Here is a 72,089-nt window from a genome sequence, read left to right as displayed (position 1 = left end):
CAGCACTTTGCAAGAAGGAGCTCCATCTTTCTTTCTTACATGGCCTGACAGCTTTTCAGAATAGATTTATACAGGGACAGATCAGAATATCTGTCATAGCAAACCACCATGATCAAGAGAAATGAGGCACTGTGAGCCTCCGAGCTGGGACCTCACACTTCCTAGGGCAGAGGAGATCTTGTTTCAGGAGAGTGCACAACCACGGGTGTTGCTCAGCACCCCAGAGTGGAGGGTCCCTGGGCTACATCAGTAGGAGGCATGTACTCTGGGATTTATCTGGCTGTGTACAGATATGTAGAGCTTGCAGGTCTGCATCCCTGCAGGCTGGAGAGCCTCCCTTTATGATCAAGGCAGAGAAACTATCACTTCTAGGGCCCAATTCATCTCTTTCTAAGAAGGCTGATGTCTAAAACAAGTCAGATGAATTGTGCTGTGGAATTGCATATTTCTCTTTCCCAGCTATAAGGGGAGTCTAGGCAGCTAGCTTGGTTGAAGACAGTTGTGCCAGAGCTGCTGAAAGTCAGAAGAGATGAATCCCAGCCTTAGTGTGCAGGTGGGCCATCCCATAGCATCTGCCCTCAGCCTCGCAAGCGCGTTGCTGGCTCCATACCCACAGCGTCCCTCAGCTAAGGCATGTGGGGCAGCGGTGCCCCAGGAGCAGCAGAGCACGCAACTTATGGGAAGCAAGTGGCAGAAAGGTCTGCAAGGGGTTGGGATACAGCCATGTTATGAATAGTTTTAAACATGCTCAGAGCAACAAAATTTAGAATTTTTCCCTGATAGGTTTAAAGGAAAAAGTCAGGGAACATATCACCATTAGCATTAGGCAGCAAGTCTGCTTGGCTTGCCCCCTGAGCCACTCTGCTGTGACAAAGCCATGGGAGCATTTTACAAGGACAAAGGTTGCTGGCTGGTGAACAGCAGCGTATTAACATGGAAATGACAGCAATTCATGTCAGAGCACAGTGCCCATGCAAATCTTTCTTAGGCTATTAGCAGTATGTGGAACACATCCTCAGATGTGGGACACTTCTTTGCAGGCACCGGGTGACTGGTTTGCAGCCTCATAGTGCTGTCTCACTGGAACATACGTAGTATGGCAAATAACTGGGGAAAAAAAGAGGGGAAAAAAAACCAGATTGCAATTCAGACCCCTGCTTTCTCAGTGAAGCTCCTCTGGACCCCAGCTGCGGTGTAAATTGAGATTCCGCATGAATGCTGTTGCCTGCTTTCACTGCTCGTTGGGTGCAATTTACTTGTCTTAACCGATTTACACTATGTGCTCAGGTTTGGAGCATAAATATACAAGCTCAAATTACTATGCGAGCATCTTTCTTCTGTCTCCCATCTCTCACACTGGCTCAGATTCATCAGAGGAAGTGATTTTAATTTCAGTGATCTTCCTTTTCTCACCCAAAGCCCCAGTGATTTCTGCACTGAGGTCTCCTAACCACATCAGTAGGGTTTTCCATTGGATTTCATTTTATCCTCTGATTTGAAAGGTTTAAGCGTGAATTAAGTGATACCTAGGCTTTGAGAACAGCCCCCCTTCCTAGGGGTGAATTTCAGCCTAAATGAAAAGTGCGTGCATTACGAATGCACTCCCCAAGCATGAATAAATGTTCTCAGGGAGCTCCTTAACAACATACAATCTTCCAAGCAACAGGTTGCTTTACTAGGATTAACAACCTGGAGGAGAAGGATTAATATAATTGCTACTCCTAACCAGAGCTGCAGAAAATAATCACAATGAAGTTAAATAAAACCTTTGAAACCTGTCAGGGTTTTGTTTTTTTTTTTTTCTTTTTAAAATTTATTTATTTATTTGTGCAAATCTTGCAGGAAGTGCCTTGATGTCAAACAGGATGTGCAAGCATTCACCTTCTCCTCCTTATTTTTCAGAAAGGTTTTTAAGCTCAAGTCAAAACACAGGGTATTTTTAGAAAGCAACATCCTAACTGACCTTCCCCCAGCTCTGTTTCACATTTCATTCCATAAGAATAAAAGAAGAGCTTTGTGATATAAAAGGCAAAGTCCACCTAGCCCAGTATCATATGTTCAATAGTGGCCAAAAATTGCCACTAAGAAAAACTACATAAACAGGGTAAGTAAGTGGCAGTATTTCTCTCCTGCTCTTTCTCAGCTTCCAGTGATGAGCAGCTCAGGGATTCCCTGAGCCAGCAATGTTATCTTTGGGTTTAATGCCCTTGATGGATTTTTTTCTTCCATGAAGTATCTAACAGCTTCACAAAATGCATAGTTAAGCTGTAGAACTCTGTTTTTTGTGAATGACGGAAGTTTACATGGGTTCAAAAAGTAAAGTGTGAAACCACGTTACATTTCCACCTTCTGGATGTGCTATCAAACAAACACACCTTGACAAGGAAATCTCTTCTCGGGAGACATCAAGACTTTGATATGCTCGGGTTTGTTGTTTTGTTTTGTTTTTTTAAGCCATTTCTGGAATAAACATGTTCCACAGCATATCTTGCAAGAAAAGTGTTTTCCCGCAATCAGCAGCCCTACTGAAAATGGCTTGCACCACTCCTCCAACTCCTCCGCGAGAGGGCTGTTGTCAGGGCTGGTACCTGATTAGAGACAGATCAGATGTACTACAAGGTATTTGTTCTGCTGCCCAGAAATGGAACATCAGGAGCCGCTGGACTGTGACCGGCTGAATAATTTTCAACAAATACATGGAAATAAACATAATCATCTTTATCACATTAATCACAGTCTCACAGGAAACCTTCACCTGGATTTCAATGAATTCAGAGCCAGTTTGTTCATTATCCCTGATTCCCTGGTGGCCCTGGGCAGCCAGAGCAGAATTCACCCTTGTGTAAGAGCCAGTGCAAAGCCAAAGCATCACCTGAATGCCATTTGCACGGATCTGCAGTCTGCATTTGTCCTCTGCAAGGTGATGTGGTGGTGAGGTCTTGTAGGATCTGAGAAGCCAGACACCACTAAGGCCAAGCAGCAGAGCCCCAAATCTGTGTTTCCTAAGCCTTTTCCACCCTACAGGTATTTTTCTTCCCTGTCAGGCTGTCAAGATGCTGTGCATGTTACATAGGCACTAAGGAATAACCCCTTCACTTATGTAGGAGGTTTTCAACTCCCACCAAACCTTCCCACTCCAGGAAACTTGTTTTAACACCTGCTTTTGCCAGTACAGAAACAGCAGTGGAAAGTCAAGCCTGCTGGCTTCAAGAGGAACAGTGAGCCCCCACTTATGCAGCAAGCACCATGGGCTCTTTAAAGCCTTCCCAGTGCCAGGTTTAGTCTCTCTCTCTCTCTTTCCTTGCTCACTTTTGTGCATGTTTTCCAAAGTCTGAACTTCTAGTCTGAATTGCTTTTGATGCTGAACCTGTTACAAGTCTCTCCAGGTCAGATCCCCGTCCGTCTCCATTGCTGTTGTTTTGAGCTTGTGCTGCTGACAGTGAGCACTGTCCCTCTGCAGCAAATGCACTGGCAATCCTTCCCTTCCAGCCCCGCCACATATTTCAGATAACTTCAGATCCACATAAACAGACCTTCTGTACAAGTAGCTGAAACCTTTTCAGCCTTGGCTTTGCTGAGAAAAGACAGAGAGATGCTGCCCTCAGGCAGAGTGAAAAGGGCCCAACTAACGCTGTGATGACAGCACAGTAAAATTCCCTGGGCCCTAAATATTTTATCATCATAAAATAAACATAGATCTTCTCATCATGAAATATACATTAAAAAATGTTTAAACATGTTAATTATTAAGCCAATATTGATTCATATTGGATGAAGCATTAACGGGTGGAGTTTGGAGGAGGAAAACTGGCAAATGTATTTAATGTCGAAAGAGCGCTTGCCACATATCAATATTCATCAGGTCTAACCACTAATAATCATAAAAGTGACAGGCCAGATTTATGGCTCCTGTGCATGAAGACAAGTCTGTGCAAAGGGACAAAGTAAAATATTAAGATGGGAGGCACAAAAATTCAATTTTTTTTCCCCAGCTCATCATTGTGATTTTATGGATAAACTGGGGATTTATGTATGAGAGTCTGAGCAAACAGTGGGAAGACTCTTGTGAGTTTATTTCAGAGCAGGTTATCAGAAGGATGTAATCAACTGCTCGTGACCATGACTGGGGTAAGGCTGTCTTCTGATACGGGTGCCATCACAGTGCACAAGGAGTTAACTGTTGCTCATGTGCCCTCTCTTTGGATATTTATTCAAAGAATCTTAGATGGATTTTCTGAAAGTGGGAGAGTGGGAAATGCATCATGTGCCACCTTTAGCATTTGCAGGGTTGAAGGTGAAGCTTGAGTTGGGGAGTTTTATGGTGCAAGCCAGTTATTTTGATTTTGGGTTGTAAATATTCTCCCCAGAGGAGAATACCTTGCTCACTGAGTCTGCAGGAACTCTTTTGCAGCATTTTTTCCACTGGAAGCTCTAGCTGTGATAATACCTTAGGATCACAAGCACACATAGAAAAGGAAGGTATTGGGGACAGAAATTTCCATTAATATGGGAAGCCTGCTGAAGGTCCTTAATTTGGTTTAGTTTTAAATGCAAAAGGTCCATCCAAACTACTCAAGGAGAAGGAATACTGATGTGAATACAGTCTGTCTCAGGACATTCCTGGCACTGTTGTCTGGATCTGGTTTTCATGTCCCTCCCCACCTAGACTTTTTTCCCGTTGATTTACCTCAAAGTGAACAGGTATACCAAGACCTGGCTCCTCAATCTGCAATATTGTGAGACTATGTGAATTTAACAGTATTTTTGCAAATGCTAGAGTCTGAAAGAACTGTAGAATTGCAGAGAGTTCATTGTATTTAAAACATTTTCTTGAAAAGTGTCTCCTTTTTTGGTCTTTAAACAAAAAGCACAATGAGGTTCAGTGACTGTGTTCAAGGACTCCAGTTTAAATTTGTTCAGTCTACAAATCAAAAAAGAAATTTGTTTTCTTAACAGCCACCTCTGCAAACGCGGTATTGTACCAGAGAGTTAACAGGTGCTCTCTGTCTTGCATGCCAAATTAATTTAATACTTTTTATTGCTGTGTTGCTTTGCAGGACTAATACAAGTCAGAAGCAGCAAACAGAAACCTTTTCTTCTGAGGTAGTGGTGGGGGTCATATGACTACTGATGGACAGAGTCATGCATAAGAAAGTTAAATAAATCATTCTCCTTGCTGCAGCTTGGTATCAATGTCAGGACTGGCACCTGACTGAGCCGCTAGCTTAATTTACTGCAGATATATAAGTGTGTAAGCTGTGCAAGGGTGGTGAAAAAAAGAGCTGATGAACAGGGCATGGCCACTCAATTGACCAACTACAGGCCTGGAAACAGGGATCTTTTAGGTCTTTTAGGTCCCATTCTTTACCCACCAGCCCTTATTGACTTCAGAATAGAATTGGAATTCCTTTTTTCTCACTACAGAATATATGCCAGTATAACAGCAAATGTCAACCTTTTTCTTTGGGACAACACATTCAAAGGCCAAAACCTTTAACATCTGGCAGCTGTAGTATTCTGTTGAACAACAGCTTTATTGTCAATGTTTATCCACTGGAGAAATGCTCCTGAGCCTATGCATAGAGGTGATACACTAAATTGTCCATTTAATTTCCACTTACTGTGAGATTCGGCATACATTAAATAATATTTGATCATTAAAAGCATGTTTATGGACTCTAATATTGCTATCAGTGATATGTGACTAATACATAATAAAGTGCATTTTGTCATGATCGGTTGCTTTCAGAGTAATTTGTCATTGACAATTGTTAATCTGGGGGTTCTCTTCCCCTCTCTCCTAATGTAGCTCCAAAAGATGTGTCTGGAGGGAGTCCTGCTATGGTTGTGTCCTTGTATAATGTCCTTGCATAAAACAAGGAGTGGAGTGATCCACTCACGGAGAGATCCACAGTACGGGATGCTCTATGGCACTGGGAATAAGGCAGATTTCTAGTGTGACGACCATTCGTGTCTCTAGCATCCAGCTGGAAAACATGACATACCTCAATCAAAGCAGGGCCAAAATTAACCTTTAAAAGGTGCACTATGGGCCTTATTTCCTAACAAAATCATGCTCTGTGTTTGGATGTGTAAACATATGAGAATACCTTTATCTATCTACTCCACTACACAGTCCTGTCCAATAACTTTTGAACTAACTGAACAGCTTTAATCAAATGTGATATAGAGATTAACAGCCTCAAAAATGTTAAGTTCTCACAAGTTTCAGGAAAAAGCTGATTCTGTTGGAGTTCCTAATTAACTGCACACCCAGGAATTCAACCACAGGATACATATTCATGGAAAACAAGCTTCATTTCCACTGATCACAGAAGTAGCTGGCATCTTGATGGGATGTTCTCCCACTGGAAAACATCAATTTGTCAAAACCAAAATGTGCTACAGGAACAAACACTGATTTCAGTAAAATTTCAATTGAAGACAGCTGTTTAGTCTGTGGTAACAGAAGATTTTGATTTTTTCAATCTTAAAGAACTGTCCTTCCCCTAAATGTGTGTTATCCTTCTCATAGAGAGAAAAAAAAAAAAAAAAAAAAAAAGGTGTGTATTGGGGCTGCGGGGGCTGGAACTGTTGGAGATTTGTAAAAAAAATATTTTCATCAGAGTTTTCCCATCATAGGTCATGGGAAAATGATGTTGACTTTTTAGTATACCCTAGGAAAAAAGGTTAAAAAGCTGGAATGTGCACTGAAACAGAAATTCCAAGTTTTGACCAGAGTGTTAAAAATTCCTTCAGAGTGAAAGGACCAGCATGTCAGTAGCTATATCCAGAGAAACTTCCTGTCAAAAAAGCTCTCCCATACCCAACTATACTATCCAGAGCAACGAGCAACTAAGTCTTCATCAATTATTTACCCGTTGTACCCACATGATACCACCAGTAATGCTCATCTAACAGAAGCAGTCAGAACATTTGGCATTCAGGCAAAAAGCAGAGCCAGGTACTACGCCTCTCCTTGCCTTTGTCTTTGGCTACCTAATGCTCACATCCCACTGCCAAGCTGTTAGTCTCTTGGGAACCAACAGAAGCAATGTCCCTCTAGCTGATGGCTGGTGGCAAGGGAATGCAGACCTCTCTTGCTTCACAGTGGTCTTTCTCAAATCCTTCCTATATGTCATTGCAATTACTTCAGCATTTCCTCTCCCTTAAATCAGGACCTTCTCTCATTCAAGAAAACCAAACTAGCTGTCTCTGTGACCTGCACATCAGAAAAGACTCACCCAGCACTGCTCTGGGTACATGGAAAATGTTCAGAGAGGGGGTTCAATACCAAGAAAGCCCAAGCCATCCACATTGGTCTATTGTTTAGGCAATCTGCAGTGAAACAGGTCCATGGTGTATAAAGAATCAAGAGCCAGGTTTGTTCAGAATGGGGCTATCCAGAGGATTGGGATCCCTATGCCTCAGCTTCCTCTGGCTGTCCAGTTTGGTGGTGATAACTCCTTTTGTGTGGTCTCCCTGTTGAGATTGTGCTTTTTAGGTATAGACTGTGTCAGATCCTGGGTAGCAGTTAGTCTACTGACAGCTTGATCTCAGCTAGAATCACTAGATATTGCAAAAATAAACCCTAACAGGCACCATTCAGCATGGCGTGCTTATTCGTGAGCTGGGATATAATGACATGGGACACACTTTGCAAATGCATCTGTCTTCTGGGCCTAACAGCAGCCACATTGTATGGGGTGCAATTAGGAGGTCACAGAAATGCTGTCACTGATGGGTTTCTGGCTGCCTTTGGAAAATGTTCTCAACACATAGCTAATAAGTAGGTTTCTTTGATACCACTTTGATAGTTAGGGACAGCAGGAGGAAAACAAGCGGAAGACCCAGCTCAGTGCTATTATTCCTTTTAACTTTGCTTAGCAAATGATTCTGAAGTGCTCAACACAATAACTCCCCCTTTTAAGCATAGGTTTTCCACTCCTTTTCCTTTGCTAGGGTCTAATTTTAAGGGAGCACTTTGGGATTTTAATAACAGAATTATACACTTTGCCCACAGGTCTTTAATCTCTCGATGTTTATCCCATCAGTTGCGTCTCTGGTGAGCCTTTATCCTAGGATGTTTGTCTATTAAATTAACAGTATTTCAGAAGAAGAGAAGCCATTTGCAAGCAGTAAATCACAAGGCAGTAGCATTCACTTAGCTCTCTCGCTGTTACATCACTCAGTATATTATACACTGTTCTATATACTCAGTATATCACTGAGTTCTTCATCTTCCCTGCCACCCCCACCCTCCGCCTCCATGCTGTCTGCAAAATGCACAAACCTTTCAGAGGCAGGCGAATCACAAGAGAAAGAGACAGATGAGATTCACGCAAGCAGAGAACTGGGAAGGTTTTGAGTGTTTGGATGGCACTGCTGGATTTTGGCTGGGTTGCCTATAGAGAAGAGGATAGAGCAGAGCTCTACACATCTGAGTATTTCCAAGTGTGCCAAAAGCAGTGACAAACAATGGCCAGCAAAACTTCAGTGTCAGAGTGAACGCAGCAAGCATGGTGCCTCCCACCTACTGTTGAAGTGAAACCATCCTGGGATGGAGGCAGCCCACGCTGAACAATGTATGGCAAAGTAGCATGGTGCTGCAGGATCAGAAAGCGATACATATGTTGTATGGTGAAGGAAGAGAATTAGGTGGAAGGGGACCAAGGAAATGGAAATAATAATCCTGTTTATGCACAAAATGCAAATGAATGTGTGCTTCTTGAATGGCTTCTGATGTTTTAATTCTTGATCTTAATTGAAGGGGTCCTTCCTTAAGAAAGCAGCCTGCAGCGGGTGTTTGGAAATATTTTCAGAGCTAAATGCACTGCAACAGAATCACCAGCACTGAGAAATGTTCATTTTTGTTCCTTGGATTCTGCCCATCCAGCAAATGGAGTGGGTTCAGTTTCATTTAAACATTGAGAACTGCCAGGTCCCTAGCAGAAAGCAAGCATGGTGCATCTGCAAGCAGATGGGAAACATCTCCATGTAAGCATTTATGAGATGCCTAACATAGTTTTCCTCTCTCAAAAAGGAGCAAACAGATGAAAATCTAAATGTTAAGGGCAGTGTGAACCAATAATTTTGGGAAAAAAATCAGAACAGGTTGTACAAAGCAATCTGTTGGAATGACTTCTATTTTATTTCCCTGTTGACTTCTTGCTTCTTACTCTCCTTGCTATCACCTTTAACAAAACATCTATGCAGAAATCCCATTTTCTAAATCAAAACTCTCTTTGAACCAAAGCAGTTTAGAAACAGCAAATTCTGGTCACAGACTCCACAACCTAACACTCTGGAAATTTTTTGTTCCTGCCCTCTATGAATTATCATCTAAAAAAAAAAAAATTCTTAGTTCCTCTACTGGAGTATGCCTTGTTCTCTGCATCCAGCTGCCACACCTTGAATACTCTCTGGATTTCACAGATTTTAAAGCCCAAAGGCCTCATCAAGGGACTTGGTCCATCTCCTGCCCCGGACAGGCCATTTGGGTTCCTCAAGTTATCTACATGTTAAGCAAGGTGACTGAGGTCATGCTAATCTCTTTCAGCTCTCTGAAGACTGGACTGTTGCACACTACATGCAATGGATAACAGAGACTGCGATGATGCCCTAGCTGAAGTTGAACACAGGTTATGAGAAGTAGTAAGAGTAGACAGATCCTTTATCCTGGCTGGGGAAGGAATAAGAAATGCAGAGCATATTTACATTTTTGCTCCAATCTGGAGCAAAACTGATACCATGGAGCATCGCTCAGAGCTGCTTCAGGTGAGGGATCCCCAGCTTCAGGCTCCTTCTCTGGGGTCTGGAGATTCAGCCTTGTTCTCTGTGCCCAAGGTCTATTCCCTAAACACCCACTTTTAAAATTGGCCTCTGTCACTCGGTTTGTTTGTTTATCTGTCTCCTTCTCTCCTGCTTTTTGAAATTTCTCTTTGGATCTCATAAATCTTCCTTATGGAAATATTTTTGCATTTGGTATATTTCCAAGAAATGTTTAGACTTCGATAAAGCAGCTTTTTTTCCCGTGGGGAGAAGTTTGTCATAATTTTTCTGAATGGCGTTCCTCCATGAATCTTGGCAGCTTCGGAGTCCCCTCCAGTAGGATATAATTGGAAGTAGCTGCTCTGTCTGATAGTCTGGCTTTCAGAGAGTGGCCTCCAGTTTAGTAGCTGCAAATAACTGTGGGCAATTTTGCCTACGCTTAATTGCAACAAGGTTGTTTCTTCCAATTTTTAAGTCAAGTCTTTCATTTTCAGGCAGAAGCAGAGCTGAATGCTCATGTGTTCTCCACTAAAAACCCTTTATAACAAGTGTTAAGGCAATATTCTCTGCCACTGCTAACAATTTTTTGATCACAGACTGGAGATCCAGATGATGCTGGGATCATCAGGTGATATGATCAGCAGAAGAAAGACTATCTCTTGGTTAGGCTGACTGATAAAGCTCTGGCTCTGCCAAAGAGCAAATGGATAACTCATTTCTCATTCACTCTTTCTCTTGATAAATTTAGCAGTCTTTCAAGCTGGGTTAATTTTAGTATTAGAAAATGTAAGATTGCAAAGGAACACAGCCAGCATTTTGAGTCAATTCCACTTGTCCAAGGGAGTATCAACCCTGCTGGTGCTGCACCTAAAGGGTGTTCTCCAGTCTCCTTCAAACTTTCCAGTCATCATGATTTCTCCATCTTCCTGGGCTATTTTTTCCCACCTCTTCACTCTCAATAGTGTCAGAAAGCTAATCTAAATATCCTTTATATTGTAAGACCATCTTTGAGCCACTCCAAAATTAAATTGCCTCATGTTTAGAAGAGCACAGATGAACCTCAGATACTAGATATTATGGCAGTACCAGCTGTCAGCCTATAGAAACCTTTGCAGCAATAGGAATAGCCTCAGTGCTATTCCGAAAGTCTTAGAAAAAGATTTTCCCAGGAAACTGAGCTAGTGCTTTTCCATGCTCTACCATCTGCACTTGCTGGAGACCGGCTTGGTTACTGGCATCCCGCGAATACATCAATAGGAGACGAAACCATTAAGAAACCAGCAGAGATCACTTTAAAATGCAAACAAAGCAGAATAGTGAGACACTTCAGGCCACATCCTGAACTGCTGTAAATCAGTGAAACTCATGTATTTCAAGCAAACTATGCCAATTTGCTCCAGCTGAGGATTCGGTTCTTCATCATTAACTCCTCCAGCATTACACAGCCAGGTTTCGGAGGCTTTGAATGACTTCCTGCTTTGAGTTTACAGCTGTTCCAGCAAGGCCCTTGCTTTATCCCATTAATTTATCATTAGCCTGTGTAAACAAAAAGAACAAAACAATAATGGCTGGGAAAAAAGAAACCCAAACATATGCACTCACTTTTCCTCCACTTCAGACAGACTTTGGGTAAGAAGCATTGCTAAAGTGGAGACCTATTGGGACATGTTTCTGAGTTAGGATAAAGATGCTGGTTGAGATCTAAACCTTGAAGAATCTTGGCTCAGATTAATGAAAAAAAATAAAATAAGTCTCTAACTCTTACCCAAGAGTCTTCTTTTTCATTAAAAGAATATTTCACTCTTCATTTCAATGTTTTCCAATCATTCTGATTCCTCCTGGAATCAGATGCAGATGTCCTGAAATACGAGCAAGGAAGCTAATTCTGACAGTATTTTTGAAGCATAAGCAAAGAGAAAATGACAAAAATATCAGGAAGAAAACCTGCTCTCCTGATATTGCCCATCCATTTTGGTGGATTAGTAGGGGCTAGACAGTTTGAAAAAGCTTCAGGTACATACACAGGAAGGGCTGAGTCCTCACCTGACCACAACCTTTGTGCCAGTTTGATCCCAGCTTGCAAACATCACCTTGTAGTTGAGCCTGAACCGCATAGTGCCTTCATAGTTGGGGGTATCCATACATCCGAAGATAACATCCACATGGACAAACTATTGTGAAAGTTTGGAAGAGAAGATGTGTTATTCCATTTTTTCAAAAAAAAAATAAAAGAAGGATAGTTCTTCCCTTCCCCACAAAATAACCTGCCTAAACCTGGTCTAATTAATAGTTCAGTTGTTTCCAGCTTCAGTCACCTAATATATCTCTGGTTTTTGCCCTTCAGACTGATTTGCCACAGTAGGGAGGTGGATGAAGAGTCACAGAGATGGCTGGATGGTTGGCAGGGTTTTCAAAAGTACATACACAAGTTAGATCAACAAGAAAATAAATGGGCCCGACATTTTGCATTTACATACACACTCTTGTGAATCCCTATAGGCATTATTTCTTTTACCATGTGAAGTTTTTTGTAAAGCTTACTTGGCCATGATCAGGGTCACACAGGGAGCATAGAGCAGTTAAGAGTTAAACCCCAAGATACTAAAATCAGAAAAAAATATATCCCAAAATGTTTTTTTACTGATCTTGTTCCTGGTAACAGCACAGATAAAAGCCAAGGTTTTCACTGGGTGGAAGCCAACCAGGATCAATCTTTCAGCTAGCAGTAGCAGACTCAGAAATCTCCCCCCAAAAGATAATGAAAAAGGCAGCTTCCCTGTCTTTTTGGAAGGAATATCTTATGCTCTTCCACAACCTCAGCTGGTGGCATATGATCCCTGCACAGGAGTTAATTCTGCCATTTCTGATACTTGTCCTGTTGTCTCCGATACATAGCTTATCAGACCAATAAAAACCCACTCTTTTTTAGTCCTATGGGCAGGATGGGGCAGCTTTATACATCTCTTTCCATAGAGATCTTTGGAATATATTTGCGTAGACTTTTGAGGTGCAGGCAGATGACTGTACATTTATATATTCTCATGCATGCAAATGTGCATATACATTGTTGCAGGTCTATGTACACGTTTCTTTGCAGAGGTGTGTTTTCCCAAGTACAGTGTCAGGGAATCTGTCCTGTCACACTGCTCCTTGACAGATGCTGTGTGCTGCTGCAGCCTTATCGCGCTGACAGAGGCACTGCAACATGAAGACAGCAGCAGTCCTGGCTGTGGTGCTCACGAGAACAAAGAGAGCAGCTGGACAGGGTTTACAACATCAGTAAATGAAATAAACTGGCTCTTCTTCAGTCTGCTTCTTCTCAGGGGTTCCAGTTACAGAATGAGAGTAGAGACCTGGCAACTGCTCCCACAACAGGAAAAAAAGAAAGGGAATGAAGAAACTTGATGAGATTAAAATCTCCCCCAAGGCCATCATAAATTGCTCTGCTGATTTGATGGAGCGGGTAGACCATGTTTTAGTTTGTCAAGACTGGTGCTGAGTGGGGTGTTTGGATCATAAAATGACAGAACACTTAGTGTCATCAAGATGGGACCTCTTTCACTCCAGAGCTACCACTCATGGTGCCCATGAGTGACTTTGAAATAATTTAGGATAAGGTTTCTATTTTACTTTTGATCTTTTAAAAGCCAGTTTGACATTTTAACTCATACCTAGGTTTTATTGCTCATGTGTAGGGTTGAACACTTCATCTTTCAACATGGACCTGAAGAAAATCCTCAGTTACCCACCAGTGTCTGTCTTTCCTTTGGAAAATTCAGGGCCAGAAAGCAGCACTGCTGCTTAAGTCCCGTGTGGTTTCTGCTTCATGCTATTATTGCATGGGATTAACATAATGATGAACAATGTCTTCCAGTTTTGAGTTTTGCAGTGATCCTACATTAAAGATACAGGAGATGATAGAGAGAACTTGGTATCTGAGACAAGAAATAAGACCAAAACTCAGGATGTTCTTGATGGAGAAATACCCCAAATCTGAGCTGAATTTTCACCAATGTATCCAGATCAGGAAAAAGTTACCCTGGAAATCTTACTATATCAGGACAGGCTTCCTTTATGGGTTTTCCATATTTCTATCTGTCAAATAGATTTAAAACATGACATCAGACAGCCTCATCTCATAATATTCTGCTGCTTCTTTCTTTGAGTGATGAAAGAATGAAAGAAGTTAGGAACAAGCATGAAACTGTAAATCAAAAATTACTACTAGTAGTAATAATATTCCTGTTAATTATTGTAATATAACTCCATTTAGGAACCCTGCCAGGGACTTTGTTTTAGGTCCTGCTCAAGGTGAGGAAGCAGGTGGCAAAATCATTTTCCATCTCAAAAAATTTCCCCATTCCCTGTTTGTAGCACACATCAACCTGGCCCTTTGATCTGGTACATGATACTCTGCTTCCCTGGAGAATTTGGGGCCAGATGCTCTAACACAAAGTAGCTCCATTAAATCTCTATTGCCTTCCACAGGGTATCACAAATTTAAATTGGCTGAAGACTTTGCTCTTGAGAGCCGTTGGAGTGAACTACAGAAAAGGTACGAGTTTTATCAGTTTTTGCAACAAAATGCCAAAACAGGAGTGGAAATAGCAACGGGCTTTCCCCAGGAATGGAGACAGACCTTTAGACAGCAGAGAAAAGAAATAGCTCAAGTGTAAAAGCTGACAAAAGTTTGAACACTTGCAGGGGGGAAATATCAACAGGTTAATTATAATGTCCGCTCTTGTCCAGAAGCGTGTTTTAAGCTGAAAGCAGAGGCGCAAGTCTTTTTACCTTGTACTTGACAATGCTGAACTCAGTATCATCAGCATTACTGGACTCCCCAGGAGATGGAGCCACAGGGAGACAGAGACTCCAAGGGAGAAAGGACAGAGTGATTTTCCCTCCCAAGGTGTGAGGAACACACTTCACAATGTCTACCATCTCCATAACCACCAGAAGAGACAGTGGCACTGGCAGCTGTGACTCACTGTTGAGCATCCCAAGGGAGGGACATGGTTTCTCAGACCACTTGAAGGTTTCCTTAGCATGATCTCTTTATCATCTCCTCTCCAGCTGTATTCTCTCTCTCCTGCTTTGTTCATTACTTCTTCAATCCTGAGGTCTCTAGCTAGGATTTGTAAAGGTGCATTTGACTTGGTCTGCCTGTAGCCTTTTCTACAGGTTGTTCACACCTGGAGCGTATTTGTGTATGGGGAGGGAGGTTGTGCAGTCATGCATGCAACAGTCTTTCTGTGCATCCGTAGCAGTACATCCATGAAGGACAGAGGAGTGCTGCATGTGTTTCTGTGCATAGTCACATGTCAGTATTCCCAGTTTTATACATGCAATTAGGTAGCTTATATCCATGGGTTTGTGCAGCTCACTTAAATCTGTATATCACAAATACGTTTACCTTGTTTCTGTGTTCATGGAGATACATCTTCTCTTACATTTGCATTAACATGTATGAGCTTTGCCTTAAAAGCCAGTCTACTCAGAAGAATATATGTTAACCTTGCTGGCTGAACAGTCAGCACAGCATGTATTTGGTCACATATACATAATTTCATGCAGCCTGTGTTTGATTGCTTACATATACATATTGTCACTGCATGAACTTTACTGCATTGCCTAGGACGCTCATGTTTAAACCCATCTGTATGGATTACATCTGTGCATTTAGCAGTTTTCCAAGTGCAGACAGCACTGAAATGGCTTAGGGCCAGATCTTCAGTGTTCCTCCACCAATTTAAGCACAACTTTATAGATATTCTTCAAGCGAGCATGTAGCTCAATCCTTTCCCTGCAGAGCTCAAGTTTTGCCACTGTATTTTTGTCCACTAAGGGGACATCTGCCAACAATGGGGCTTGGGGCTGTGCCTGTGCAAGTGTGCTGATAATGGCAAGGGATGGGGAGTGTGGATATGGTCACTTGGGCAATGCCTGTTGCCCCCTTCAGCTGCCATCAGCACTGTGGCAGAGGCATCCTGATGGGCAGTGGAATGCTCCAGCAGCCTTCCCACTGGGTCCAGCTTGGTCCCGGCATGGAGAGCGAGCGTACAAAGCCATCGCATATGCACTGCTGTACGCTCGCCCCGTGTGCGTGTGAAAGCACTTCCCTCTAGTGGGCAAAGGCTCTGCAGAGCCTGGGATTTTCTTGCAGCTGCAGAATATTTTCTTTAGCTCAAGCAGCAAAGTCTTGTGTTTTTAGCGCTGAAGGTCACAGGTTAGATCCCAGCTGAAGACATCAGAGCCTTCGTGGTATATGTCCGAGGGTTGACTCAGTTTCATCAGCATGAAGGCATGTGTGAGTCTTTGACATATACACTCAGCTGTGCCTCTGCATGTAATCCTGAGGTGCCACATCAGAGTTTTCGCTGGGGACGGCCTCAGGTGAGATGTGCCTCTCCATTGCTAACTGCTGGGCTGACAGCCTCCATGCGCCACTTGCTGCTGGAGCCTTTACAAAGCCGAAATCTCATTTCCTCAAATCAGCCTGAGAAGTGAATTCTCGAAACAACATTTTAATGGAGAATTCCAGGATATTTTTGATCTAGAAAGATCAAAACAAGCTTATTGAAAAATTCCATTTCATAATGTCAAAATGTTTCATTTTGAGAATGTCAAAACACTGCAATCTAAATGTTTAATCAAGTGCCATGTATGTGCAGAATATTGCTATTATTTCCATTCATTCAATTTTAGTTTTTTTTCTAATATTTTCCTTAAACCAAAGCAAAATCAAATAAGAGGGCAAAAATGTCAAATCAAAAGATTTTCTTTTGATTGCTAATTGTTTCAGCATTTTTCTACTGTAAGTGGCTCCATGCTTGAAAATATTTTCAAACACTTTTAATGAAACTGTCCTTTCAAAAGAAAATTTTAAACCATGATACTCTCAATACAATTCTCTTCTGTTCTTCTCAGCTGGTTCTATGGGTTGCACCTTTTTATCTGTGTTGAATTAAAATCTCATGTTTCCTGGCTCACAAATTACTGGGCTTGATAGGCCATCATGTTTGGAAGATTTAATCAGAAGGCTAAGAGTCCTCCTTCACCCAGTGCCTCTGCCGTTTCAGATGGAGGGAGGTGGGAGTAATGAATGCTGATTGAACCTCAGCTGGGAATGAGTCAAGAAAAAAAAAAAGAAAGCCCCATCACTCTTCTGTGATTCAATTACCTCCGAGAACTTTTATTCTCTTGGGGATTTATTCATACGTTCATGATGAATTCAATTTGTGAGGGAATGTAAGGGACAGCGACGGTACCCGCACAATGCTGCTGTGACGTGAGGACACGATAGTGGAAAGGAGCCAGGCAGCCAGAGGGAGCGGGCGGAAGTCCTTCTTGCCAAGGTGACGTGATGCTCTGAGGCAGAGGGAAGGGACTGAGGAGGCTCCATGGAGCCTGGACATGAGGAGGAAGAAAGCGGTGGCAAGCAGAGAGGTGTCAGGGATGCAGGAGACAGAGGCAACCAGCCAGAGAAGCAGCGGGAAGGAGAGGAGGCCAGGGAATGTAACTGCAAGGGATGCTGCCATTTTCAGATGCTTATTTTAATCTCCAGAATGCAAAGCCTCATCAAAATATCGTCAGGTTTGTGTCAAATTTTATTACAAATCAAAACATAATGCTGGCCTGGAGAAGAAGAGGTGAGCAGACAGACAGGTTCTAATATCTTAATTTAACAAACAAGACAGAGTTTTGTTTTTCAAAAAAAAATCTGTATTTTCAGGAAACCTGAGTGATGGATGTGAGGTTCTTCCCCTGCTCTTCATTCAAATTTAAACAGAGAGCAAACTGGTTGAAAAAAAAAATCTGATTTTTTTCCCCCTGAAAGATTCTTCTTTCTGCTAAATAAAATTTTGTTGGATTTCTAAAGCATTTTTATTTGTGTTAACAATTAATTCTTTAACATCATAAATTTAAACTGCCAACCCTCTTTAATTATAGCAAAAAATTTCCTCTTTTACTAGATCAGTTGCAGAAGGGCTTCTCATCACAACCACTGTCCAAACACAGTCACTGGGAAATCCTCCATCATCCTTGGTCAGAACAGGAAGATCTAATTCCCTGAAATTTTAACATTTGTTTTTGTTATACATCAAAATGCAAATGCAAAATTATCCCCAGATCAAAAATGTCAAAATATTATTGGAAAGCATCATGATGCTTGATTTTTATGAACATCTTCAACTCCAACAACGTCAAGACATTATAATGAAAAGTTAACATAGCACAAAACATCACATAGTATTTGTTCATTGTTTCAATATAAGCCATGTGTTTAAAGAGTATGACTTCAACAATATCATCAAAATGAACATTTTTACTGCCGCCAAAAAAAAAAGTCCCACTTCAACAAAATGAAAAGCGAAACTATGTGTTTATGTTTTCTTCTGCTGAAAATATAATGGAAATTGAAGTATTACTGAGACACACTTTTGTTTCAATAGAATTTTATTTTTGTTTCAATAGAACAATGAAAAAAAACCCTTTTTTTAATTATAGACCAAACCTATTCTCCTAAACCTCAAATAATCTTGCTGGAGATTGCACAGGGGAGAGGGAAGGTGGGGTGGGGGGAATGAAGCAGCAGACAGCATGATCCAGCAGAGACAGAGTTTGAACTTTGTGCTTGGCTTATTATTTCCTGGCAACTTGCAGGACTCCAATAGATGTTCAAAGACAGAAATGATGATATGTTGTCTAACCAGTTTTGCAGATCCTGCTGTTATGAGTAGTGGGACTCCAAAGGGGTTCACAAATGGGATGGGGAGGCCTCTGTTTTACTCTCTGTCTCCACTGAGCGCTCATCCCAGCAGCTGGAGATGGACCATCCCTCGCCTGCCTCACTGTCTGTTCTTGTTATTCCCTAACTTGTTGAATTCAATCAAAGCAAAGACTGACTCACAAAGATGGACAATAAAATATTTATAGGTTCCTTCCCTGGGAAATAGGTTGGCCCAGGGAAGAGAGACCAAGGTGAGTAAACCAGAGAGCGAGAAATGCGAGGACCACAATAAGGCGCGTTCAATTTACGCAGGAAAAATGTAACATAACAAACTTGACCTTAAAATGACTCCTTTAAAAACATGACATTTAGGCAGTAAGGCTTTCAGGATAGGAACAGGAGCATGGTATTAAGTTGAAGGAACATCATTTAAAGGAACAGAGGTCTTGTCCTCTCAGGGTGGCAAAGAAAGATCTCAAGATACTGGTGGTGGATTGGGACAGCTCAGGTTTGCAAAGTCCATCTAGTTTTAAACTTGACATAGTGCCAAACTGCATGAAAATTACATGTGTTTGAAAATTCTCCGCAGAGTAGAAGCATTAAAAAAAAACAAAGAAAAAACCCCACCCAAGTAAATAACATATCTGAAGTTGGATGGACATCTTATTTCCATAAAATATTTTGTTTCTATTCTTCAATCAGAAAAACTGTGCACTAATAATGCAATTCAAATTGGATAAAAATGTGATACAGTGAAAATGCTGAAAAAGCTAGTTTGACATCATTGTTTAGTTTTCCCCAATTTTCCCATACGAGGTTCTCTCTCCAAAACAACATTTTAGCAAAGCAACATGACTTCACAAAAGGTTTCAGCTTAATCCAAGGTCCAGCAAAGCCTGGGTCCTTTGCATTTGTTCTAGTCAGCCCTGCTCGGCATTAGTGAGGTAGCTTCTGGCCAAGGGATGTATGTCTACCATGGTTAAATTTATGGGGAGAGACACCTTCCTGACTCCTTTCAAGTGAGGAAAAATTGTAGCTGTCTCCTTCATGTGGTATTCAGGAGAGCATCGCAAGGGACCCACTAGCATCAGGCTTAGACCTTCAGAGGCCGTTTGGGAGAAGTGCATAGTGGGGAAGTGCATTTCCATTACCCGTGATTCGAATTACCAGCTCAAGACCAAAACAGAAGAGGTGCAGATGGCAGGTGGAGGCTGTATGAGATGACAAAAGAACCAGCATGAAAGGTGAGAAGAGAATCCTGAAGAGTGAAAGGGGAAAGAAAAAAAGTGATCAAGATTTGAAAGGCAGATTGAAATTAGTGTGAAAAGGAGAAAAAACACGAGCCTGCCCTGGCTGGCTCATGGATGCTGCAGATGCCAGGGGACTGGTCCTGAGGCTCTTAGAGTCCAGCCCGGCATGCCTAGCTGGTGCCAGCTCAGTTGCACACTTCTTGCACCCCTGTCTCTGAAAAGGTAAATGCTGCCCCCCATTAAACTTGCAAGTGCAGACAAGGAGTTTGATATCAGGAAGATCTTTGCAAATTTTTTTTCTTTCAAATGGGGGAAACATCTTTAAAAGGCAAAACTTTATTTTATTACTACTCTTACTGTTATTATTTTTTTTGTTTTGATTTGGTTGTTTTCCCAAGGTTTTTTATTAGTATTGTTATTATGCGCAAACAGAACTGCCACGGGAGAATCTGAGCAATTCTCTCAGAACTGCAGATGAAAGTAATGGGCTTCTTAAAGACTTTATTTACATTATCGAACACAGGGAGAACAGAGAGAGCAAGACAGACATGTTCACATATTAAAAGGGCAGCTTGCCTGTCCCTTCAATATTAGCCAGTGGACTGTCAGATCACCTATGGCTTAGTCTGTCTCAGGTGTCTTCCCCTGGTAGCTTTAGGGATGGAGCACAGGTCAGTCCCACCCGGGTCCCCACGGTAGAAAACAGCTCTTCATCTCTTGTGCCTGGGTAGATCTTGTCGCTGAAAATTTTTAGGCCTGAATTTCAACGTGTCAGCAGCTTTCCTGGAGATCAGGAGGGGCAGAGAGGCTGAACATCACTCACTTCCTTTTTTCTCCATCTTTCCAGCTCTTCCTCCATCCTTTCCCAGCTCTGCAACAGGGAGCTGAAATTTTAAATTCTAAAAATGTTGTGGAATTTTCAATCTTAGAATGATTGTCAAAAAAATTGCTTTTTTATATCTCCCAGGACTCTTGCAGCCCCCACAAACATAGAAAAAATCATAAACTTGTCACCAGAACTTTTCTGAGTGTGATTTATCATAATCTGAAATTATGGCATTTTAATTTCATTTTAAGTGGTTTTAGCTAGCTCTGTGAGCTCTATTTTGAATACCTGTGTCGTGCCTGAAACAGGAGATTTAAAAGCACTTCAGGAAAGTTAATGAATTGCGCTTGCTGAGAACTAAGTCAGGAAGCAAAGTGTTATAATTTATATTCTTCAGATAAGGAAACCAAGACCTGGTTTGGTTAAAATTCTTCTTCAAAGCTACACTTTGAAATTGTAGCAGAAGAAGGAATAGAGCTAGATGTTCTGTTCATGGTCAATTTTTTTCTTGCTTATCCAGATTCAAAAGTGCTACTGGAAGATATTGTATGTTGTAACATTGTCTGCCCTTAAATTCTGCTGGATTATCCTCTAGCTTTTCCCTTGCCATAAACTGCTCTTCCTGCAGATACTACCAGGAACACAACAGTCATAGCCATCACAGGATATAAAAAAAAAAAAATCAAAAGACTGCTCTTCTCTGATACGCACTGAAATTCTCAGATGATGTCCTGGCTTTTTAGGACATGGCTCACCGCCCTGAAAATTCACAGACTGGCTGAAGATTTTAAGAAGAGCCGATGTCCAGTGGAGAGCCACCCACCGACTCCTGCCTTATGCTGCAGCGAAAGCCAAACTTGGCTTCCTCCCACACTGCTGTTGTTGCCGGCACTGGGGATGGGGGTGGCCAGATGGCTCGTCTCTGCCAGGGACCCTGCAGTGGCAACGCCGGTGCAGCGCTTGGCTCATTGCTGGCAGATGGACACGAAAGCTGGAAATACAATTAAAGTGGAAAGAGGGTGAATAGTTGGGTTGACACAGCAGGCTTGATGCATCCCATGGGTAAATCAGCTCAGTTAGAGGTTGATCTCTATGCCCATTATATATTAATATGTATTTTATATTCAGGATATATTTGCTGAATTTTGGTAGCACTGAAACACTACAAGCAGTTGTATGGCCTGAACTCCTGATACGGTAAAAAAAAAACAACAAGAAAACAATAAACCATGTTTCCTGTGTTCATGATTTCGTCTAAGAGCAGTGCTCAGCAGACATCAAGAAACTCATTTTATTTCATAGAAATGTACCTGTCTTTCCTACCATAGAGAAGTTCTTCCCTTTTGTGTTTATTTTCAGATGTTTTTAATAACACTTTTTGGTTGAAAAATAGCACACTGTCAAAAATGAAAATATTTTCAGTAAAGAGACAGTTTTCATGACTTTTTTACATGAAGCAAAAACATTATTCCTTTTAAGATTGCCAAAATTTCCATTTTCTCACTTTGAAACAAAACCTTCCAGATTTCCCCTTTAAAATTACTTGTCTGTTACAAACTGAAGTAGTTTTTTAGAAAATGCCCAAATCAAAGCATGATATTTCAAAATTATTTAAATTATATTTTCCAGAGCTCAGTTTTCTGAACATATTCATGATTCTGGCTTCTCATTGTGACTGAGGATGAGACAGGGTAAAGTAAAAAAAAAGGTTTGCAAGACAAGGAAACCATTTTCTCCCTATTCCACTACGATGTTTTACTTTCTATAATACTAAGTGACTGATTAATCCTTCACATACAGGACAGGAACAGCCTCCTTGGGCTCTCAGGCTTTGAAAGTCAAATCTGATATTTTTTGAGGTTGGGATGTGCAGCTATAATTGCAGACAGCCGGGCTGTTGCTACCACCCGCTCCCATACGAAAACAGTAATAGGAACCAGCACTTGCTGTAATTGTGTTCCTTCAGTTAATTCTGTCCCATTAAGCTTAAAAAGCAAATCTTGGCTCTTCCCTTGGTGGCAGTGCTTAAGGATGCTGAAAGCTACATCCAAGGAGAGGAGCGTGCACTCTGGACATAGGTCCCTCTGAATGAAAATGTCAAGGTTTTCCTGCCTGCCAGGGCCCAACCCCACCAACCCATGACTGCTTTTTTTTCCAGCAAAGATCTTCCTTCATTAACACTTGCCCTCACTGTAGTTCTTTTGCACTTTCAGCTTCTTCCTCAGCTGCTGGATATTTAACCCTTATCTGCTGGAGGATATTGCCTTTTCAGCAAGAACAAGTTATTGCAATCGAAACATAGGGATTTGTTAAAGTGCAGAGATAACCCTGTAATTCATCCTTTGTAATTTCCCTAAACTGGACAGTGGACCAATATCTGTGTGCTGCCTGCTCAACCCTTTCAAATGAACAGGCCATTTATTCCCCAAGTTTAACAGAAAACAATTCACGGAGCCTGCAGCCTGCTACGCAGCTGAAATGTTCCAGGCAGAGAATGTGTTAGTCACATCTATGGCTGAGTTAATTTACAATTTAAGATCCTGGGAAGGACAGACATTGAGCAGAGCTGTACCCTGTCAATCAGTCTCACAGAGCGAGCTCCGTCATAAGAGTGCCCTCAAGAGATGTTTTAAGTGCTTTCAATACCAATAGGCCATGTTCACCTCTCACTTAGGGCGACCACTCCATTGGCATCAAAGGAATTGCTCTTGATTTACACCCCTGTAAGTAAAATCAAGCTCTTCAAGCACACCACCATGTCCTGATAAAAGTACTGCAAACCTCCTAATGAGAGCTTTCCTCTGACCAGTGCTCCAGCAAGACCAAGCCCCCTCTCTCCTCAGTCCTGCTCAGTAAATCCTGGAGAGGTAATACCCAATATTTCCCCACCAGTACAAGCAAGGCCTGGCAATTTCCTCGCTAGGCTTGGCACAAGCTGTGATAGTACTCTGAAAAAAAGTGTACAATTATTTATACACGAACCCATTCTATTCTAGCAGAAGTGGCTGCAATTTTCTTCCATGGCATAGGGCTGTCTGGGGCAGGGGATAAATGCTCTGCTTCTAAAATGCACACATCCATCTGAGTTCATGCACAGGACTCATGTGGCAGAGCCAGGATTTGGATGCAGGTCCTATGACCCTGGTCTAGCAAATCATGCTGCCTCCACATCTGCTGGGAACTGTCAGATATTCTGCAGACTCTTGCTCCTCTTCTGACTTGCTCTAAACCCAGGGAGAAAGCAAAGATTTCTAAAGATTTGCAAAAGCCCTTTCCCTGCTCCCACCTCCGCCTCCAGCCCCACCAGAGAAAGAAGCACTCAGAGGCAGGAGCCACAGCCTCACACTCTGAGATTGTTAATGAACACGTTTTCTGTAGATAATTATAGGGACTGGCATATTGAAAGCACTTAAAACATCTCATTCTTTTAATTCATTAATTATATTGCAATTACGCAATTCTCAGGCACTCGCTGGCAATTTGGAAATCAGCCATTCTTGGGAGATATAGCTGGGTTGGGAACTGGTGAAAGGGGAGAGGAGAAATGCAAGGGAAGGGGTGATGGGAAAAGTCAGGGGCTCTGGCAAGGCTAAAGGAGTTTGCACAACAGGTAACTGGAAAGCAATCCAGCTAAAAGCCCATTCCTGTGAGTTCCAGTGATTTCTGGTAGCCTTGCACCTATGTGCTGCTGCTGCTAATAATAATATTGTTATTCTAGACATGCTGCTGAAGATATCTTTTTAGGATGGATTTATTTCCCCTTCTTACACCAAAGTCCCAGCTCTACACACCTGAGGAGCTTTTTCTGATACTAGTCAATAACGTTATTGACTTGGCCTTACAGGATACTCTATGGACTGGATGCCCTGGCACTTATAGGGATCTTGAAAGGTTATTGCAAAAAGTCGATGTAGACAGTCTCCTTAAGATTCCCCTTCTATTTAAAGTTCTTTGCTCCCCCTACTCGAAGGATGCAATACAGGAAAAGGATGTTCCAGAGAAGTCCTGATGTTTCCCAGCTGACTGACCACTTTATGGAGGCTAATAGTCATTAGCAGGTCCTCCCAAAACTAGGAACGGGCAAGCAAAATGTTTAGAATCGTCTTTTATGCCACCACACAGACTCTCAGCGTAGCTTACATCCTCAAAGCACTAAGCAAATATTAATAAGCTAAGGAGAGCAAACCATTCCCTGCCTCTTCAAAGAAGCAAGGTCCCACTGTGAAGCTCACCTCGGATGCAGGTCTGCAAATGCAGCCTCATCATGCCTGCATTACAAGCAAACCTCCTCTGTTGCATGGATGGGCTTCACTGTGCACATCACAGCTGGAAGCCCCAAGATGTGTCCGAGCTCTGGATCAGGATAAAACGTGGCTCTGAACCCCATGATTTTCATTAATACTCTGCAGCAGGTGCTTAGTGTGGGCAGGCCAGAAGCCAGGAGAGCAGGGAGCATCAATAAGCACCCCTGCCTCAACTGCACAGACACAACCTGGAAGTCCCTGGTGCCAAAACCCAGGGGTGATCTCAAGTGTTCATCCCACCAGGAATAAGGGCCAAAACATCCCCCTTAAGAGGACAAGCAAGACCTACATACAGCTTAAATGAGTGGAATTAGCAGGAGGGGCATTCGCCTGTGTGGCTTGGTCCCAGAGGATTTTGGTCAGACTTGCTAGTTCATATGGTAAAGATATAAAAAGGCCCTTTTGTCTGCTGGCATTTCAGGGAAGGCAGCAGTAGGCAGAAGGCTGCCTGGGATGTAAATGCTCTGTACTGCGGCAGTGCATGGGCAGAGCAGGGAAATGCTGCAGGCAGGAGGGGCACTGGTGGCCAGTCCCTGAATATACTGGGAATTTGCATTCCCCATAATTCTTATTTGTTTCATGTGATTTTCAGAGAAAGGGAAAAATGCACAGTGGAGTCGAGAGAGCCTATTTGGCAAGGGCTGATCATGTCTCTCTCTCTTTCTCTCCTGCTCTCTCGGGATGTTCGGCCTCTGTCTGAATTGGCTAATTTTGTATTCACCAACCACTCTGTTGGCTGTAGGGAAAGAAAAAAAGATGGGAAGAAGAAAAAAAAAAAAGAAAACCCTGATAGGAAAACCTGAATGCAGCAAGCAAAGAAGGGGGGAGAAAAAGCTCTGCTTCTATATCATCTTCAAGAGGAGAAAAACAAAACCAGGAGATGCTGGGGTTTACCAGCAATGAGGACTTGGATCTGCTGTGATTCAAAGACAATATTTTTCCCCTGCACATCTCAACCTGACCATGCCCAAGTGTGAAATAGAAAGGTGCAGATATAGGTGTGACGTGTGTCATACATGTTTAAGCAAGATGGCTTCTGCATTTGAAGCCAGATGAGAATAATCTTAAGGATAGAAATATATATGTGTATATTTCTCAGGAAATGTAGCATTAGGACTCCTGTTAATTGCTATTTTGGTCTCATTAGAGAAAGAAACATTCACTAAGCATATTCACACTGCAAATGGGATTCATAACAATTTGTTTGAGTCTGAAACCACTTGTACCTCCTCCTGGAGCAGAGCCCATGCCTATATTTAAACTAAAAGGCTGGGGGGAGCTGACATTGAGGCTGGTGCTGTATTGGTGTGTTTATTTATAGGCAGCTGTGTGCAGTTTGCGTGCAAAAGGAACCTCAGCGCAGCAGGGGAAGTGCAAAGTGTTTGTGGGTGGCTGCATGCCGGTGTTTCGCTGTGGGTTTGCCACACGGGTGTGCCTGGGTCCATGGGTGTGTGCAGGCTCAATTTCTACTTGCCTGTGAAGCTGTAGCTGTGAGGGGTGGGCATGTATTTCTGGGGAGTGTGTGTGTGTGCATGGGCTGGCAGATCTATAGCCAAGCATGTGCATTTTTTGCATGTGATAGAGGAAGGCACAAGCCAGACACAGGAACACACTTGCAGAAGCCTGCTGGGATCTGCTTTGCTGTTGCCATCACTGCCTGCGTTGCGTGCAGCCAGCCACACAGTTTGACAAGGGAAATGCCGACACCTGCTCGCTGCAATGCCACATCTGTCTGGACACTGAGCAGGAACAGTGACACAGCACCCTGGGGTGGGGAAAGCTGCCTCGGGGAGAAAGAGCCAGCTCCAAGGCTCTGCCTTCAGGTCTCGAAGCTGCCCAAGAGCAGCAAAATACCTGCGATGATAGCAAAATATCTGCCCTGCAAAGCATTGCTACTCTACGTGAGTTGTACTTGCCCCTTGCAGCCTGCTTGCCTAATTCCTGGCCAAGTCAGACTGCAGTTCTCTAAGGGACAGCCTATTTTGCTGTTTTATTTCTTTCTTCTTCTTTTTTTTTAATTTAATTTTCTTTCTTTCAAAGTCATGCCTGGGAGTCAGGAGGGGGAGCCTGTAGGACACCAGGGCAGGCACAAGGCTAAAGCACTGCGGTGGCTTCATAAGCCACTTCATTGAAAACACAGAAAGCTCAAAGGCTGCTCTTCTGCTATTGTACTCTGATCACTCTTACAGAGGGATATTTTCCCTCCAGCCCTTCCGGGGATGGGTGATCTCCGGTGGGGAACTTAGATGAAGGCGTCAAAACAAGAAAGCTGCTAGAGGATGTGGCAAGGAAAAGCAGTGGCATCAATCTGATAAAGTGCATCTGAACCCACATATGACCCGGGGTGACTTTCCAATGATTGCGACTCGTAACATCCGTTACAAAGGATTGCCACAGCTGAGCTGAGAAAGAGCATAAACTGAGATGGATTTGATCATATCAAACTGCTGGTCTCATATAATACACTGTTCTTCCTAAGCTGAGGGTGACACATAAAAACTGGCCACAGTAGGAGGAGCAGGGACTCCAAAATAATTGCGGTGGTGAAACACACTGCTGCTGGAAGGGTCCATACAGTGGCCTGAGTGTGGGAGCCAGTCAGCTGATTGCCATCTGAAGGTCTTTAAAACACAAGATGGGTTTTCAGCTAAAGAGATTGGCTCTGTTTTTCAGAGAGTGTTTTGTTCACTTAATGTTTTTAATTATTTCTTTTCCTCAGGCAACTAGAAAGCCTGAGGATCAACAAGTCTCTGTTCTCAGCAGTGCTCAGGCAAGCACTGGGAGAGTTTCCATTTGTCTTTTTCTTTTTTTTTTTTCTGGAGTCTCTGAACAGATGTATCTCTTTCAAATTTGGTTAGGTTTTTCTGAAAAAAAATGTTGCTTTTTTTCTTTTTTCCCTGTGGAAAGCACTGAAGATTATTTTTCAGTGTTGTTGAAATATTTCAGAAGAGAGAAAGAAAGAGAGAAAAGGAGGGTGGGGAAAAGCCACAATGTTTTCTTACTATGTCAGTTAGTTAAAATCTAAACTGAAATCTGTCCTAAGCAGAGTCTGGAGACTACTAAATCTATGGCTACGTCTGCCTTAATCAACCCTTCACTGTAGGCAAGATATAACCAGTGTTATAAAGGAAGAGGCAGAAATGTTCGAAAAACTGAAATTTTAAAGAGATTTGCATTAAAAATTCAAATTTGAATTAATAAGTCCACTCACATAAAAGACACGAGAATTTTGCCTCCTCTTTACCTACAGCTCTGCTATTGCTGGAATAGATTTTATTCTAGCACTTCTCAGCCAGGGCATGGGAGCTGTTCCCCAAGGTGGGACATATGACAACATCTATACCAGCAGAGGAGGTTAATTCAGCAGCAAGGAAGGACTGTGTGCAGTCCCCGATGGGCTTATGGTGGAGAGGACAGCTGGTGCCCTGAGCAAGGCTCTCTGTCCTGGTATCATCTGCTGAGTAAGACGTATGTAAACGGAGGGTAAAAACCCTAGTGGATTCAAGGAGAAAGACCATGCAGCAAGGCTGAGCACAGAGATTCATAGTGATTTATCCTTCTAGAGCAATTTTCAGGGAGCCCAGATTCAGTTCATTAAATCCACCCTCTGCGCACACACACACACACATGCGCGCACACACACACACACACGGTAATGCAAGCCCCAGGCACGCAGGCTTGCTGGCAAGCGCTGAGCTGAAAGCATGGTGTCTGTCTTGTGCTTGAGAGCATTTCTTTCCTTCTGGTTCTGCCTCCCATTGCCTCCCACCACCTCCCTAGCCAGGGAGAGCTCTTGAGGGATCACTGCCTGTATCTAGGGATGCAGAAACTGCAGGAAACTCTTCAACAGCCAGCACCTCTGATGTTGGCTGCCATGGCTCTGCCACAGGGCGTGGGTGATTAACTTTTAAGTAACTTATATTTGGCCAAACCGTGAAGCATTTAGAGAGGCCTTATTTGTGCTGGAATAAGCTGGAGAATTACTATGGAAGGAATTCAGTATCAACCTGAACAATGCAATGCTTCTGTATAATTTCTACCAGAAAGCCATTTTGCTTCCAGAAAGTTTTGACCAAGTGTGCTCTGTTGACCCCGACTGGACTCCAGGTGTCCAGCAAACCGCTCTATCACTCCCCGCCTCCTCATCAGGACAGGGGAGAGAAACTAGAACCCAATACACCGAGTCACACTCTGTCCTGGACATATCTACCTTATGATAACAGGGCTCAAAATGGTGAAAACGGAAGAGCGCACAGTAACTCCACCTGTAAATGTGCATTTAAGTCTGTTAAGCTATTTCAAAGAGCCTAGTCTCACAGATTGGTAACTCAGTTTCCCCATAAAGAACTATGACGGGAGAAAAAAGCTTTCAAACATAGACAGCCCTGGGGTGAAGAATAAATACATGTCATAGAGACATGGCCTGGCACATGAATGATTGTTATCATTGCAGATACACAGATATGCCATCGCTTGAAACTGTTTTTTTGACATGCAACTAGCCTGTGGAAATCTGCTGCACTCACTAAAAGAAGGCAACACTTCCAAAGGGGTAATTCAACACCTCTAGAGTTATAATTGTTTCCAAATGCAACATCTTTATCCTATAACACAAATAAACACTTGCTGGTAATGGTGTGCTTTGTTAATTACAATGATTCTTAAAATCTGCCCTAAATATGCATTATATTACAGCGACAATATTATAAATGAGCATCGAGTGACATTCATATCACCTATTAATAGCTGGAGGGTTTTGGCAGGTGGGATTCTGGGATTTATGCAAATGAGGAATGTGTTCTATTATAATTTCAGTGGATCTCCTCTGTAAACTTCTGCTGTGCTGAATTAATGTCTACAGTGCATTTCCTTTTTTTTTTTTTTAAAAAAAAAGAGGAAGCCACTTACATATATTATGGGGGGATAATGAATTATTATTATTCAAAATGTAGGTTTGTTGCACTCATTTGCATATAATGTTTAATTTTTACAGAATATTTCATTCTAATGCATGCAAAAATGATCAAAAAACTCTCCAAATATGCTAATGTAAGTTCTATTGCAACTACATTGCAGCCTTTATTTCTGGGACTTTATTATAAAACATTAAAAAAAGAAAGCTCAACATTAGGATAATCTTTTAAAAATATGGCAATTGTTCTGATTTAAGTGCTGGGTGAAACTTCCCACACATCTCCAATTACTGAAAAGCCTTGGACAAAAATACCTTTGTTCGGGTGTGATAGAAATCCCGATGAAATCAAGAAAAAGGCATCCAGGGATGTAATTGGCTTTTTTTTTTTGTAAAAAAAATTTGCAGTGGGAAGTGTGTTGAGAGCCACCGATAAGCATCTCAACTGGGTTCTCCTGGAGGTGTGGGAGCGCTCTGGGAAAGCCCTGGTCCTGACTGGCCATGAGGGCCACGCGCCACGGACCAGCCTGGCCTCTGTTAGGATGAGTGTTTTCATATCCGTGTCAAAGGAATTTCATCATATACCTCAAGACAATTAGGATACACTTATTAGCTAAAGAGGCTTTTATATATCCTAGCCTCATCATCAGAAAATCCTCAGGGTTCCCTGCTAGTCATCCCTTAACATTTTCTGATAATAGAGCTACATTAGCCGATGCCATAAGGTCCCCTACCACTATTGCTACATCTGCACTGCGAAGGGCAAATACTATTAAATGAAACCAGCCTTTAGGACAAGGGGTGGAATAGCCCTTACCTGCACCGCTCGGGGCTGTATGCAGATGGTGCAGCACTTGGCGTAGGTCTCCTCCAGGCTCTGTTGGGTGCCCTTGTCACTCTGCAATTCAAAGGCCAGAGCAATGAGTTCAGGATTACCACCGTGCATCATTCATGGTCCATTTTTCCTACTCTCATTTCTTATACCAAGTCTTTCTTTTAAATCTTCCTATCAATTATAATGATTGCAATTAAATACCCTATTCTGGATTTACACACAGACACATACACACATTCATCTAAGGAAAACCAAAACAATCTCTGTCAGTCCATAAGTAAATATCTTCTCCATTTTTTTTTCCATAGAGTTCACTGATGGGTCTGTGTTTTGAGAGCCTATCTTTAGACATCTGCTGCTGAAAACCTTCTTTCTATGTATATAATTAAAGACATTATTTTACAGCATTCACATTTTTACAATCTAGCATCATTTATGTACATAAAAGCTTTGGTACTTCCATCTCTCCCTTATTGCATTACACTTGTTTAAGTTCAGTAGTTCTTATTCTGGGAATAATACTGGCAGCCATTCTGCAGCCACAATTATTAAGCTAGGGCCTATAAAAGGAGATGAGTTTTGGATTGCACCTATAAATGATGATATGTGGGTTTCTAATGCTTTTCAGTGACTAGAAGTCCTACATTAGAGGAACACCACAGAAAACAACCTGCACCCATGCTCTGGGTTGATAGCAAAGGTCAGAAAAGCTTTCTTCTGGGCACACTTGTAACAGAGAAATGGGAGACAACAACCTCCATGTGAAAACAGTCCTATCTGTTCCAGGCATTAGAGGAGGACTAGGGAACAATACACAGCAAATTAAATATGCTGAGGAGGTCTAACCAGGGAACAATACTCATGTTAGACTTGTAAACAAGAGTGTGGGAGAAGGAATACAGACTGCCACGCATGACAATGTCTGAGAGTAGAGTGATCACAAATGTTAAACAAACAACGCATTATAATGATATTTGTTTGAGTTCACAGTATGGATTCTATTCATGTCACAGCTGTCATGAACTTATATCTTTATTTGTTTGGAAAGGGTATATGGCTAAAGCATGCTAAATATACCTGGGAGTGGCAAAATACATAGGAAAGATTTAAAAGGGTTATGTTTTTTTTTTTTTCTGATAAAGGGAATGTTTTCAGTATTTAGCTGAGCAGAATATTTTATTATAGATATTTTTTTCTATAGTTGAGCATGTAAACCAAAAGGTTTATGTTGAAAGACACTAAAAAGGAAAAAAAAAGAGCTGAAAATTCACCGATTTCCGACTTTCTTCCTAAGAGAGACTTTCTCCTCCAGACCCCTGAGCCCAGCCCTTGTCAGCCTAGCGCTGGTCACTGTCATCTTAGAGCACTCACCTCACAGCCCTTCGCTTCCCGGGGGGAGTGGAACACCTGGAGAGGAGCGGTGCTCACCACGTGCAGGATTCCTCCACCCCAGCGCTATTCCCTTAATCAATCATTAGTGAAGTGGTAGCTCGAGACTGGGTTTCTCCCCAGCTGAGGCAGAGTGGGCTGGGGACAGCTGAGCACAGCTAGATGGCTGAGGCCTGCCCCTGTCCTTTGTTTTGAGAGCATCAGCACTCTCAAGTGCTTTGAACAGATAATCCTGTTTGCTTTAACCTTGCTGTAAGCACTCCATAGCTGCCTTGTTTTTTCTCCATGCTGACAGCTTCTGGCCTGATACGCCAGGCCTGTTATTATATCCCTGAACGCTCTGTTTGGGGGCAAACACGCATGGAAATAGAGGAAGAATTGGGGGTGCCTTGCTGACAGGTCGGGGGGGATGACTACCAGCCTTGCTGCACCAGAGATCATCAATGCTAAAGTGATTAATTTATCTTCTCCATTACCCTAAATTAGCTAAACAAATCCCTCGCTAGGGCTGTCATACTGATGTTCAGCATGCAAATTGTTTCTAATGAGTGGGGCACCGCGGCTGGTGGTGAGCTCGTAAATCGATCGGTTCTGACACTTGGTTCTTGCACCCAGCAGACAGAGTGAGACAGGAGGCAGCAGGGCAGGAGGCAAATGCCCCTCTACAGCCCAGAATGAGCTCTGTTCAAAACACTTCCACGTGCAAAGGAGAGAAAATATCTCATGGCCAGTGAGATGTAGAAAGTTTTATGGAGAGAAGGATGGGGGGTTGTTTTTTTCCAAATGGAGATGACTCAGCTGTGCTTTGCTAGCTAAACCCAAAGCACAGTGCCCTCAGTTTCATTTGATTTCACCTCCCCGAGCGCAAAATCCTAGCAACAAAATCTATCCAACCTTCTCCAGAAGATTCAGTGAAAGGGGTTTTTCAGTAAATACAAATGGCATTTTCAGCTGAACGTATTTCTGTGTTTTCTACAGAAAAGAGCAATTTCTATATTAATTGTTAGATTGTTCAAACCAAAAGCTTTTCATCTAAAAAGTGAAAACATCTTGGTGTTCACTTTTTTTTTTTAAACAAAATATTATTACCTCCCATTGGAAAACAAACAAATAAAACCTTTGCCCCCAACCAGGTCTATTCCTCCACTGACTTCTTGAAGGAGTCACTTCTTTGACCTGCAGACCACTGAGCAACCCTGGAGGGATCTCAGCAACTTCTCTGTCTTCCTTGTTTTTTTCTCCCCTCAGTGGACTCACATACATATTCTTAGTATAACTTCAACCTCCGGCAGGATTCAAGCATGTCGTTCAGGTCAAACATGTGATAAGCTTCTTGTTTCATAAGTAATGATTTCAGGACATGCTTTTCTTACCTCATACTGAGATCACTGGGTGGGGTTGAGCAGAAAATTTTCAAAGGATGCAGATAAGCACTATGTGGGAATTTCAGATGCCCAAGAGCATCTGCTTGTGAAGCACCCTAGGCACACTGCCTGTTTAAGCACCTTTGAAAGTCTTAGTGGGTGTCCATTGGCATTTTTTGGCACTTAGTGCCTTTGAGTATCTACCCTGAGTGTATTAAAATGCCCTATTGGGTTAACGATGATTCTTGAAGTCATATTATTTCTTTTCTTGAGTATCCAGGCAGCAACAGAGAATTTATGAAAATGTTTGCAAATTTTTAATGTTTCACTCACTTCAGCATGAAGATTCATACCAGGAAGTATGTTATTCATTATTCATTAATCTTTTCCCTTTTACCCCCCCGCCTTTCCTGTTCAGAAGCATCATGTGTTGCACTTGACCAACCATAATGAATAATGAATTACTAGCAAACAGTCTAAAGCAAACAGTAAAAGCCGATAGGTTGAAAAATTATTTGTCCAACCTATTTGGTGAATACTTACAAATAATAAACCCATTTGTATAAATCAGGATCAGTTCATGACAAGTTTGCTAACTGGACTAAGGCTGTGGTTCAACAGAGCATTAAGCACATGATGGCGTCAACAGGATTTTCATTTGTGCATATAATTAACTGGTTAAAATGTTAAGTAACTTGTTGATTCAGAGCCTGGTGTCTTAATGAAATTGCTTACAACAAACAGTCCCATACTTCTTAATGAGCCCAATCCCCAATGCTTAATCTTTGGAAGAACAGTAAGAGAAAAAAAAAACAACACAGAAAAAAACCCATAACATTTCTATATTTGTTTTTCATATAACTCAAAGGCTTGCCCACTCTGGTGTGGCACTCAGACTCTCTGTGTTGACAACTGGGGCAGCTTAGATCATGTTTCCTACCCAGCATATTTGTGATGCTGGTTGAAACTCATGAAAAGTCCCTTTGGACTGGTAAAACACAGATCTGAGCTTGTTTAGCCCTGGGGCGCTGAAGCCAGGTTCCTGGTAACAGTAATTCCTGGTTCTTCAGTTGCACAGGCAGCCTGTCCTGGAAAAAGAGACTGGAAGGCTCTGTTATGAGAAGTCAACGCACGAATCCATCAGCCCTGGGGGAGTTTGATGGTTCAGGAGGAATGCTCTGGGTGCTTTGTCCAGCATATCCACTTTAGTATTTGATCTGAGGCCCCCAGAGTTTTCTGGCCCTTGAGAATGTGTTTAAGCCCACAGAGTAGCCAGAGCCTTGTAAGGAACTTCCATTTTACAGTATTACCTAAAAGAGGTTTTTTGTTGTTTCGAAATTGTCAATGTGGTTTTTAAATATAAGAAAGAAAGGAAGACAATAAGCCTTGCTTTGGTTAAGATACTTCAAACAGGCAGGTGCTGGGTTTTTAAAGTAATCTTTCCCAAATAATTGCTTTTTTAAAAGGTTGAATATTAACTTTTTTTTTTTTTTAAGAGAGAAGCTATGACCAGCATTATTTATTAAAATGTACCTGTTCCTATGTGATTCTGTTGCCATGAGTACCGGTGTTATATTTATTAATCAATCTGTCAGAAATGGTTATGTCAGCAAAGACAATGCAGATTCCTCTGGACGATACCCATCTTCTATAGTTTTGAACTTCACTATTCAAATTTTAGAAGAAATAACCAGCCTTCTGGAGCAAATATCATAATCATTAGCTATTAATTTGTTAGAAGAACTCCATGGAAAGAGCTAACTGACTTTTGTGGATTTCGGTGGACACATATATAAAATTGCATGAAATTCCTGTTGTAACTCCAGATATTCTTTTGCACCCAGGGAACCCAAACAGCTTTCCCTGACAACAGTTCAGAAGTAAAATCATATTTTATTAAATTTTTTCTTCAATAAGAAATTTCCATTACAAAAGCATTATTATAAAGCCTCTGGGAATATATATATATATTTGCCCACACACACATACATACATGTGTGCCGAAGTTTTTCTTCTGAGTACCTGAAGGCCTTTCAGCAAACTGGCAAGAACAGTGAAGTATGGACAAAACAAGAGAGTCCATTGGGACCAGCCTGAGATCTGTTCCTGAGCCAGGATCAGCCACTGTAGCTCAGGGAGGAATCCAAAGAGGAATTCATGTCCTTGTGAAGCTGTGATTAAATATTCAGCATCACCAATGGGAAAACCAAAACAAAAGAGCAAAGCTTCATTTCTTTTCTGATTCTGTTCAAATACAGAAGTCTTTGGTAGCAAGCTAGAATTCCTTATGGATTCTTTGGAAATGGAGTATGTTCTTCTTACATGAGATGCAGGAAGGAGAAGGATTATGTCCATTATAAAATAATGGCTTCACATTTGATAACGGCCCAGCAGGTTCCAGAGGATCCCACAAAAGCTGGAGGGGCCTTTTACGTTCCATCTGTCACAGATGAGGAGTCACATTTCCCAGGGGGAGGCCATGTTTATCTAGGAGATGTGACTCTGGAAACCAACAGATGGCAGTCGTAGAGCTTCTCTGCCAAGGCAGCATTGCAAATGCCATCACCTCTGCCAGCTGGTAGCCAGGCGTTAGAGGCAGATGTAACCAATTAGCAGAGATACCCACTCCTCAGCCACTGGCTGGATTTGCAATGCATGAGATCAATGCATGACAATGAAGGAAGACTTATCCAAAGTCCTTCACGGGCCACCGGCAATACTTTTACAGAGGGAACCACAACCTGCTTGAAGAGGCCAGTGCAGCTGGACCAAACCTGCTTTTCATTCAAAACAGGCATTTGTTTAATCCCAGTCTTTACATTTAAACATGCTTAAACTAAAGTTTTTGTGCAAGGTGAAATTTCTGGTCAGAAACAGATGCTGATTGCCAGAAATTGTTAAGCTATAGACGTAGGAGATGCAGTTTCAAATCCATGCTCCAAGTCAGGACTTCAATTTGGGGGTTCATCCCAATGGTCTCAACAGTCCGTTGACTATGAATGGCTATTTCTATAGAATGTTAGTCCTATCACCAGAGAGAAATTGGTCTACAGTGGCAACACAACAAAAATGTCCACAGCTTTCAAGGGCATATCCCAGTATCAGCACTGGAATCGCTTTCGACACTTAGGTTCCTTCAGAGATCTCTTTCTATGGCAACAACACAGAACAGAAGTTCCTAAAATTAACTTATGAAAGTCTTTCTTGGCAGTGGCTCTGAGGCAGAGCCTTTGGAAAGCCATGGACGTGAACTTGCCAACTGAGCAAATCCTTAAGCAGCCATGATTTCTTAGCACTTCTGACATTTGGGCAGATAGAGGTGAGGTGACACCAATTGCTGGACTATCATGGAAAAGAAAGAGCAGGTCATCATGCCACACAGTGTGACACGGAGAATTGTAGCTGTGAACTGCAAGCTCTCGGGGGCAAGAGAAGCCCTTACTATCTTTGTGCATCATGAAGCACAAAATGGAACCTGCTCTCAGTTGGGTCCTTTAGCTGCCACAGTAAAATAATGACATTCAGAAAGGGAGCTCAGTGCAGAACTGAGCTCAGTTTCTGTCAGCTGCACTGATGGGAAAAAAGCACCTGAAAACCCTGCCGGAGTTGAGGACTTGGCCATGCCTTTTAGCAGGTGTTACCACTTGAAGTGGTAACGACATGGTGCCCACGGTGGGGGGAACTTGCTATGGTGGTCACTTCACTGAACTCTAAAGCACTAAGCTGAAGGAATGCTCACATGAGAAAATGCATATACATACCATTTCTCAGCATATTGCTGTCCAAGCTGAAAAGAAACCAGAGCCCAAAAGAGGTTTATAATGGCAAATAATCATGGGAAAATTCCTTGCAGTAACTGCAGTAACTTCTTTTACATTCCCAAAATTTAGTGACAAACAAAGCATTAATAGAGTCAAGAAGGGTCTGACAAATTCAAACCACCTGGTTTAAGAGGCCTTGCTGATGATGAGCAGCTGGCACTAGTTGGGGTAATAACTGAGAGGAGAGCAGGACTGGGTCACTGTATGATGGACTCTGTTGAGGCAGCACAGGTAGGGCTTTGTCTCCGGGTGTTTATCGGACTGTGGATCAGTAGTATCTGAAGAGGGCAATTACCTAAAGAAAGAGAAAGGGTTTCTAAGTATTTGCTAGTCATTGAGCTGGAGATCTTCAGGAAGGATTAGAAAAGATGAGGGATTATCCAGGTAAGTAACTGAACTTGTTGAAAGGCTGTGGTTTTGGGGTGTAAAATAGCTCTCTGACTTGTTTAGGAGTGAAAGTGGTTCCCTCTTTGGGGTATATTGCCCATGAATCAGGAAGTTTTTGTTCTGTCAGTGTGTGTACACCACCTGGCACAGTGGGCTCTGTGCTGTGTTTGAGAGGGTTAGAATAATGAAAATTTATTTTCCGTTATGTTCTATTTTAGAATTTTTTTAAACAGATACAAAAAAATCAATTAAATTCAATGTAAGTGGAAGAGATCTATATCTGACCTCTCTCTACTACAATGTAGAACTGGTTAATCCATTGGAGTAAAAAGAAATAACCTTGTGAAGTAATGGGCTCAGAATATGACCTGATGTTTGTGTGCTGGGGGTTGGGATTGTTCTGGATTGACATCAATGTACTAAAGAAAACAGTGCCAATTAAGTACTCTGAATCAATTTACATGCCCATGGTGTTACCTTTAACATATGCTTTCAGCAGTACCCTTGAGATGACTGTTTTCTTTTGTGATGGACAACTTCCAAGCATATTTATTTAGATATGATAATCTTGAATATCACAAGGAGGTAGAGTTGTTGTATGCTCTAGTAGAAGCTTTCTAGCCAACAAGTTTATTTTTTTTCTCTTCCTCTCCCTCTTTCTTACTTCCTTCCAGTGATAATAAATGCAATTCCTTATATGGCCATTACAACATAAGTTTAAGCCATAAGCCATTCAATGTGATAACAATGTGACTTTACTGAAAAACGGGACCTGAGAATTTCCCAACAACCTGTCTGGATTTAGATTAGAGCACATCGCCATTGGTGACATAATATTCCAGCTGCACTAAATCATTTCAGCAGGAATGCAGCCTGCTAGATACCTACAGAGATTTTCATCATTTTGTTCTTGTATGGCAATGTACCACTGGTGATATAAGATTCAGCTTTAAGGCAGACCTGGAGTTAACCAGGCTGCTGTAGTAGGAGCTACACAAGTGCTTTATATTGTTCTTTTGCTGTCCTTTCTGCATGTGCCTAACATGAGCCCCTTGCTCCTCTATAGGAGGGAAAGTTGCAAATATGTGGACATCAAGCAAGTAGAGTGTGAAAGGGAGTTTGAGATGTAGCATGGGAGGAAAAGGAAAATCAAAGACTGGATGAACTCACTCCCAGACGATGTTGAAGGGTCGTCATCTCTATCCCATTTCTGTGCTAAGGATTCACTGGGTGTCAGAGCTGGCATGGGTGAATTACCATGGACCTGTATTGAGGAAGAGAAATTGGGAGGGCATAACCTCAGCACATCCACATGTGTGCTCTTATAGGAAAAGCTTGTGTGCTTGTTGGGAAGAGTGTGGAAGAAAGATGTCCAAGGTGAGGTGCAAAGCTGTGAGGCTCCTTCTTACTATCCCTATTCCAGGCCCCTCAGGAGAGTCATTACCTCCAATTTAGTTTCCTGAATGTCAGCAGAAAGGCTGTAATCATTTGTTTGGCAGAGGCAGGACAGGCCAGGACGTCAGTGGGACCTGTCAGGGTGTCACTTCATCTCTCACACACTTTGTTAAGGCTGACAGCATCTTTCCATTACTATTGCAGGGCCAATTATCCCTGCATTGCAGGAACATGCCCCAGTTGGTACCCCCCACTTCCTCACCTACTTGCCCTTCCACTATGGATCATTAAAATTATTTTGCGCACACACACACATGCAGCTGCTTGGCTTAGTGGATTAAGCCAGTCCCAGCTCTGGGTTCCTCAAACCTGTCACCATGGGCAGGAGTCCTGTAGAGTGTCAGGGAAAGCTGTATGTTTTTATATTTTAGAAATTATGAGATGTTAAAGGTTTGTGTTTCCCCCTGGGTTTAATTACACTGAATGCATTTAAACTCCTCTAATAGGTAGTAAATCTCTGAAAATCTGCAGAACAGAAGAGGGTTCATCACCTTCATGCAAGCTAGGGGGAATGTAGCTCTTCATCCCAGAGGGATTTCTCCAGTGTATAGAGAGGGCGTTTCTACCAGCCTTTGGGTCTTGGTGGTCTTCATTCTACATCAGGATGCTGGAAGAGGTTTGAAGTTCCCTGTCACGGACCATACACTCCTTTGCCTCTTTGGCTACTTGCATCCAGGGGCTGGACAGTCTGCTCCCACCCCTGAGGTATTCAGGCAGCCAGAGTTCTCCTGTTTATGGCCATACCACAATCCCCTACTTTGGGCAGTGGGATCTGGGGTCTGTCACCCACCTACACTTTATATCTGCTAGTCAGCCCAAGGGATGAGCTGTGCTCCCATGCCCAGTGTTGCTTTTCTACCTCCATGCCTCATTTCTACTATACGGAGTACACGTAGCTGATGTCACCCTGCTGTGTGTTGAGATTACTATTCAGGACAAACCTTTCTCCACTTATTTGTAAACTCCCTGGCCTCTGGGAATCTTAGCCAGACTATCTTCTCCTTCACCCTATCCAACCATACCATCTTTCTCTCTGTTTTTTCCCCTCTTTCATTTTTTTTCCTTGCCACTTTTGTAAAACAACTTAAATGTCATCTTTCTGCAATTACCCACAGAAAAGAGAAATGAATAGGAACATTCCCACAGGGGTCCCTGTCTTAAATGAGGCTTTTGTTGTTATAAATTGTTACTCAAAGCAGTACAAGCCTTTGGAATCACTCACATGTTCCTGGTAACTTGATGCATGGGGCTTTGAATTCAGAGAGCTTGTTTGGAGTCTGCCAGCTTTTCTGGAGGTATGAAATCTGAACGCATAATTCACAGCAACAGCAGCAACCCCTTTTGCTTAATGCTGGCTGCCACCTCGCCAGGCACAGGTGACTGAGTTGTGGCCACCACAGCCTCCTTGTCCCTGCATGCCTGCTGGCCAGTGGTGCCTTCCTTGAATCTGCCTCGAGTGACCAAATCGGGGAGAAAACATTGTAGCATGGCTTGAAAATTTTCTTTACTGCCTTTGAATCCTAACCACCCTGGTTTAGGACAGATGTTCCCCACCCCAAAAGGTACCATATTGCCTAGTGATTAAAGCAAAAGGACTTGGCTTGAGGAAGGTCCAGGTGTCCCTCTGCTGTTCTGTTGATGATTTAAACCTCCTTTGGGTGAAGGGCTGCACCACCACCCCTCCCCACACCTCAGGTTCCCCATCAGAAGTGTGAGGGAGTGGACAGTCTTCCCAATGCATGGGGGGAGGTATTGGGAGATTTAACATGAAATTATTTAAATCCCCCTCTTCTGTTGGCGAAACTCCATAGTGAGCTGCAATCCTTCCTTGCAGCACCTGGACAGAAAGTGTCATGGGAGGGCTAAACTCTGTGATTGTATGGCTAAGAAAGAGAGCTGCTTAGTTTATTTTTTTTCCCCCTTCCTGCAAGATTTAGGGGTGGAAGGGTAAACACTGAGCTTCAAGAAGGGTTATGGAGAGAAATCTCAACTGCTGCACAAAGCTGAGCTGTTGCATTCCTGCATGAGCTCTCCCATGCATTGCTCTGGCCCTGAGGATGGTCAGTCCAGAAAGTGGAGACCCACAGACCACGTAAGCCCACAGCAGGGACCAGAGGGTCCCCTGGGAATGTGGGTAGCAATCTTTGCCTACTGCTGCCAGGTCTTTTTTTTTTTTTTTTTTTTTTCCCTACTCCTGAGGAAGGAACAAAATGGAGCATGGGTGCAAAGCACTGATATTGCCGGAGCCGCAACACCAAGTTAAGCTGCCAGCCTGAATTAAACTGTATAATGAGGGTGTCAGTCATGTTTGTAAAGCTTAGGGAGGTGAGAGAGAAGGGAAACAGCCTGGCTCTGTCATGCCACATGTACGGGCACACACCCATTTCTCCTTCCTCTCCTTGTGCCTCTCCCCACTGCAGAAAGAAAGAAACAAAGCCTACTGCATCTTCCCAAACAGATCACAAAATAAGCATCCTTTGAAAAGGGGCTAAAAAAAGATATTAAACTTTAAATACCATTTCTTTCCATGCTGCTAAGCAGCTTATTTATCACAGCATGAGCCCACCTTAAGAGCTGTGACGACAGAAAGCTCCACTGGTAATTACTGCAGGGAGCCAGCAGGCATGAATGAGTCACCACAATGCCAGTGTGCAGCAGACAAGGTAAGGGGAGACAGACAGACAGGGAACAAGGGCCAGCCAAGCATGGTGCCTTGAAACCCTCTGGGAAGATATGCTGGTACATCTTCTTTGTCCGTTGCCAGGAACCAGCTCACCAAACAGACTGATGCTGCTGGAGCTTTCTCAAAGGAGCATCCTCAGATATTGGTCAGCTCTGTGGGTAAGTGGTCCTGACTTGCCAGAGGAAAATGAAACCTTCTTGTGGAAAAGGTCCTCAGCTGTCTTGATCTGTGCATGCATCCAAGCTGTGCCCTTCAGAAATGGTGCTGAGCAAAGATACCCTTGGTTTGTTGCTGGCTGTCCTCCCTGCTAGCAGACATGCTGGCTTCATCAGCAAGATCTGTCCTCCCAGTCCTGCGCATTGTGGGGAATGGAGCCACTTCAGTAAAATGAGTGACATCGGAGTGAATCTAAGGCGACAAGCCGGGTCTGCTGGGAAGGGAAAGCAGCTCAGTACCAAGAAACCTTTGCAACTCCTGCCCAGACATTAGAATATGTCCCCTCCTCCTGTGAAGTGCTGGAGCTGACAGCAGGGTCAGCCCATGCCTTGCAGCAGAAATAGTAGCTCTGGAAAGAAGGGAGATCATCTTCCCTTGCATCCTGGGAGATGACAGTAGGTGCCATCCTTCCATCATCCTCCCCCTAGGGAACTGATGGCGGACGTCATCCCCCTTTTTTTCTATAATTGGATGCTGTTCCCAGAGCAACTTCCAAGGTCTTTTTAGGAGGACTTTACCATTGAAAAAAAGCAATTAAAACATTATCAGATTTTGGTGATGTATGCTGCACAAACGTGCACAGTGCTAAAATTTCCTGGGCCAAACTGCTGATCTAAATAGCCAAGACATATTGCAGAGGGGAGAAGAGACATAGGATGCAGAACTGAGTTGCCCACATTTACCTCCTAGTTTGGTGGTGGAGGTGGGAGCAGGAATCAGATCTCCTGTTTCCTGTCCACCAGGTTTCCTGGATCCAGGCACAACGTGTTCCTCCAGATGGTAATTAAATGGGACACAGGCCCTGAGAAGTGTCTGATTTAGCTTTGCACCTGGTGGGCTTAGTCACCAGCATACACTCTTCTCCATAAGAACAGTGCCTGTTACCTGTGCTCTGACACATCAAATGTGGTCTTAAAATACCACTAGGTTTCTGACTGAGCTCCTCTGGGATTTCTCCAGATCTCTTTCTCCTGACAATTGCATTTAAATGATTGGGTTCTCTGATGGCTGAAAACTCTGTGATCTTTCATCCTTCCTCACAAGGGAGCTCTGGGTTCCTGTCCTCCCCACCAGTCCAGATCCATGTTATACTCTTCTGCAAGTCTTAGCATTGTCTTTCTGCTGTGACTACTCCCAGGAGCAGGTCTTTAGGCTGTAAAGACACAGAGGTAGTCTTTGGCAGCCAACCCAGAAGCAGCAGATGGAAGTGTGAAGTGCAGGAGGAAAGCTACGAATGGTCCAATATGAAAAACCTGACAAGTTCTGGGCTTGCACATCATGATCTCTTTCAAGCTGTGAGATAGCATCAACTTCTGAAAAGGGCTGTTTTAGGCAATGTCTCATGGTGTTTGCCCCTCTTCACACACTGGCCTTCACCTGCATGTGGAGATTACAGTTCACAAAACAGCAGCTTCATCAGTGCTCATGTCCTTCCCCCCAGTGATGACTTAACACACAGCATCATACAGAGCATCATCCTGAGCAGCAGGGAGAGTCACAGTGTTTGTCTGTGTGCATCTTTTCCCTGTAATGATCCAAAGTAGTTTTCTAGTGCATAAAAAGGTCTGAGGCCCACAGGTTTCTACCTGTCCTTTTGCAGAGATGTGACCTTCAGGACATTCAGACAAGTGCAGAGCCATGTGGCTGCTCAGCTGGACTTGTTAATGGCCGTCCCGCTTCCAACAGAGAGGCCTGAGGGGAAGATGGCTTTGACTCCAGAAGGGAAATGGCTATTTCCATGGACGATTATCAAGATGGTGGCTCTGTGCCATCCCTTCAACCTGGGGTCCTGACTGGAAACTTCCAGCAGCCCCAGCAGGAAGAACTTGGGTCTGGCAGTGCCAGTAATGAGGTCCAGCTGGCTCCTTGGCCAGCAGCTCTCTGATGCTATGACAATAACACTGTCAAGAGCTGGTCGAGGCTGGATGAGCGAGGAGGATAAGAGGTGGGGAGGCATGAGCACGGCACCCACCAACCTCAGAGATGCTCTGTCACTGCAGTGAGATGTCCTTGTGGCACAGGGATGCAAGAAAACTGCACCCAGAAGGCCTGGGGAGTGAATGCACGTTCCCTTATGGCCTTCAGAGCTCTCCAGAGTTTTGGAGATGATCTCTGTGATCACAGTTTAGTCCTTTTGCAGTTTGGCCTCTACAGAAGCTACCAAGTCCTGATCCTGAGGGGCATCCCCCTAATTTCTGCTGTATTTCAGATCACGTGGGAATGTCTCATATTGTCCATCTCCCTTCCCCACTACTAGGTGTGATGGGCCAGAGTAGGATAGTGAGACAGTCCCATGTTCTGTACATTACAGATTTTCTTGCTAACCAGCACATCTAGGTAGCCAAGCATAGGTATAGAACAGAGGAATATTTATATTTCAGAGGGAAAAGACACCTACGGAGCTTGTATGGGCAGGAGGGAAGGGGGATTTCCTTCTCTGACATCCCTGGTACCCTGCAGGGAGAGCAGATGCTGCATTTTTCCCATGCGGCCACCGGAGGGCAGCCCGAGGGAGGGAGCCGACCCCAAAAAGGGGGGGATGGAGGGAGAAGAGGGAGGCGGCAGGAGGGGATGCTGGGGACCTGCAGTGGAGCAGGGTGCAGCCACAGAGGGGAGCGGCAGCAGGGTGGCTGCTTTAACTGCTGGAGAAAGTTCAGCAGTGAGCTGGAGATGTGCAGGCTGAAATAGTTCAGCTCTCTGTTAGGGAAAGGAATTTTATGTCTGTGCAATGAGGAAACCAATTAGAGACATGATTTAATCAGTGTGGTTTAGTAGGAGCATTAAGGGACCTGGATGAGGCATCAATAAGGTGCCGCCAGAACGCAGCAATGGTGTCCAAAGTGGTAAAGCCACCTCCTAAATGCAGCCTCTCTGAGGGATATTTGTAGCCTCCAGCCAGGTCAGGGTTGAAGTTGTGACAGGGCAAAACGTAGCTACAGCTGACACGAGCTGGGTTTAGAAATAAATCAGGTGGATCTGACAGATCCCTCAGGACACCAGGGTAAATCCTTCCCCATTGAAGCTGGCAGGGCCAAGGGATGTCATGTTAGTGACTGCAGGGCCTGCTTCTCTCTGCTTGAAAGAGGCTTTGATAAAAGCATCTAGGCCAAAATATTCGTCTGTGGTTCATGATCATAACTGCCTCTGCCCTTAGCGTTGCAGTAGTGCCCAGCAGGAATAGGCCAAGCTGCTGTAGGAGTGCAGGGCAGCCACCAGGATGGCTTCACCCAAAAGAATTCATAATTGAACACTTTGGATTGATCTCTTGGGTTGTGTTTACCCCTTGAAGGAGCCCTCAGCATTTCTATCCTCTTCTGAAATACAGAGGGTGGTGTGACAGGAACGATGGCTTGGAGACATTAGAGACATGGATTTTGAGCAAGGCATAATATAGTCCCAAGTTGCTTGCTTGCAATGCAGATTTCTGTGCTATTTTATTGCAAGGGGGAAAGGCAGTGGAGGTCTCTGGTGAACTGAATTTTCCCTGCTTTAATTCCTTCTGCAATTTCACCTGTTCCTCCCATTGCCTCTCAAAAATCCCAGCCGCATAGGTGCAAACTGCTTCTTTTTTTTTTTCCCATGCAGCAAAAGTGCATTTCAGTGCTAGGTGAAACAATGCTTTGCACAGATCATCTGCAAAGTGCTTAAGGACCCAGCAGGAGGAGAGGTGCTGCATGAAAGTAAAATATTATGGCACCAGGAGAAAAAAAGAAAGAAAAAAAAAAAAAAAAAAGGAAGACTTTGCTATTTGGAAAGAAGTCAATGCGACCTTTCTGAGAGAGACCAAGTCCCAGATTAGTGGCAGTAAGGTGAGTGCTATGTCTATGGCAGCATTCAGAACCAAGTAGCATTTACTTGCTGTGAACTCGCTTTAGTTGAAAAATGTAAGGGTGCCTAGGGAAAGAAGTCTAAAAATAAGATAAATACTGAGGCAAATGATTTAAAATTCTTGGGTTGGGGTCACAGCCACTAGGAAATGCTACTTCTGTGGGCGAAGACTTGGATTTAGTTCTATTACTGATACATCTTACGTGGCCATGAGTATGTTGCCATCAGTAAAATGGGCATCTTCTTTAAGGAGTCTGTAGAAAATAAATACTTTGCAAGCCATGATGTACTCGCATGCTACAACAATGTGAACTACGTAAATACCTAAAATAGATCCATTCCTGTCAGCAAATATCCAGACATTCTGAAATCATTCTCATCAGCTCAATTTCCAAAGATAGATGGTTCCAGACTAACCTCATTTCTCCGAGGAAATGATATTTTTTTGAAAGAGAGAAAGGAACACTAATGTATTTAACCAATCTTGATTTCAGCGTAATGTTTCAACAGAGCTGTATTAGTTTCATTAGTTTTGCTGAAAATTAACATAAGACTTGTAAACTAGTCTCTGCTAGTGGTTAAAGGAGAGATAATAACAAAACTGAAAGAGGAGTTGGGGTTTTTTTGGAAGTTAATAAAGATTTCTTCATGAATGACCTTGGATTGCAATTTTTCAGCTCTGATCACGCATTTGCTTATTGGGAGTTGGGAGGCAAGGTTTCACAGAAGCAGGCAGGTATTGCACAGAGGAAGATTTGGATGATCTCAAAGGCTGGAGTAAGGGGCTAGTGTGTGATGCTGTAATTCACGCTGTTACATGTGTTAGGACTGGGAACACATCCTCTGCAAATGTCACGAGAGGAGAAACATCAGGGTGTACAAGCTGATCAAAGGAGGACTGTGAATCACCAATGAGTTTTGTCCATGAAAATGTCAAATGATATCCTAGGATGTATCAGGCAAAGAATTCCCCAAAGAGATAGGGAGATACTAATGCCATTATGCAAAGCCCTAATGTTCTTTTATCGGGAATATGGCATGACAGCTTTGGTCACCCAAGGTCAGAAAAGATAAATTCAACGTGGATGGATGCAGAGAGACCATTTGAAAGGCTCTCCTTTCCTTCACTCAGTTTTAGAAACGTGACTAGAAGAGTTTAGCTTGTTTAGGATATAATGGCTGAGAAGAGATGACACCTCTCACTTCGGCAAGGGAGATAAGGCCCAGGAAACAGTGAATAGTAAAAAAATACTATCAGCATGAAATCTAGTGGGCATACATAGACCCAGTAAAGTAGGGAAACTGGGGTAAGGTGCCTGATAATCAGACCACTGATGTTAAAAGCAGCAAGCAATCTTGACCCTCATTCAGCAGCTTATGGATGATATAGAGTGTGGCTAAGGCTAAGCAAAAGTATCTTTTCCAGTCTGTCCTCTAAGAAAATTAAGATTTCTCATTCAGCTACGTGATCTTCTGTGCTCCCTGCCGAGGCAAAAGCAAAACAGGCTTGCTGACTGCTCCAGTGTCAGCCCTCTGCAGCCCAAGGAGCTGAAGCAACTCTGAACATACCTGAATATTTCTTTTTCCTTTATTTTTCAACAAGTTGGTCTAGACTGGTCTCCTTTGTCATCTGTGTGTCCAAAAAAGCAACCTTTCTATAAATCCTTCCATAAACATGTAATCTGTATTGCATCAAAGTCTCCTTTGGTATAATCCCTAAAAGAGACTTTCACATGAGAAAAATACGGTCCATTCTCTTGACATTCAGTGCTGCATGGCTAGTCTTCTCAATCTCACTAATGCCCAATAAGTAAAGGATATTTTTGACAAGTTCTGACTAGTCTGGGATACACAGAAAAGTAATAAAACATATTTCAAAAAGAGATCTGTTATATTTTCAGATCACAGTAAATCTTAGCATAAGCCATATACAATACCAAGCAGCTGTTTCTTCTATACCATACAAATGCAGCAAGCTTCATCTGCTTCCCTGCACCCCCCAGACAGGCTGCATCAGAGAGATGCTGGGAGAAATCTCCCTCTGTTCAGTGGTTTGGAAAGGAACAGCTACAAGGGCTATGGAGTTGCAGTCTGTGGCTTGGGAAAACAAGAGGTCTGCAAACCAGAGTTTTAACTTCCAGAAAAAGAGCTCAAACCCACAGCAGGGTCTTGGAGGAAGACATCAATAACAAGGCGGCATATGGCTCCCAAGCCAAAGGCAACCACTGTAATTAAGATGGACTACTTGCTTGCTTCTTGGAAGAAAATGGTTCAGGCAGTGGGTGAGCAAAAGCTCCTTGGAGGCTGGTGCGACCCTGGGGGGGATTTCATCTGGGGCTTCCCAGACGGAAGCAGAAGGGGTTCTGGGGCAGAATGGGTGCATATTGCTTTTTCACTGCTGATTCAGCATCCCCAGCCTTGCCAAGCATTCGGGCTTTCAAGCCATTTACATCCAAAGGCGCAATTGGAGAAATCGTTTGACAAGCTTCATCCCGAGATGTTGGCAGATACCCAAGGCCGTCTTTGTTACTCAAAGATTATGTTTACAGTGAAATGATTTAGGGATTGTGGGATTATCCAACATGGGCCCACAGCCCAACACCTCCAGAAGTACCAAACACCTAATGATTCCTGACAGCAGGAATCAATCTCCAGGAACTGAGATTTTTTTTCTTCTAAATTTTTTTTTCTGGGATAAAACAAAACTGCTCTGTTCAAACAGTGCTGTCTACAAATCATTAATAAAGGCAATTGGCTGATTTACATCTGGCATTACAGAGGTGAGAACAATAAAACATGACTTTATTTTGCAGCTAACACACACTCTGCTATCCTTTATAAAGGCTGTCAAAAGCCAGTGCTTGAGGAGAAAGCAAGGTGGAGTACTGCAAGGAGCTAGGTGGGAAGGACCAGGAATTATTAGTGTTGGGGGAATACTGCAGGAGAAATGAAGGGGTGCATTTCTAACAGGGTTGAGGGGTTTTTTGTTGTTGTTTTTGTTTGAAAGGTTTATGACAAAAAGAACGGGGCTCTGCGTTGTTTAGGAAAGGACCGCTGTGTTATTCCCATTGGGGAACAGGTTTTTTGCTTTACTTTTTGAAACTGGGTCTGTCATTGGGTGTTTCCCAATGGAAACTTCAGTCCTGTTAAGGAGATTTGATATAAAGTGTCTTTAGACCAAAGTTTGCCTAAGTCCAGTAGTTGGAGAATTTCTTAATGAAAAATGTTTAGCAGCAATATTTTGTAGTGCTACAAGGCCTTGACGTGCTGTTTATTTCTGTTTGTGTAAGTCACACATACCTCTGCTGCATCTAGTTAAATGGGAGCACTCTAGTCCTCTACAAATAACCCATTGGCAGAGTGTTTCTTCCAAGGATGTGAAAATGTGGAAACAAAGCAGTGAGCAGATGCCCACACCAAGGGCCAAACTTCCCCATGCTTAGAAATCAGAATTTTTTTTTTTTTTAATGCATCTGGTCCAATTTATTTTTGATTTTGGAAAAATCTGACCTTAAATAGATGTATTTGAGGCAGGAGATGTTAGGGACAGAGTCTGAAAGCTAACTAAGGTCCAGATCCTACAAGGTGGTGCACACAGCTGCACTCCAGCTGACTGCAAGAAAAAGCAGAGAGCCTCATACAGTTTGTTTGTTCAGATTATTAGACAGCATAATCAGTGGCCAGTGCTAGATCTTGAGCTGTTTCCTCATTGTAGAAAATCACAGTTAATAAATAACTTTATAAGTCATACTCTTCACATATTTTTCTTAAATACCCTATTGAATATTGTGTCTTTTCTATACCCAAAGACCTTGCCCCACCAGAAGCAGAAAACTACTCAACAACTAAGCACAAAAAAAAAAAAAAATTGTGCTGAAAAAAACCCTTTGTCTTCCATGTGTCATTCTGATCAAAATCCTGGTTAAATGCTAGACAGCAGGTCACAGCCATTTTCTTAAACTCTAGGGGCATCAAATTTTCCTGTCCATCCCTCAGCCTTTCAGGCTGCTTCCCTTAATGATGATATTGATTTTGATTTTAGTTTCATCTAGTTTTAGTCTATCCCAGTGATGGACTCCCACTGCTCCCAACAGGAGATTGTTCTATACTCTGGCAGACCTCAGTGATAGGAATCTTTTCCTGACATCCAACTTAAGTTTTCTTTTTTGTTTTGTTTAAACTTTTTATGCTTTGATTGGATGAAGTACTTAAAGCCAGGAGTTAGGGGTTAGAAAGAGAGGAGAAGGAAGGAGAGGGGAGGCCAGACGAAATAAATTGCCAACCTACTAAAGAAATGTGCAAAAGTTTCCTCCCGAGGCCTGACTTTCTGTTGCAGTCATAGGTTTTATAGAAAATATATTTGCCCAGAATGCTTTGTAAGGAGAAGAAAGGAAAAGAATCATTATTTAGAGAAACCTGAGCCCAACAGGAGACATATCAAATACTTTCTGCATTGGAAAAAGGACTGTCATTAAGACACGAGCTTTGGGTTAAATTTATATATATATATCTTTTTTAAAGAATTTTAAAATCATGTGGAATTGTCTCTGATTATATATATGGATCATTTTGCTATTGCACCCTCCCACATTCCTGTACTGCTGTAAATGTCAGTTCAGTCAGATGAGAACACCGCCTAGGTCACTATCCTGTCTCTAGAAGTTATTAATAATGATGGTAGGGAAGAGCACAGGAACTATCGCTGTTCCCAACAGACCATCCTAAGCAATTCTTCTTTCTCCTTTTCATGCATGCATTTCCCAGACTGGGAGTCCTTGTAATCCTCTTCCTACTTCTGATTAGGCTGGGTTAGGATCAGTGGCAGGTACACTGAAGATCAGGAGATGAACACTTCAGAAATCTTCTATATTGCCTATTTTAATGCTGACTGGAGTTGACAATGTTGTGCCCAAAGGGATATAGTCTGAGTTATTTTTTGATCCCAAACAGTTATAAACTCACATCAAAAGAAGTCAGACATAAAGATCTCCATGCAGTAATCTACTGAACTACGTGAACTACTGAAAAATCTACAAAGAAAATTGCTTCAGAGGCATAAACAGTACATAGGACATGGAAAGAACAGAGGAGGAAAAGCAAGATGAGGTTGGGCAGGAGGAAAGATATGAAAATCCTTGAACTTGAAATTCACCCAGGACAGAAGTCACGTATCTTTTTAAGGCCAAAGGCAGCTGTTAGGATGATTGCAGCCTGACTTGCTGCAAAATACAAACTGCAGGAGCTCACCCAGTGATTCTCTCATCAAGCTTAAGAACTTCTGATTTTAATTCAAAAATACAGCCTTTGGAAAAGTTAGCTTCACAAAAGAGGCTGACTCACTATACCTCTTAGGAACCTGCTCTGATGACTAATTGCTCTTATTGTTAAAAATGAGCCTCTAATTTACGACATCAACACTGACAACCTCAAATTCCAGCCACCTGATCTTGGTCTTTTATCTGCTAGAAGGAACTGAAGAAGTGGGTGTGTGCAAAAGAAAGAGAGAAAAAGAGATGCTAAGTCTTTCTATAAGATGTTTTTCATGTAAACTGCAGACTGAGGGAAAGGTAATCCACAGAAACAGGAAAAAAAAAAAATGCAACATGGTGACCAAGACAGGCATATTATTAGGGTATTACTGAAAGAAAAAGGGAGAGATTTAGATTAGGATCATCTGGATTTCATGATCTTTTTGATCTTTTGGGGAGTGGGAAGTCAAAAACAACCTCTACCTTGTGTTACTCAGGGAACAGGGAGGGGTTGGAAGGAACAGAGAAGTGACGAGAAAGATACTGAGATGTAGGGAAAGCCTAGGCAAGAAGGTGGGGGTTTTGAGAGAGCAGCAGCAAAACCAAGGGAGGATGGCACAGTAATATGGACTCAGGTGCAAAACTGGACGGATGAAGAGATTTGGGCTGAAGAGTTAAATCAAACATGGTAACAAATCAAAACGTGTGGACTGTTGAACGAGTTGCAAGCGTGGACAAGGAGCCAGAAAAATACTAGATACATTATGTGTCATCTTCTGTCTCTAATTCTACGCTTCTAGCTAATAGACGTAAATCCTGACAGCTTAACTTGAAAGCAGCAAATTTCAGTGTTGTTTTGCACAAAAATAACAAAGAAATATGACTCAGACAAACATGGCTTTTGCAAAAATTAACAAGTAAGACCCAATTTAAAAAGTAAAACTTAACCAAGACACTGTAAAGCAAGATTTTTCCCCCTTCTAAGCAGTTTATTACTCAGCTGTATAAAAATACTGCTACTAATGAAAGACAAATTGCCCATATATTCTGATTTTTGTATGATGAATTCTGAGGTCACGAAGAGTCTATTAAGAACAGGAATTGTAACAGGTGAGTTCTGGCAAGACATACGTTAAATCCACACAATTCAACAAACCTGATTCCCTTGACAAGCATTTCTGTAACCAGCTATAACTGTGTCCCTTCTAAAAACCCTTTAATAAGACCCAGCATATAATTTTTGTGTCCTGTATGTATCAACAGCCAGTAAGGTCAGAACTCCTCGTTGACTGGAGGGAACTGAAGTTCACACCCTGGGCCACTGAAAGGTAATTTCCTTTAGCTTGGCAATAAACTCTCTGTATTGACCTAAGACCTTCAACATTATGAGTGGCTAACAGCATCCATAAAAATAAAATGTGGGTACAAAATATCTGAATTTGAGTAGATTTGCTGGAATTTTATTAATTTATAGAAGTTGAAGGTTATGCCATATGTCACTAGAAAGTAATTTTCTCTGAATGTGCAATAAGGGCTTAGATTTGATTTATGACCTAAATATTGCAAGATATTAATACATCTCCACACCAGATGGTAATGTACATGTGAGGAAATGTACCTTTTCTATCCTAAAATTGCAAGAATTTTCTTTAATTTACTAGGATAAACTCAATCAATGGCATTCATTAATTTTTGAACACCGAGTACTTACGTGGAATGTCCCCATCTCTCAAACAGATAGCTGTGTTATTCCTGTATGAAATACATTCAAAATGTTTCCAAAAACTGCTTCAGAAACTATATATGTGGTCCCCACGTGTATATCTACTAGGGTTGTCCAGACTGGACGTACTTCTAGAAACAGATAATGTTTTGGACCCTTGGAACCCAGTTTATATGCTGTTGGGGATTATAGCTGCAAACAAATAAAGGGGAAATATATATTCAGAATCTAGTTACAGAAGCTAACAAACACATCAGGCAGGTTGGAGGGAAGGGCTCCATTACAACTCTAGGGCAAAAATTCATGAGAAGGCTGTACAGCTATTTTAAAATTTACAGATGTGTTTTTGTCAAATGCAAAGATATCCCAAACTTTGTTTTCTAGGGACAAGAGATAGTTCGCTATTTTCTGCTGTTTGCTCATAACTGCATTAAGTCCAGCGATTTCCTGGAGAGATGTTAATATCTTATTTATATACTGGGTAAACAATATGTACTTTTCTACCTCCAGAATAAAAGCTATGCACCAGAAATTCTCATATTCCCTGGCTATCAGTGCATAAAATCAATCTCTATGCCAATTCCTTTTGGAACTACAAGTACAGACTAAATAATAAGTGTTTGTTTCAAATAAGAATTTCTGTCCCTTAGGAAACTCCACTCTTTCAAAAAGTAGTTTCATCTTGAATCAGGAGGTGTTAATATGACAGTCACCTGACCCAAGGGAGGAATACAGCGTGTGATGGGAATTGAAGTCCAGCTGAGGGATGCAAATCACAGGGAAGAACAGAAATGCAAAGCACCAATAAACAACTGTTCCCAGATCCTCCCACAAAATCCATTTTAATGTTGTTTCAGTACAAAACACAGTAATTTTGATTTTGCAGGTGGTCACTTTCATTTTAAATTCACCTTTCTTCTGCTCAGTGGCATTAACTCACCCTAAACGTGACTTTAGCACAAATGGAAAATGTGGTACAGGGAAATTATATCATTTCAAAGGTTAGATGGGCATTGTTCAAATGCATACTGCTGTGTGTTTAAAGTTTTGCTTCATAGTTTATTTATGCCCTCACGTCACTTTGCTGCTCTTAGGAAGGAGCCAGAGTCAGCTCCACACTCGCAATCCCTTGGCGGCCACTCTTGTTTCCAGTACTGGGCTTTCAGCAAGTCTGATGTTCACCTCAGCTCTGCCTGTTGCATTTTCTCCCTGCATCCTCACAGGGAGCCATCTAAAAGGTCTTCAGACTCTGGGAGTTCAGGAAATGCTTTGCATGGATTAAGTTTACAGTGAAAGCATGGACCAAAGGCCTTAAATGCCTTGTGATTGCCTGCTGGGAAGCCGATGGACATGTGAACAGTGGGGGTCCCGTCAAATGGCAGAGGAGATGGGTTATTTCCCGTACCCTTCCCTGCTATCCCAGACCTGTTATTTTAGGGCAGAACAGTCAGCAGAAGAAGGAGAGCCTGACTCCCCACCTTGGTCAGCATTTCAGATGTGAGACACCAGGTGGCTGGAGTGACAAGAGGCTGTCACAAGCTGAAATGTTTGCTGTATTGAATGAGAAATAACACTGAGAAGTCTCTCCCCTGCAAAGGTCTAACTCAGACCATTCGGAGGTGCGGGGGGAGTTATACAGGTCGGCAGCCAAATTCACTCCTACTTTCTGGTTATGGTATGGACAAAGACACACAGCACCAGCCAGGGCTGGGAAGCATGGGACAAGATGTTACAGTTACCGTTGAATTGAGAAACAGCATTAGCAGGAGAAGTGAGTGACTGATGGCTGATTTGTCCTGAGCACATGTCAAAAGAACAAGCTTCCTCCTGTAAATTGTTTTTTCCCTGCCTCAACCAAGAAAGGGCTGCTATTCTGGTGAAGTGACAGATGCTGCTACCAGTCATACGACTAAGCAAAAATGCTCTCATTTTTAGGAATATGGGATAATGTGTTCTGGTATCCAAGGGTAATTTCTTACTATTTATTCTCACTTGCCCCTGGCACATCCCCTCCTATCTATTTCTAGAGTTTTCCTCTTGGGTAGCAGACTCAAGTCTTTTCTGTACTCCTTCTTACAAGCCGTAAATAGGAAAGTACAGTATTTCTGCAAAAATACACAGAGAGATTTATGCAATACTGCACGTGCCAGTAACATCCAGAGCCATGGCTGAGGGCTGGAGCATCATTGTTATATAGGCACAATTGTGACCACAATGTGAGGGCAAATGAGAATCCAATTTCACAGAAATTTAAAACAGTATTTTTCCACTTAGGAAAAGGGACTCACAAGTGTCTTTTGTCATTTCCCTGTCACTACTCATCTTAAGCTGGGACTAGGTCGTCTATATGCTAGGTGCTGTACATAAAGAATGAAAATCAGACACTGTTTCAAAGAGCTTTCCATCTAGGTATAAAGCAAGAAATGCATAAGAGAGACAGGAAGGTAGGGAAATAATGAGATGATACGGGTCAGAGTGAGAGATCGGAGCCAGAAGAGTAATTGTCATGGGTTTTGCAGACATCACAATGATGAGTTTGATTTAGGAATTGTTTTGGGAAAGTACAATGAGATAGCCTCATACATGTTTAAGAGAGCTTGAGGAACAGTATGGGATAAACACAAGGATAACTTGTTTGAAGATCAAAGAAGTGGGTGAGGGAAGACTGGCACCAGGGGCCAACTGAAGGTGAGAACCAACCTTTCCAAGCTGAATGACAGATGTGGGAGAGGGTGGATGAAGATGGACTGTGAAAGCAAGTATGTGCAACATATGTTTGAAGTGATAGAGAATGGGTGCCACCGGAGGGGAAGATATGGAGGGATGACATGCTGACAGCAGTGGGCTGGGAAAGGGATCTATGCATTCATATCCTGGAAAGATGTGTGAGTGGAGCCAGGCTCCATTTGTTAATACCAGAGGAAAGGGCAGTCCCTGCAGTCATTATGAGATACGAAGGGAGAGGCTGGACAAAAGTTTTGGCTGCAAGGCAGGAGAAGAAATGTCACATCTATTTAGAGATGTTACAGAGGAAAAGGCTTCAAAAGGCATAGCTTGGATGTGAGGCTTCAGACTGTGATCTGAGCTGACGCCCAAGGTTATGGGGCCAGCATGGGGATACACACACTGCAGAAGCTAAGAGGCAGCAGGAAAGCTGTGGGGTAAAAATTAAAATCTTTGCACTAGCCTTTATGACCCTAAAGTGATGGTTAGGCAGGCCGAAGGAGATGTCAGAGATTTCCTAGTAAAGTAATAGAAATAGAGAAACCATTGTTATCCTGGAGAAAAAATTTAGGTGGTGGTTATCCAGTGTAGAAATGACAGCCTCATGCCTTCTAGAAATTGCATGGAACTAACTTGTCTTTGGATAATTGTTCATCTTATGTGTTGTAAGTTACTTGTTGGCTATCACCCAGGACTCCTCAGAGTAGCTTTGGCATCCCCCATCTAAGCTGTGATCATTTTCATATTTCACATGTCTTGGCTTTCACGTAGGCACATGGCATGTATAGGGTTTTCTTCTGTGAGTGGTGGGTACATCTAAAACAGGCATGCCACGACAGTATTGCTAAGGATGGGGCTCTGACCCAGGTCCCCATGAGCCAACCTGGACCTGGCTGAGGCTGTAGGGATGGTTTCACTCTCTGCAGATGCTGATAGCTGTCATTACACTGCTTGAAGAACCGTGCTTTTTATTTCTCTGTTTTTCATTATTCAGTATTTGTTTATAACAGGAACAGTTTTGTGTTTTTTTTTTTCTGCAGGCAGAGAAAGAGATTTCCACAGTGTGGAGTATAACATCTCTGTAAACACAAGAGTAGGACAGCCTGTTTGATTCCCCTCTAGTCCTGGACACAAACCCTATGACCAAACTTTTCCTGAGGGACCAGTCTGTGTCTTCATTTTCATGTAGTAAGGGCCACACAACCTGGCCTCTCAACAGTTGGATCTCTCAGTGGATCCTGATCAGATCCTTCCCAAACATGTTTCTTAAAAACATCAACAGAACAGGTGGTAGCTAGAGTTTGTACCTTTCCACCCCACCTTCCAGAGCCTCCAGCAAATAACAGTGAGCAATAACTTAGAAGCAGCTTCTCTTGACAATAAAAATCATATTCTGTTTTGAAAATACCCCATGCTTGGAGAAAAAGCTGAAATAAAAACTCTGCGCCCATAATATCTATCCTTTGCATTTACTTTGCCTCAGTGTCATCTGCTCTCCTGGGGAACTACTACAGTACGCTTGCTGCAGCCCCCGGCTTTATGCTCTTGACAGCTTTGTCCTCCTCTTCTTTGTGGGTCCAGTCCTTTAACAGATCAGTGTCTTTTGATCTCACTCCTCTCAGCGTTGTCAAAACAGCCCTGTCAAAACAACCCTGTCACTGGGATTGGGAATGAGTCGTCCTTCACAGCTATAAACCTCCCTGTTACATTTGAGAGTTTACATCTTATCTGGGCCACTCTTTTATATCTCCTGTCTTTCTTTTTCTCTCTTTTACTGGTGATGAATTCCAGCAGGGTGACTTTACACAGGTGCACTGAGGGGCATGTGGTATTAATGAGTCATATTGCAAATATTTCCTTATTTTCCCTAAATTTTATCGCTGCAGTGCCCGACCACCTCATGAGACCAAAGCATGACAGGAAAGCGTGAAACTAAAAGCATATGGAAACTGTGCAGTTTTTGTTAAAAGTCAGAAAGGTTGTCTTTGAAACGTGAATGATAGGTTTTATTGGTCCTGGACCAATAAATCTTAGAAGAGCTTAATTAAAGTTTATGCTAAAAGCATCCTATTTTCATATAGCTAAAATAATCAGGATAAGCCACCCCTATCCAAGGGTATATCATGACTCCCTCTTATGCAAGGGGCATCTAGAGAAAATGTAAATGGAGGAAGATGATTAAAGAACTTTTAAGCTCAGTGGACAGGGTTTTGGAGGAAAGACGTTGGGATTTAGCCTCTTATCTGCAGTTTTCCACTTTTACTAAGACTCAAGAGAGACAGGAGAACTAATTTCTTCTCTGTTTCCATTATAAGGAGCACATTTTTCCAATGTAACCCCTGGAAAAGGTATCATCAATCACTGCTCTTTTAATCTGGGAGTTGTGACTTCCAAGAGTTTGATAAATAGATCCAGAAGTTACTGTACTTTGTGACCTTCCTTTCTGGACAGATGGAAGGAGAAATTCTGAATTTCTTATACTTTATACTTCTTTGACTTTGATTAGGAGTCACAATGTAGAGAAGATTTGGAAAAAAAACCACTTGGCTGGATATTGGCATGGAGGAGAAGACTTTTTGGCTGAAAACTGTAGCATTTGTCACCAAAAACATAAAATAAAAACAACTCTACAGGAGGAAAAACATTTTTTTGTGTTATCTGTCCCACAAAAAAAAAAAAATCTCTATGATACTTTATTTGTGACTTAGAGGTATTTGATAGGGAAGTTTTTTAAAAAGAATTTGAACCACTATATATGGAATTTTATATAAAATTCAGTTTGCCATCTGCACACAGACATGTCCAATATTTTAATAACCGATGCTAAGAACCAGTGAGGTAGCTAGACTCCTTGACTGCACAGATCCTGGAGGGCTAACCCTCTGAGGTGCCTTAGTCCATCAGCACTAAGTACCTGCACAACAGGGCTGGAATATCTGTAGCACTGCAGAGTTGCTCTTTCTGGTGCATCAACAGCTGAGACCCAGGAGAGACAACCAGTAAAACCAACTCGTATGTTATCATTTTAACATCAATGGATTTTAAAGACTTCAGATATGGCTGAACAGCTGCTTGATTTTGGGGGTAATAGGAGGTATAAGGGTAAAAATCTTCTAGCATCCCAGGCTTCAGACTCGGTGTCTTTGATGGCAGAAGATGCCTCTGACCTGCGATTACTATAGTGTGTGAGTGCGATCCTGCTATAATTCTTCAGGCTTGAATCAATCATGCCAGCAAAATCAGTGCTTCTTTGATCAGAACAGCTCACTGTCCCGCATGGCTGAAGGTATAAAATCACCAGCCCTCCTGTTCGAAGTAGAATGGGCATTCATAAATCAGGCTGGCAGACCATAAATTCATTTACCCAACAGAGACACGGTCAAAAGCAGCTCAATGGGCTTTTAAAGGCCTTTGTGCAATTCTGGAAATAAACAATGGATGGAGGGGGTGTGAGGAGAAGAAGAAAGTGGCATCTTTATCCTCTGCTGAGTGAGGTACTGCTGGTCTGATATAGGGTGGCCTTTCTTTGCTACTTGGTGCTGAGGGACTTTGGGAGGCTGGGGCTGGGTCTTCTAGAGCTGTGGCACAAACACCTCACTGCCAAAGCAGAGATGGGGTCAGAGTAGGGAATTCTGCGTCTCTTGGCAAAAGCCTTAAGTAGATCTGAAAGAATCCTGCTTGGCATGGCTGATACAAACTGTCTCTCCTGCTTGCTTCTGCTGGTCTCCAGCAAAAGCAAAATAGGAAATAATCTCACAGCTGAGTCCCAGGCAGACAGGGGACTTTGTGGTGTCCTCAGTGACGGATGTCTCAGGCTGAGCAGCAGGGACTTTCTACGGCTGTGTTTCTAGGCAATGCCACATGTTTGCATCTGGATTTAGTGTTGTGGGAGAGGAGAAAGAATGTCAGACATCCAGACTCAGGTCTCAGCCTAGTCTATAAAAAGAGAGACACTTAAAAAGCCTGCATACAGACATGCAAAGCACAGCAAATGAAATCTTTCAAGTGCATCAGAACAAATCTGAGACATAGAGTTTCCATGGATGTTTCCCCTTCCCTGCTACCTGATTTCATCTGGCTTGAGAAATATATATATATTACATATATATTTAAACAACATCACAGCAACTCTGCCAGTTGCTTCTAATAAAATAGCTCTGCTGAAATAATGCAGTGTCTGAGAGATTGGGTGTAATATGGTTAAATGCTTTTACAATCCCCCATTAAAGTAAGTGGATAGAAATTCATAAAATATTTATAGCATTTGAAAAGTGTTCATTCACAGATCCATCCAGAATGTGAAGCAGGCCCAGAGCAGCAAGTGCTGAAGACAGATGTTGATACCATGATGTTCCTCCTGCATGGAAAGAGAAGATGGACTTAGGTTAAATCACATTGCTGAAAAGGAGGAGGGTTGAGATCAAATCCTGTGCTGCAGTTTGTTTTAATCCAGTTACTAAACCAAGCAGTGCTCCATTTTCCTGCTGAGTGTGACAGAAATAACAATCCCAAGCTGGCAAGGATACTACATTTCTACTGTTCCTATCATGAGTCCAGGGGCATTAATGAGTCCTTGGAGTGGGAAAAAGAGCTATGATTTAAATCTAAGTGATGAGAGAGGGGTTCGTTGCTTTTGAGTCAGCATTGAGATGACCTGATCTCTCACTCAAAAGGCGTCTGGCTGAATGGCTTCCTGTCTGTGGCGAAGGTAATAGCAAAGCTGGCTGCATCCCCCTCTTTGGCAATTATACTCGAGTCCCCTGGGTATTAAAATCAGCTGGCACTCCTCCAAAGGCTAGGTTTTTAAAAGAAGGGAAAAAAAAAATAGTTGTATCCCTGGAGTTGTTTTCCACCTGAGCAAAGTACGTGTCTCTCTTCTTGCATCGAGTCCTGTGTCTGCAGCCATAGACTGCTCAATGAAACACATGGGGAAAGACAAAAAGGCTTGGAAAGCTTAAGGACCATAAAAATAACTGCAGGATTAGAAGAGGTGGCTATGAGAGGGACTAGGATGAACTGCCTGAGAAGAATTAAGTCAAGACCTGGTGTTAATCCAGCAGCTTTAGGTTGAGAGCAGCTTTGAACTCTTTGATGAAGCCGTGGATGATGTTTTGACAGAAGTAATCTACAGCTGCAGAGGAATAATCACCTCGACAAGTGATGGGAAGGAGGAAATCTTCTGTTGGTGAGGAAGAGGTGGGAAATGACTGGTGCAGCACCCCTGTGTGGCTGTGTCTGAGGTGTCACACCTCATCTCTCTGTACATCACAGAGAGAATAGTCCCAGACTCATCTCTGTCATTGGGTCTCAGAAAAATTCCTTTGGAGGGAAGCATGTAGGAGAAATTAAGATATCTATCTGTGGATCCCAAGGACCATTATCCCAGGGTTGAATTCCTGCAGTAAATATCCCTGCTGTTTCCAGAGCATATTTGGGAAACAACCCAAGACAAAGTGTTCCCCATCCTTCTGTGCCAGTCTGTTTTGAGCAGTCATCATCTTGACATCTCCTGCAAGTATTGGAAAACTCCTAGCAGTTCCTGTTCATTAGAGATCCCAATTCTTGTTCACGCCAGTTTTACCTTTGTGTCACTCAATTGACTCAATAGCAAGGGAGACAAGAACCTGCGTTCCTATTTCTCATTTTGCAAGAACAGTTAAATTAACCCTGGGTTCAAAGCCAAATGCCAGCCTCTCTGAACTCCTCCAGGATGCAGTGGCTATAGAGCAGTATTGCTGTAAAAGTACCCAAGCTCGCTTAAAACTAGCAGTACGCTGCTCAGAGTGGGCAAATTTATTCTACTTTTTTTTTCAGGGCTTTGTAGTCCTCATCGACTTCCAACGTGCTGTTATCTAACTCTAGAAAGCTTATGTTTGCCCTGTATACAGACCTTCAATATAGACATCGTCTCAGCTGGATACTGTGGTTAGGACTTTACTCACTATAAGCTAGGAATAATTTCACCTGACGAGTTTGTCCAAGTTTCATTGAAAAAGCAGTCTTTTACTTCCCAGCCTGCACTCAGTTGTAGTGTTGCTATTCTGGTTACAAAATTACTGTATCTCATCTCAGAGGCTGCTGCACATCAGAACCAAATCTCTCACTGGTGTGTAAATTAGAGTAAAACAGAGCTTTGGGATCCATTACAGAGAAAGTGTCAATCTAAGGTTATTTTTTGCTTATGTTTTCTTCCAATTTCTTCACCTTGTTTTATCCTCCAGCATGGCAGCAAGTTGTGTATGTTTATTAAATGCACTAAATATTCCCTTATAAATATGTATTTATTTAGTTTGCTTTAATAAATATATATTTACAAAGACATATTTACACATACATTTATAAATATTAGTATAAATAGGTATCTATTTATACATTAGTATACTAAAGAAATACAGCTCTTAAATTAATTAAATATAATTAAAAGCTTACTATTTTCCATCATAATGGCATCTGATCTGTCTGTCTTCTCCTAGCTCTGAACTGTTACCCAAACTTGCTTGTGTGTTAAACCCTCATATCCTCCACTTTGGGGAGTTCCTCTCATCCTGCACAACAGTGTATCTGTCTGAGAGGGAGCAGGAAAGTCCGTCTTTTGATTTATTGCTGATGGGGAGCAATAAATTTTCTTTAGGGGAAGCACAAGGATGTAGATCATAGATATGGGAACTCTGGATCAATATTTTTTTCTTTTCTCTTATATAGGGTATAAGTAGTCACTGATCTGCTCTCACCAGAGCAAGCAAAGTGAATCATCTCTCTGTGTTACCTCCATCAAGTCTGTGCTACTACAGAAAGACAAGTCCAAGAAGCCCAAAGACTTTTTTTTCCTAACCTTCACAGTGTTTTTTTTAGCCCACACTTCTGAGGCCCACTAAATGCTTAGCAAATATGACCGGTTCTCTGTGCAGGAAACCATCCCTGTGGCTTGTGTAGCTGCTTCTTCCACCTAACATGTGAAGGACAGCATTATAATCACTCTATCATCTTCTCTTCAAAGATGAAGATGAAACAGCATGTTCCCAGCAGCTGAAAGAGATGCTCTATTTAAAACCTGAGCATGTGAACTCAGGAGGAATGGGAAACCCCTGCAGGCTTCCCCAAAAAGACATGCTCCCCAAATGTCCTTGCTGTAGAATAGCAAGTCCTCAGCGCCCCAGGCCAAGCAATGGACTCTTTGCAATAATACATTATATTCACATAATTCATACAACTGTGTTCAAGACTATTTTTCACTGCCTTTGTCTTCAAGATTACTAGACCACTAAGGGATTAGATGAGTGATAACAGAGATAACGGAGATAACGTACCAGGAACCTTTTATTTAGGATCGCTGTGATCATGTTTTTTAGATCCTGGACACCTCCTGTCCAAGGATTTAAGGCCTCTTACCAATGCTCATTAGCTGGTAAAGAAGATGTGTTGTGTTATAATCATCACAATCCTCTTGCTTCGCTAAAATCACATATTAAACCCATGCCTGAGCCTGGAATTAGAACCTGCAACACAGACTCCTCCTGCTCCCTGTCCCCCAAATCTTCTTATTGCAGCTCATGTTCTCCACTTATCTGCCCTATAATGCAAGAAGACAGGCACACTCATGGAAATTTGCCCTAGCATTGTGATAAATCTACATAGGGGCATGCGGTAACCTGCTACTTGCCATCAAGGGCAGATTTACCCAGCCAAGATGGGTAGCTCTGCTTTCTGCTGTTAATGGATGCTACCTTTGAAGGACCATATGCACTTTTCCTACACAGCAAATGCAGAATAACCTCTCTTTTTTTCCTCCTTCTCCTCCTTTTCTCACTTACACATGCTGGCTGCACAGCTGGTAAAATAGATAGGTCTTTCTAAACCTTTCATGCATGCTCGGTGAGTCCAGGTAGCTTTATAAATATGATAATGGTTTCCAGAGCATGTCTGGACTGGAAATAAGACAGAAAGCCACAGAGGCTGGACTTGGAGAGATAACTGCAAAAACAGCTCCGCTGCAGGAGAGACTAAATCCGCACTCCAGGTCAAATTAACTGCCTCCTCCCTCCCCCCCATTAGTATGAGGAAAGCTCTTGTGCTCACCTGTTTGCTGATTACATCCATGAAGAAAGCAGCAGCTCTTGTTTAGTTTATTACCAGAAGGCCCAAGCTTGTGATAAAACGCATTGATTTATACAATGGGGGATCCTGCCTGGTACTTCAATGCAGTTGTCCTGCTGAGAAAATTACAGATAAACTCTTAATTTATTCTCCCTTTAAGGGAGAGGGGAAAAAAAAGAAAGGAGAAAAAAAGCCCCAAACTCAACAACAACCTTCTGATATGTGCTTATGAAAAGGTTAGTTTTTACTAGTCTGCTTCCGAAAGCTGGAGATATCATACTGGGGTTGCTCCCATCAAGGACTGGACCCAAGAACCATTTATTATTGTTTCTCCAGCAGGGCTCTTTCCCCCAGAGGCTGACTCATGGTGGCATCTCACTCAGGTGAGTGGGACACCATCCCCTGTGCTTCTGGTGGCAAGGATGTGGCTGTCTCTGCCCAAGATCACACTCAGGCATTTCCAGGACTTTCTGGAAAAGTCATCACCTTTTCTATAGCAGAGGATAATCAATAGTGACTGATGGTTTAGCCAAGGGGGGAGGCAAAGAGGAAAGCTGTGATTTCTATGACAGGTTAGAGTAGTTTAAGGTGAGGGAGGCAGAAAAAAAAACAAGGGACTGGCAAGAGGAAGGAGATGGATCTCAGCTTCACAAGCGATGCCTTTGACAAATGTTTGAGATCTAACCTTGCCTTAAAAAAATAATATTGCCCAGAGCCCAGAAGTAAAATGAAGCAGTACATCTAACCTGCCAGGAGTACAGCACTGGTATCGTGTACACTTCTCCCCTGTTAGGTGCTTGTTTGTGCTGGCATTTGGGGATGACTGACAACAAAAATGCTCACTGAGGAAAGGAGTCACTACTCCACAGCCCTGGCTTCCCTTGGAGCTTCTGGAAACACCAAAGCTTGTTAACTAGTAATGAGTTTAGAGGGATGGTCGAGGGATGCCATACTGTAAGGGAAGAGATGTTCAAACGCATCCAGTGGAACAATAATCCAGGTCCCATGAGCTGTGTTTGGGACTTCCTGCATCATGAAAGGAGCCCTACACTTGAAATTAAGGGTTGTCATGGATTAGCAAGCAAGTTCAAGCTGAAGTCACCTCTCTCTCACATGACACTTAAATGTATATCTACTCTGCCTCTTTCTTCTGATGCCTGATCTGGACAGGTTCCCTTCTTTTTTCAAATACACTTTGTTTCCCATTTTGAGAAAACCTGAGCTCTTCAGTTGCTGGTGTCATGATGTTTGCACTTTGCTGTGTTTTCTTGATTTCTACAATATTCTTTATACAATAAGGTGACCAAAATTTGTATGTTGTTCCTGTTCTGACAACAGACAAAAAGTTTCTGTGTCTGGGCACCTGCCTGAAAACACAGAGCAGCCCTCCTGGCCAGTCCCCTGGGGCCTGGAGATTCCAGCTATTAAGATGACTCTGAGTCTTTCCAAATTTGAATGGCCTGGCATGATATCTTCCAGGAATTTCAGTTCTGTTGGCACAACAAATGGATACAAGCAATGTTCTCTAGGTCCTCCCTACACATGCATTTATCTAGGGGTGAAAAGAAGGATGGAAAAAAAATAGCAGAAAAAGAAAGTACTCATCATTTCCTGAGATTTTCCTTGATAATATAGGTGTACAGTACAGACCTTCTCAAGCTTTTAGATTTATTTCCTAAGGTTGGAAGAAATAGCTGGAAGCCCTACTCCATGCAATATTGCTCTAACCTTCCCTTTCTTTCTGACAGTGATGGATTTTACCCTCTGCACATAAAAATCTTGCCCTCAAACATACTCTCCCTGGATAGCCAAGAGTAAAATCAAACAGATGTGACCTCTCTGTTCACAGTGCTTGCTTTGGAGGACCACTGCCCAGCCCCAGCCACTGTTCTTCACCCTAATCCTTCCTCATGCAGCTCTCGCCTAAGAAGGAGCAGGAAATCATTAAGGAGAGAAGAAGAAAATATTCAGGAATAGGTGGTCAGTTTTATCCTCTTCCCCAGGCCACAGTGAGCCCGTGTTCTCTATATCATTGAGCTCGATGACAGCGGAATTGTCCCAGTGCCAAAAGCTCTACTCCCATATAGGTACTGACAGGAGGAGAGCAGGGCTGGACTCTGGTTAAGTTTTTGGCTTTCTGTATATGTGGTTTAGCTGGCGGAGCTGGCACAGGTTTCCTGCCCACCATATATCTACCAGTGCTTGCCCAAGACTTTCCACACATCCTGCAACCTGGTGTCTCATTCCACCTGTGCTGTCTGCACAGATATGCCAACATTTCCCACCCTGATTGTTGGGAGAATATGCTCAGCAGAGGCATCATGATGCCTGTTCACAGCTTTCCTCCTGCCAAAGTTAACGGCGTTCCCCACCTTGGCCTTGGCATCTTTTCATTTTTGTGTGCTCCTTCAAACAGTTTGTTGGGTTTGTTTTTTTTCTTTCTGAATCCATGGCACCTATCTTTAATTAAATCACAATTCCCTAGGTGGTTTCCCTCTTCTGTTGCTGATTAGCGTAGCCAGTATCTATAACCCTCCCGCTGCTGGAATCAAGACTTACAGGTCTCACGTCTCCCAGATCTCTTCTCCATCTCTCTCTAAACACAAGTGTTACCATTAATAATGATAAAAGCATCGTATGGAGCTTCTCATTCCTTTGGGGCCCAAAGGGCTTTTCAGACCATGAAGGGAGATAGGCTATCCACCCATCACCTTGCAAAAAGCTGCTCTCTATGTGGAGAAATGCAGCATGTATCCTGTGGTGGGAACATTGCACGACAGAAGTGGCTTCTTGCTCAAAAGCTAAGGGATCCTCATGCTGTGATCCCACCGCAAACACACCTAGTCAGCTTGTGCCACTGGGTGAATCTTGTGTCAGGTGTATGAATCAAAATATGAAAAGCAGTGCCTATTGCGCTTGTTCTCACAAGCTGCTTTTGTACAAATGGAGAGGATTACCATAAAGGTTTGGCAGAGCAGCCCTGGCTAATACAACTGCTGTCCCTCTTCAGATGAACTACGTACCCCCAGTCTTGGCTGAATGCAGCCTTTTACCATACATTTTCCTCTGAAAGGCTGATCCTTTTCTGATTCAGCCTGTCTCCACCTCGTACCCTGCTGCAACTGTTTGCTTAATGCTGTGTCTGAAGGAAAAGCATCAATTACTGAATCACTCACCTCACCTCCCACAGCACCACAGGCTTTGTAGCCTGTCCCCGGCCCTCTGTCAGCTGTGGCTGATGCTAATTGGGTTATAGCCCAACTGCGGCTTGGGGCATTATGAAGGACATTATCACTGTATTTTAACCCCATCGGTATTTGTCTTGATATATTTCTTTCCCTCTTCCACTCCTTTCCTTGTGTTCCTTCCTTTGACATCTTAATTCTAGGGCACCACAGGATTCATTTTTAGAAGGTTTTTCTTCTCCTCTGCAGATACATATTGCTTTGTCACACTCTGTTTTACTTTAGAAATTTTTCTCCCACTTCCATCTTTTTTTTTCTTTCAAAAGATATAAGTGCCAAAACGGAATCAAATTTGATGCAATTTCTATTTAAAAGACTTTGATTGCAGGGGAAGGAGGAGGTTAAATGTCAATGAATACATTGCTCTAGCTTTTATGAGAAGAATTTCAACTAATTGTTGCATATATGCATATTTTTATATATAAAAGATTATCAGCCCCCAGAATGCTCACAAATTTCTTTGACAAACCTGACAATGGGTGAGAAACAACAACAAAAAAATACTTTTAGTTTAGAGATGGGATCTGAGGACTTCATGTGTGGTCCCATGGTTGTTCCCTATTTGTGAGGCTGTACAGGATTAGGGAAATGACAAAATCTTCCCTGGGCAGAGGCCAGTGCCGACACAGAACAGGGGCAGAGCCTCCTGGATGGAGCAGAGGAGGCAGCAGCCCTGCCTGTGTCCCCTTAAAGCAGCTGAGGAGTCGCAGTCCCAGTTTGGGTGATGTGCCTCAAATGAAATGGGAAGTCTGGAAATTCAGACCAGTTCCCTGAAGTTGTTGCATTGCTTTAAACCACATGCTCCTTTGTCCTCCATATACATCTCAGTGGCATTTCTCACTGTGGCAACATTCAGTGGCTTTGCTGGGGCTGAGCACATCTGGCCCCTGCCTCTGTGCTGGAGGAAACACAGCCCGGATCATGCAGATAATTTGGTATCTGTGTTTGCAGCATCAATCTCACAACCACCTTGTCTCTGCTGTTTCCCGGGGACCTGACTAACGCCTTTGCTGGCCTCTTGATCCCCATGTGTTTGAAACACTTCATGTCATTTTGCTTTTCCTTCACCGCCACCACCTTCTCCTGCTCTGCTTTTGCTCTTCCCCCTTACACTGTTTCACGTTGTTTATTGCAGAAGTCTCCTTATCTGCTCAATTGGTAATATCAGTTCATTCCTCTTTGTTCTGTTTATCCATAGGGAAAAAATGTGGTAAAAATCACAAGCCATGGAAACCACAGTTTGGCCTGTTAAGGTGTGTGTGTGGCGGGGGAGTGGTATTGCAATTTTTCTCTGCCCAGCGAAGAGCCACCTTGAAATTAAGGGCGAACCAACCATCAGATGGCTCTGAGCTCCAGAATCACTAATTCAAAATGTCCTTGATATTACAATAACAAGAATCAAGCCTATCTAGGATGCTGCCAGCAGTTTCTCCCTCTCCAGTTCCATTAGGAAGCAGAGAGGAGCAAAAACTATTTCAGATCCTTAAAAACAACAAAAGTATGAGTCTAAAAATGCACAAAGGTTTGGCATTTAAATATCACAGCTGTAGCCTTCTTAGAAATACCAGAGATACATAATGAATTATAGATTGGGCTGAGCTGCAAAATTCACCCCCCCCCCCCCCCGCTTGTCCTTTAGCGAAGTTCTGGTCTGACCCAGGGGTTTGGTTCAGGTCCATCTCTAATTCTGAGTTCATTCCCTCTGTGATCCCTGACTTTTCCTGTACTCCCCCAGGTTTAACTCTGAATGTTAATGAACAGGGAGGCATTGTCAGGCAAACAGAGGCAATGGCAGGGTTTGAACACTTGACACTTCAGCTGAGGGTGGGGTTATAGTTCCTGAGGCTCGGTATGGGCTTTTTCACTCTTTTTTTTGTTGTTGTTTTGGTGTCTCTCTCCTGCTCCAGTAATAGTGTTGTCAACACTCCTTAACATGAGAGGTTAAAATTTTAAGGTGTCCCTGTGAAGTGGTGCTGGTCAGCATTCATCAGTCGTGACACTAAAGACGCAGAGAGAAACAGGGAGGATGCCCATGTCCAGCAGTCTCAATACCAAACCCCCATTTTTCACTCTGCCATCATGGCCCACTTATTTTTTTTTTATTTATTTTGCAGAGGCACCATGACCTCATGATGTCTCGTGCATCTCAGTATCTTATCCATGTTTTCTTTCCTCAGAAATACGCCAGTCGTCACAGGACAGAATAGTTGAGGTGGGAAGGGACCTCTGGTGATTCTCTAGTCCAACCCCCCTGCTCAAACAGACATTTTAATCCAATAGAAAAGTCATTTATTCTTCCTCAGATGATGCTGGCTTTTTTGCTCCTCCCCATCTCACACCACTGTCTCCTCCAGCTTCAGTTGTTCCCTCCAGCATGGGACCACACTGTCATCATCCCCTCCTTGTCTGAAGTTCAGCCTTCCCACAGCCCTGGAAAGCCTCATAAAGGCTTGCTGGGGCTGGGGTGAGGGTAGAAAGGTGAGCAGCAGCAGCTGCTGGGGATTGGGATTTATGGCAGGAAAAGGATGCTCATCAGCAGAAGGAGGTTATCAGTCCCAAGAAGCACTGTCTAAGTGAAAATTGAAACTGTCAGACTGCCTGTGCTCCCTGCTCTGTTTCTGCTCTGGGATATTTAATTATTATTTCTCATTGGAATTTTTTATCCCTCCTCTCTTACTTCCATTTGAAAAATGTTGTTTGCAGATATTAAAGCAGGATAAATCACTCATGACCTTCAAACATGCCACCTTCTGCTTTCCTCCTCTTAGTGCTCTTGGGCCAGCCCTGAATAAAGCCATGCACTCTTGTTTCCCCTCAAGAAACTCTCCTCTGCTTCCTCCATGGGGCAGGTGGAGCTCAGGACTTCCTGGGGCCATGGCACAGCTTCTTTCTCTCCCCTCCAGCCCAGACACAGCTGATCAGTCTTGTAGCTGATGGGACATGGTAGGCAGTTACTATTCAGGGGAGAAGCTGCAGAGCCATACAACAGCCAGAGCATTTGTGTATTCTCCTGTGAGCTGTTTCCAACTTTAAACCACTGAGCCATTCCATCGCTTTCTCCCCATTTTGGTGCCAGGGCTTTGTCTCTTGTTGCTGGGTCCTGATACTTAAGCATCAATCCTGCATGAGCAAGAGGCACAGGATGCAGGTGGGCTGTGCTACAATTCAGGACACGAGCATGTCCAGCCTACACATGCTACCTATTGATGCCCCTCTAAAATCCTTTCTGCAACACTTAGGTCATGGTGCTGCTCCTCAGATCCTGGGGCTATTCAGTGCCTAGGATAGTGGAGGCAGCAGCAAAGAGCCAGCGGACAGAGCTGAGACATGGGCCAGCCAAGGTCTCTTCCATCTTGGCAGTGCTGCCTGTAGATCCTGCCTCCAGGAGCCCTAATTTGTTAGGCAAATGGAAATGCAAATAGCTTGACCTTCCCAGGACCCCTGACAACAGCCACAATCCCAGACTAGCAGGTGGACTTAATCTTCCTTTGATAGGGCACCACAGGAGAATGGCATACTCTCCAGAACTGCAATGCTGTTCCTGTAAGACAACCACAGTCCCACCAGGAAGACTTTCACCCTCTAGCTGATCAGCTTTGCTCAGCACTGTTTGGGACAGATATATACAGAAACAGAAAGGGAAGTGTGTCGTGGCTGGGAAGATACACTCGTTTAGTATTCCCTTTGTTTTAAAGATAATACTCACACAGACACCTCCTGCAATGTTGGAGTTTGGGGTTTTTGGGTGGTGGAGATTTTTTTCTTTCAGAGCCAGCCATTTTGTGAAAGCTTTGACAAAAGAGATGGAAAACATCTGGCAAAATATAAGAAAATAAGGAGTGAGATGGAAGGGAGAATATGAAGGGCAGCTAGTCTGTCTTGTAAACTTCTCAAGACTTTTGAGATAGACTTCCCTAGGAGAAAATCACAGTAAAATGACGTCAGCTTGGTGGGCTAACCATGCAGTGTCTGAAATTGCAGAGCAAGAGATAGAAACCCCTACTAACATTTTTCAAAGGGCTCAAACAGATTTTGTAGGATGATTTCTGAGCCTGATTTAATTTGTAAACATCCACATATCAAGCATGAGAGGCTTATTACGTGCAGACTGAGGTTCAGTGTACTGAAGACATAGGACACCACTGCAGTGGTTGATACGCCCATCTTTTGCACAGCATTTTTCCATAGTCTTTAAAATCCCATTCATGGAAGTGGAACTGAGGGATAAGGGATGGGAAAGTAAATTGTCGGTAGTCCCTGACAAAGTATCTGCCAATGTCGACAATCAGTAACAATGTCTTCTCCTCATGGCTGCCTTCTGCAGGCAATGTCATCCTGCCCAACACTGCCTGAACCTTTTGTCCAAGCAGGAACCAAACACTTGCAAACCCTTCCAGTGTAGACAGGCAGCCTGCCATAGCCCTGGCAGGACCAAGGACCTGCAATGAAAAAAGAGACAGTCAGATGCAGAGACATCCCATTGTGTCCCTTTGGATCTGCTGAGACTCATTCTAACAGAGTTTTCTTTTTTTTTTTCTTTTTGCATTTCCACTTTCCATTAAGCCTCCTCAGCCCTTTTATTAAGGTTTATTTTTACCTCAGTTCAAGAGGTTAGGAGCACGTGGCTCTGGCTTTGACTGCTTGGCATTTTGTGAAGATTGTGTCACGTGGTACTTCATACCTAGCCAAAAATAACTCCCTGCACACGGGAGCTGCTTACCTACCTGCAGAGACCACTTATTCCCAACCCCTTGGTTTTGTGTTAGGGGGATTGTTGGGAATGATGGTGTGGGAGTAGAGGGTGAAGAGCCACTGGGTTTGAAGCCTGAGGGATGGGGAAAGGCAGCATGATATGTTTCTGCTTTTTCAAATACATGTTACTCATGTTTTCCTCCCTCCCCCTTTGCCATGGGAGAGGAGAAGCAAGGAAAAGGCAACATCTCTCAGCACCAAGTGGGCCCAGTGTTTGAAAAGAAAAAGTATGGGAAATGTTGGAGGAAAGAAAAGATTGGTTTTAGTGATGAGCAATCATTGGAGGGCATTAGGAGTGTCCCGGGGAAAATCAAATCAAATCGATTTACACCAACAGACTGCCGAGGCAGGGATCCTGCTGAGCCCAATGTGAGGTCCTCATGCCCTCAGCAGGAAGGATGGGGAGCTGATGGTTCCCAGCAGTGGGCTTTGTCACAGCAGCTGTTCCTTTCAGAAGTGGAGCAAGAGCAGAAATGTAGAGCCATAACATGTCTCTGGTGCTTGTGTCACTTCTGCTGTGGGACTGACGC

This window comes from Platalea leucorodia (assembly GCF_965183815.1).
Source record: "Platalea leucorodia genome assembly, chromosome: 15".
In the NCBI taxonomy this organism is placed as follows: domain Eukaryota; kingdom Metazoa; phylum Chordata; class Aves; order Pelecaniformes; family Threskiornithidae; genus Platalea; species Platalea leucorodia.
The sequence above is the reverse complement of the archived record's forward strand: the minus strand, read 5'-3'. Positions refer to the sequence as shown.